Source organism: Antechinus flavipes, chromosome 2 (assembly GCF_016432865.1).
Source record: "Antechinus flavipes isolate AdamAnt ecotype Samford, QLD, Australia chromosome 2, AdamAnt_v2, whole genome shotgun sequence".
Classification (NCBI taxonomy): domain Eukaryota; kingdom Metazoa; phylum Chordata; class Mammalia; order Dasyuromorphia; family Dasyuridae; genus Antechinus; species Antechinus flavipes.
The window spans coordinates 646,882,590-646,943,537 of NC_067399.1; the positions used below are offsets into that span (position 1 = coordinate 646,882,590).

The 60,948-nt window shown below is 34.6% G+C and overlaps 1 protein-coding gene and 1 pseudogene across 1 annotated transcript; one reads left to right on the forward strand and one right to left on the reverse strand.

Moving 5' to 3' along the window:
* Positions 1-11,686: 11,686 nt before the first annotated feature.
* On the reverse strand, positions 11,687-12,619 carry LOC127546986 (olfactory receptor 13A1-like). Its single transcript, XM_051973854.1, has one exon. The coding sequence runs from the start codon at positions 12,617-12,619 to the stop codon at positions 11,687-11,689; it is 933 nt and encodes a 310-aa protein (XP_051829814.1).
* Positions 12,620-26,362: 13,743 nt separating this feature from the next.
* Positions 26,363-43,278, forward strand: LOC127546987 (peptide chain release factor 1-like, mitochondrial; annotated as a pseudogene).
* The last annotated feature ends 17,670 nt before the right edge of the window (positions 43,279-60,948 follow it).

The following is a 60,948-nucleotide window of genomic DNA, read 5'->3' on the forward strand; positions in this document are numbered from 1 at the left end:
CTCCAACTATATTGGAAAGTTGGTCACTAGACTTGGCAACAACATTTCTATCATTAATAAGCAGTTCTCTACCTTGAAATTTTTTTAAATCACATTCAAGAAGGAGTAATTTTTCCCTACTTACCAAAGGCAAAACCATAGCCTTTAATTTTCAGACAGATGGTATGGAGAATCCAAGAAGTTCTCTCTTCCACACAGAGTTGTTGTGACAAATGCACTAAATCAGAAATTTTAATATAAATGTGTTATAATTATAAACATCCCCATAAAATCGATACAAATATTTGTAACAAAAATAGTCATAAACAAGTCTGACAACCTAGTTTTCCCAAACCCTAAATATCTGACAGCAATAATCACTCTCCTTTTATCAGAAGTTATTAATCAATGATCATTAGAGATCATTACTCAAGCCAGTCACTAACAATATAAAGGAGCTATTTGGAAATCATTATGAATTCTATACCCATATTCAAATTTTGTCTCCCTGTACCAAGGTTGATCATTTAACCAGATTATCAGCATCATTTTCTTACTAGCCTTCCAGAGATGGCAGGGTTGATGACTGCTTCATATTAAAAACTGCTTCCCTTTTAATGCTCCTCATTTGATTCTGAGCATAATGAGAAACAGCATTGTTATTAGTAGTTCAGGGTAACCATAGCAGTTCCTGAATCAAAACTGTACTTTCCAAAATCTTCTTTCTTTTCTAGAGAAAAATAAACTAAACCAAAAAAAAATGTACAGGATATGAGATCCCTGTGAGGTTCTACCTGATATATGTGTGCTCACTCTGAAGCCTAGGGTCTTCAGACCTAGAGAATTCTCAGCAGATTAATATTTACCTCTCTTCTCTGAGACTAGGAGTTGCTACTTTTAATGACCTGAATTCAAGTGCTATGAAGGAAGAATTTTTTGCTTAAGACATAGTCATTATTTTTAAAAAACAGATCTTTCCCAGAAAAACATTGAGAAGTAACTGGGACCCCACAGAAAGAAGCAATGAGTTCTAATGCTCTGAATGCCATAATTAAAGTGAGAAATTCTTACCTCTAGAACCTTCTTGACCACTCCTTTGCTGAGATACTCTGCCACTTAAGTTCCCTGAGTCTTATTGTGTTCCTCTGTGGAAAAGGGTGAATGTAATATCCTAGTTACTCAGTGGGCTCTTCATCACTACCAAGTCTACGTGTGCTGATCTATATAAACAGATAGAAGGATGAGCCTAACTACTGTATGTGAAGTTAGACTGATATAATTGACTCACACAACTCTAAAATGCCTCTGAAAATCTGCACCATGATTACCTGATAAGATCTGATACAAAGATGAATAAATTTCAGTTATTGACCCCATGGAACTTTCAATAATAGATATTTTTACAAAATGATTATGTTCATTTTTTTAATCTACAAGATACTACTTGAGAGAGGAATAAATTGATATGTGCTTAATGAAGAGATAGATTATAGCTAAGTGGACTAGACAAGACTTCTTGGAAGAAGAATCATGGGATCTGTCCTTTAAAATAGATGGAAAATATATAAACAAAGGCCCCATGGTGGGAAAATTATAGATATGTTTTGAAAGAAAAACTACCAAAGGATAGTTTTAGAGGGGTACTACAACTAGAACAAGGTATATCATATCATATCTATATATCTATATATCTATATCTATATCTATCTATCTATCTATATCTATATCTATCTATATCTATATCTATATATATACACATATATATATATATATATATATATATATATTCTTCATGACTTCATAGAGAAAAATGAGTATACTGTCAAGATGGCTTAAGCTTCCCCAGGAGTAGAGATGGGTTTCTACTTATGTAATTATATCTCCTAATTCCCCTTATGCCTCATGTTTGATGAGAACACCTCTGGGGTACTGATTCTTTAACAACTCAGATAACCAGACCTGTGATCCCAACAGGGACAATCATAAGACCTGAGAGTTAGAAAAGATGCTAGATGCCATCTCATCTAACCCCTTCATTTTACATAGAAGAAAACTGAAGGAGAGAGGTATCACATTGCCTAAAATCATTTATCTTAGTAAGAACAGACACTGAAAGGAGAATGATCAGATAGGAGGGTTCCATCACTTTGTAGCAATTAACAGGTAAGAATCTACCAGACAAGAAACATAGGGATCCTGAACAATGATTTTCTTTTACTCACCACTTCCACCATCAAAGAAAAAAATATCAAATATCCGAATTAGGAGCAATCTTAAAAGTCATTTAATCCCAATTGATTTGTTTTAGAAAGGAGGAAACTGAAGTTCAAAGAAGTCAAGTGACCTCAAAAAACACAGTGCCATACCTAAGATTAAAGCCCAGATCTCCTAAATTTCAGTCCATATCTAATTCTGTTTCTTTTTATAGTACTCAGTTTTAAGCAGTAAATTCCAAAGAGTCCAATGTTCATGAAAATTGGTGCTCAACAGATCCTCCTATATAAATGCATACCAACATGGAGCTCTCCCCTTGGGAAAATTGGGGAATAGGTATTAGTATATTCATTCATTATGACATCTAAGCATAATGGCATTAAGAATTCTTACCACCTTCACAGTAGTCTTCAAAGAAATAAACATGAATCAATTTTTAAGGAGAGCAGTAGTAAGGCTCTGAAGGGGTTATAATGAGAGTTTCCTCATGGGATTCTGTCAGGCCTGGTTCCACAAAATGTTTCTGAAGGAGTAATTAGATAGTGGTGCTTGTATCATCACTTCTACAGGGACATAGAAGTTGCTTCCAGGCCAGAGCTCTTGGGGAACATTCACAGAAGCATTCATTAAACTATAGATATGAGGATCAGAAAATTCAACCCCTCACATGATCAAGGAAGAAAAAGATTCAGGAAAATGTAATAAAATAAATTAGTAGCAGAACTAGCTTTAAAACCCAGATCTTCTGATATTAATCAATCTTTTTTTTTTGCTGCATCTTTATTGGATCTGAGATCTTAATTAGAGTGAAACTTTATCTAGTTTCTCTAGTCCAATTGCTTCATTTTGCTGGATATGGAAAGAACCTGAAAATTTTAGACAAGAGGTAAGAGAGGGAGGGAATATTCAATCTATAAAGTAAAAATCTCAAACTTCTTTAAGCTTTTTAGAAGTACCAAAGTGCATGAAAGCAATTGATGTGTTAATTACAAATCTTGTTTATCTATTTAATTCAGTGGCGTATACCACAGCCCACACTCTGATTTGATAAATTATCTTGGTAGGTTGTTGTGGTTTAATGATTCATCACAGTTGAATTAATCTATATCTCTTCCTTTTTTCAGTAACTACCAGAAAAAGATTTTTCTCTGGGCCTCTTCTTCTTCTCCTTTCACTCATTCTTCAACCCTTTGTAATCAGCATATCCAAAGTCACTAATAATCATTTAATTGCCAGATCTGACGGTCTTTTATCTGTCCTCCTGATCTCTCCAATTCTTTGGTCATTGGTGACCATTCTCTTCCACTTTTCTCTTTCTCCTCCTACATTCTAAATGCTTCCTCTCCTTTTCTGGATTATCATTCATATTATTCTCAGGCTGTGTCCATGTGTCTAACTGTGCCCATCTGTTATAGATCACTTGACACCTTATTTTTTCTTATCATTATTATCAACTTGTTAAGTTTAACTATCATGTCTTCACAGATGATTCCCAGATCTATATATCTGCCCTTTCACTCTCTCCTCCCCAGCACTCTCTTGAAGTGACCTATTGTCTTACATCATGGACTACCTATTAGACATATTCCAGAAATATCTAAAATTCAGCATCCCTGAAACAGAACTTATTATCTATTCCCTCATATCCCACAAATCTCCATTCTATCATTCTTCCAGGTTTCCAAGTTTATAACTTCAGTATTACACTCTGCTAGCTCTTTCTCAACTCACATTTCCTCCACAAAAAAAATTCATATTCATTTCTTTCCTACCTCCAAGATCCTATCACTCATTGCCTGGACTATTTCAATGACTTCCTAATTAGTTTCTCTGTCTCAATTTTCTTTGCATTCCAATTCCTCAGAGATCCTATAATGATGTTTCCAAAGTAGATGGGATGGACAAGATCAATGTCCTGATAAACAACTTACAGTGACTATTATTTGTTTTTTGTTTGTTTGTTTTCCTGAGGCAATTGGGGTTAAGTGACTTGCCCAGGGTCACAGCTAGGAAATGTTAAGTCTCTGAGGCCAAATTTGAACTCAGGTCCTTCTGACTTCAAAGTTAGTGCTCTATCCACTGCGCTACCTAGATGCCCCTATAAGTGACTACAATTACAAAGATAAAATATAATTCCTCGATTGTACTTTTAATATCTTTCACAACCTGACTCCAGTTTAGCTTGCCAACCTCATTATGGATTATTCTCTTTCCCAAATTCATTTTTTAGCCAAAATAGCTTTCTCTCTTTTTCTTAAACAAAACATGAGTATCTGCCTGCCTTTGTTTGCATTGGCCATCAGAAATACCTGGAACACACTCCATCTTCATTTCTAATTTACAGAATGTTTCAGTTACTTCAAGACATACCTGCAACAGCATCTTTAATATAAAACACTTCCTCTTCTTTCTAACTGTTATAAATTCCCTCACTAGCTACCTTATATTTATATTTCTGTAAAAACACTTTGCAAACCTTAAACCACTATGTAAATGCTAACTATTATATGTATGTACATATATGTAGACATATGCACTATTGTCTCACACCAGTAAGTTCCTTGATGACAGGGATTATTTTTGTCTTTCTACCCCCAGCTCCCAGAAAAATACTTGGCACATAGTAGGTATTTAATACATGTTTGTTATTTGATTAAAAATTCATGAGAAATCTTTTTACCTCATCCTAGACAAATAAGGTGTACATGCTATTATAGCCATGGTTTATGAACAATTGGAAATGGAAGCAGGGATCATGAGACAACTTATATTCATAAAGAGAAAATTATGTCACACAGATTGCATTTCCCTTTTGCATAGTTTATTTAAATTGTCAGATCTCTTTATAATTACCCCTGAATTGATATATCATAAAGAGAACAAAACCACATCAATATTTTTATCATTGAATAAATGAAACATAAAGAAGAAAGAAAGTTGCAACCAAAGGAAAGGGTAACTCATGAGTTTTCTGTGGAGAAGCAAACAAAATACATCAAACTTGGTTTAATTGTGTCAACAACAAGTCAATATGAAACAATATATCTTGACACCTATCTTATGTAATATTTCTTTGAGCCAAAATATCCATACATAGATAACCACAAATTATGATCCATTATGTCCTGAGGAAAGAGTTTGAAAATTTCTTCTGAACCATGTAAACATATTTGGTCATCAGTAAATTCCATATGAAGGTGGGCATAAAGAATGTTAGCATAACATGTTAAAAAACATGGTTCAGGTTTCAGAAATGAAAAATTCTCAAAAGTTATAAATTACTCAGAAGCATCTTACCTGTATTTCATTAGTAATTCATCAAGAAAGACAGCTGGAAAACAGTAAACCAGATGACCACCTAAAATATTGCAAAAAAATAAAATTGACTGGGATTAAAAAACAGGAAATGACTGATTTTTAATGTTGGAGTCATATCTTGAAGTAAATCTAGAACACAAAGAGAAAAACATTTTATGAGGTGAGGAAAATGTAGAAAGAGACTTCCTGGGGTGACTGAACAGGTTCTTTACCAATCAAATTGATTTTTTAAAAGATATATAAAGCAGTAAAGAAGGTGAGAGAAGACACTTTTTAAAAAGAATTATGGCATGAGCCTATCTGAATAGTAGTAAGAGACTAGAATGAGCCTAAGTTTCAAGAAAAGCAAAAAATAAAAAATAAACTGTTCTGATTATTTGTTAGCTATACTAAGAAAAAAGCTAAGGGATATGACTATAGGTTGGAGTGATAGGACTGTAACTAATAGTGAATAAAGGTGAATAAAGGCAGAGTTACTGAACTCATATTTTGCATTGATTTTCTCTAAAAAGGAAGATATTTTTTTCTTAAAAAAGACTCAGTGGGATAAAAGGCCATTAATAGTTGAATCACGGGGTACATAAGGATATAACAGAAGAGCACATGGGTAAATTAATGAAGTCATCAGCTGCTCTAGATGGACTCATTTTCATGTGCGTGGGGGGGTAGAATTCTGATAAAACAGAGTTTTTGGTTTCTGAAGGATTATCATTCATCTCTGAAAGGCTACCAAAAGTGAAAAATACTATGGAATTGGAGTAGGGAAGAGACTGTGAAGACATAAAGTTATAATACATTTTTGTAATTTACCATTTCAGTTTCCTTGGCATGTAGAAATGTCATGTATTTTTCCAATCTTCTTGTCTAGAGTTAATCCAAAAATATCTGCATTCTGAATCTGCTGATCTTTGTACAAAAATATATTGTGGCAGGATATTTTCTTCTTTATTCAAATTTTTAAGATGCCTTTTTTTTGAGAGATTCACTTTCAATTTAAACTCCCATTCTTATTTCTTACTTAATTTTTGCTTGACTTGATCCACTGTCATTTCTGGGACATGTATTTATTGCAGGATTTTCCCTTTATTGTGGATTTTCAAAATTATTTCCTTTCCACAATGGTACTTATTCATTATTTTGGTTCCTTTTCATGATAGTTTATTTCTTATAATTGTATCACTTCTTTTGTTAACATTTCTATGAGTTCCTTCCTATAATCAGTCCTCTTAGTATTAACATGTTCCTTTTTGTTTCAAGTAGAAACAAAATAATCTAATCCTTGTTGATATTTTATATCCCCTTCAATCTTGGGCTGGATGTTAACTTCAATCACTGTGTGGCATTTAAGGCACAGCTTAGAGATTTTGACTAGGGGGAGAAAAAGGGTTAGAAATCAGATAAGAGATATTAGCAGATAATTCTTTTAAATATAGTCTGGGTATAGACAAGATTATGGTGCATGTACAGACCTTCCCCTGATAGTGAGGTCTTAGCGAGTAACATGGGCACATGGGAGACATGGTGCTAGCAGTCACCCCTATGGCTTCTCTATGCACAGAGCTAGACTTGGGGTTGAGATGGGGCAATAAATAGTTTCACCTATCTCAGAGACTCTAGCTGACCAAAATATGTGACATAGCACTGCACTTGGGGCCTGAGAGATACATATTTTCACACTTGGATCTCTGACATAGAGGTGGACTTTGTCTTAGAATTGAAACCCAATATTACAGAGTGTCCCAAACTTGGAGTCTTTAGAACAAGTTTGGGGAAGAGAAATGGGTGATCCAATAACTCACACTTTTAAAGGTATTTTCCATTAAGTATTTACCATGAAGTAAATTCTTACATAGTTATGATTTGCATGATTTAAATTAGCACTTTTTATTGTTTTGATGTGGAAAAGGGGAAACATTTAAAACAAATCAGTCATTATGCCATCATAACTGGAACTCTCTTCCACACATCTATTAGCATAAATGTGCCCTGAGACAGATTCATAGAAACTCAGAGCTGGAAGAGACCTCAGAGATTGTCTCTTGCCATAAATAAAGCAGAAATCCACTTTCTAATATCACCACATAAGCCACCATAAAATCTCAGCTTAGACTTCCCATTGGGGTGGGAAACTCACCACCTCTCTTCAGTCATAATGAATCACTGTTATGGGTCAGAACTCTGTTCTTAAAACAAGGATTCTTATGCTGACTTAAAGTCAGTGGAATTGATAAGACAATGGTTATCTAGTTTAGCATGGTGATTAATAATTCTCTAGTTCAATATATGTACTTAGTACTTAATATAATTCTATAAGATTTACATCTATGAGGATGTAATTAAATTAGAGTGTATAAAGCTGGGACAAACTCAGTCAGAAACATTCCATCTTTGATCAGGCTCCTGGTAGCTCTCCTTCTTCCTGCACTTTGGAGAGACTGGTTCAGACTCAGACTGAGTGACAGATTCATTCCATCTTTGGTCAGGCTCCTAGCAACTCTCTTGGGGGACCAAGAAGCTCAGAGACAGATTCAGAGAAGACAAGAGGACTGGAGGCAGGAGCTCAAGGTCTCAGAGCCAAGGAAAGACAGATTCATTCATTCCATCTCACACCACCATGGTGGCTGGTCTCCTGAATTTTTCCACTGAGACCAAGGCCTGTCTGAAATTTAAGAAAGCATTTACTCTACAGAACAGCAGTGATCCATCTCCTAAGTATTTCTATTTTATAGGGGCTTTTGTATAAACTCTGGAATTAAAATTTATTTTCTACTAAACAAAGGCATCGGCATTGGAAATGTCTTTGTGAGGTAAGGAGAAACAACAATCATTCTTTTACCTGAAGGTCATTAAAACAATCCAATTTTTACACAATAACTTTTTAATTGATTTGTGAAATTGAAAGACTTTGCATTAAGAAAATGAATGTGATAGTGATAAAAAGAGAAACTGGGAAAAATATTTTATCATGTATCTCTGATAAGAGTCAGATATCCAAGTTCTATATGTAATGAACAGAAACACGGGGGACCAAAAAAGATCCCCTAATAAAAAATTAGGCCAAAGAAAAGAATAGTTCCCACAAAAATACAATATGTTAAAAGATAAATGAAAGAAATGCTCCAAATCACTTATAACAAGAGAAATACAAAGGACCAGTTGTATCAATTGAAACAAAAATGTATTATCAAATTCTAGTTCTTATAATGGTATTTAAAAAAAATACACTCAGCAAATGTTGGAAGAGCTGACAGTCTAATGCTGATGGAACTTTAATTGATCCATTCATTTTGGAAAGTAATTTAGAGTAATGTTAAGCAAAGGAATAAGCTATTCATATGCTTTGATTCAGAAGTATCACTGCTAAGTATGAAGCCAAAAATAGTCAATTATTTTTATAAAAGTCTGGTATGACCCTTTCCCCAAAAAAATCTATATTTATAGCAGCCCTTCCTCCAAAAAATACATATTTATGACAGCACTTTCTATAATAAAATATCCTCAACAATAACAATAACAAAATTACAGCAAGGTAAATATAATCACTTATTAAGTAATTCCTAAAGTTGTGGTACACAAATGTATTATTCTTGTAAGAAACAATAAATATGAAGAGTACAGAAAAGCATGAGAAGACATATGAATTGTCACAATAGAAGGGAATTCAAAGAGCCACATATATATCCAAGGACTATAACAAATAAAAATGAGAGCAAAATGATTGCTTGAATGTTGTGCAACAAGGAGCAGATGGTATTGATGAGAAGACATCCCCAAATTATTACTTCCTACAACTAAAGAAAGAAAAATTAATACAAAAAGATATGGATTGACAAAAATGACTGGAGGCAGAATGCTGTAAGCCAAGCCAAGAAAATAATATATGTAACATAAATGAAACAATGAAAATGGAAAGCCACCCCATAAAATTAATATTGTAAAATGACAAAGAATAAACATAATTCAAAAGGAGAAACATAAGAAGACAATCAAATCCCAACATTTACCCAGGTGAGAGTTCTAGAAGTCTGGTTTGTCATATTTTCATTTATTTTAATCTCTTGTTTTGCTTTTTTTGTTGTTTTTAAAAATATGGGATGACTCTCTGGGAGAGAAAGGGATAGGCATACCAAAGAAAATTTTAGTGATGTTAAATCAAAACACTAATAAAACATTTTTTAAAATATATAATGACCATCTTGGGGGGGGAGGAGAGAGGGAGGGGAAAAAATGAAACATAAGTGATTGCAAGAGATAATGTTGTGTAAAAATTATCCTGGCATGGATTCTGTCAATACAAAGTTATTATTAAATAAAATAAAATTAAATATATATATATATATATATATATATAATGACCAAACCTGAACCCAAATAAGAGACACCGAAAGGCACATCATTTCCTACTTTGCAGAGATGGGGATGGGATATTAATGTGAAATTGTCAGACTTTTTCAAACTATTGGCAGGTTTTTTTTTCTCTTTCTAATTTTCTCTTATAAAAAGTAATACTTTGGAAAGTGGAGGAAAGGGGAATACATAGGAAAATGTAGATAATGCAAAACAAAAAGTCATAACAAAATACACTTTCAAAGAATGACTCTTTGAGTTGGGTAAGGAAAGAGACAGATCTGGGAGGGGGGAAGTTGATGAAATCAGAAGTTCTTCCATTTCTGAGGCAAGAACTCACTCTGAAACATCCTTCACAAATGGCCATCAAGCCTCTATTGGAAGATCAAGAGTCCATTATCTCTCAAGGCAACAGATTTAGCTTCTTGACAACAATGATATGCTTTCCTACGATTCCATCTAAGTAGGGTAGTGAGTGGTATGTCATTTAAGGTATTAGATAAATTTCTAAGCATAATACCCCAAGTTTATTAGTCAGTAAATATTTACTAAGCACGTACCCTGTGCCAGTCACTGTATTAAACAGTAGGGGTATAAAAGAAAATACAATAGTCCCTGCCCTAAATGAGTTCACTAGTTAATGGAAGTGGGGGAAATATGAATAAATGAGGTATGTATTGGATAAATGTTCTTATTTAGCCATTTCAGTAACATTTGACTCTCCATGACCCCATTTAGAATTTTCTTAGCAAAGATTAATGGAGTAGTTTGCTATTTTCTTCTCAAGCTCATTTTATATATGAGGAAATTGAGGCAGATATGACAATAACTTGTTCAGGGTTACCTAGCTAATATTTAAGGCCAGATTTGAACTGAAAAAAAAAAAAAAGATGTCTTCAGGGCAGCTAAGTAACTCAGTAACATGGTGCTCTTTGTATGGATAGAACACCAGCCCTAAAGTCAGGAGGACCTGAGTTCAAATCTAGTCTCAGACACTTAACACTTCCTGGTTGTGTAACCCTAGGCAAGTCATTTAACCCCAATTGCCTCAGAAAAAAAAAGTCTTCTTAACACTAGGCCTGGCACTCTACTGCACCACTTAGCTGCCTACAAGACAAATAGGCAATAATTAGTAGTAGAAATGCATTAGAATTAATAGGGGTTGGGAAAGACTTTTTGAAGAAAGTAGAACTTTAGTTGAGATTTGAAGGGATCCAGGGAAGTTAGGAGGTAGAGATTGTGAGAAGGATACATCAGGAATAGGTGTCAGCCAGAGGCAATAACCAGATCCTAGAAATGGGGTGCTTATTCATGGAACAGCAAGGAGTTCAGTATCATTGCATCAAAGAGCATTTGGTGAGGAAGTAAGATATAAGGGACAGCTAGATGTATAATTGGATAGAGTCAGGAAGTCCTGAATTCAAATAAAACCTCAAACAAGGGTTATTAGCTGTGTGACCCTGGGCAACTACATTAAACTATGATTGCCTTAATCCACTAGAGAAGAAAATGGCAAACCACTCCAGTATCTTTTCCAAGAAAAATCTATGGACATTACAGCCCATGGATCCTCTGGACCATATTGTCTATCAGGTAGTGAATAGTGGGGGACAATTGAACAATTATAAGTTATAAGAAGGCTTGGAAGTTAGGAAAAAGGCTAGGCTATGAAGAGCTTTGATGACAAAGGATTTACAAGAAAAAGATAATTTAACAAGAAAAAGCATTGTATAAATCTGAATAAAGACATTCTCAAAAACATTTTCTCTTGTACCTAGATTTTATAGTAGTGTTTATAAATATTGCCAGAAGCCCTTGGCTAATCTGATTATTTACCAAATAGACGGAAACATTTTTTGAGAGCTGTTTTGAAATCCTTATTCCTCAATGTGTAGATAAGAGGATTTAAAGTGGGACTGACTGTGGTGTACAAGAGTGCAACCACTTTGCCATTATCCATTGAAGAACTGGAGCCTGGAAGCATGTAAGTGTATGTGATTGTGGTATAATATATGGTGACCACGATGAGGTGGGAAGAGCATGTAGAAAAGGCTTTCTTTTTCCCCTCCCTAGTGCGGATCTTCAGGATATTAGAGATGATGAAGCCATATGACACCATAGTGAGCACAAAACTGACAACTCCAAAGTACACATCTGCAATGACTATCATGATGTTGTTCAAGTATGTAGAGCTGCAGGAGAGTAGTAATAAAGTGGGGACTTCACACAGGAAGTGATTAATTTGATTGGGACCACAGAAAGTTAATCGTAACATCAGGCTAGTTTGTAGCGATGAGCTGAGAATGCCAGTGGCCCATACGCTACCCACTAAAAACATGCAAACCATCTTGTTCATCATGCTACTATAACGTAAGGGGTGGCAGATGGCCACATACCTATCATAAGCCATGGCTGTGAAAAGCAAAAGTTCAGTCCCCAAAAAACAAGAGAAGAAATATAACTGAGTCATACAGCCATTATATGAAATGGATTTCTTCTCCACAACAAAATTCTCCAACAATTTGGGCAGAACTGTGGATGTGCAACCAATGTCTATGATGGCCAAATTGGCAAGGAAAAAATACATGGGGGTATGAAGATTTGAGTTCAGACATATGGCCACGACAATGAGCATGTTGCCTGTAAAGGCCATGAGGTACAGAAAAAGAAAAGAGATAAATAGCAACAGCTGAAATGGAGGTGGTTCAGAAAAACCCTGTAGAATGAACTCTGTCACCAGTGTTTGATTGCTGAGTTCCATTTGACCCAGTTTCTTCTCGAATCAGTCAGAGGAAGTCTGACACAATGGAGGCTTCTTCACAGAGTACTGAAAAATCCAGCGGAGCTTTAGTAGACACATGAAGCAGAAGTTGGAATTAAAGCTGAAAAATGTTTTAATTTTAGTGGTTATCATGTTTAAGTTAGAATCACTTAATAAAAATACTAGCACCAATATATTATGTCATTGGGATAATCAAGAAGTCAGTTCCTTCACCAATACTTCCAACATTCATTAGTTTTTCCTAAATTCCTTTCTTTATCCTCTCCCTTTTCTTCTGTTCTGTTGTTTTATTTTTACTTGTTTGCTTCCATTGTTTTATATTTTATTCCTTAGGAAGCAACCAGGTAATGCACTTGATAGAAACCTGGGCCTGGAGTCAGAAAGATGAGTTCAAATCCAAACTACACTTCCTAGCTGGGCAACTCTAGGCAAATCACATAACATCTGTCTGCCTCACTTTCCCTAATTATAAAATGGGGCTACCAATAGCACCTACCTTCTAGCAACAGTGTTGAGTATCAAATGAGATACTGTTTATAAAATGCTTTCTAAATCTTAAAGTCCTATATAAATGCTAGCTATTATTATTTTTATTATTTCTTTTTAAGAGAATGGACTATGTCTTCACTATCATATAGGTCCCCCTTTTCTATCTAGGTATAGTAGAAAGGACACAGGTTGTAGAGTCCAAAGTCTGGTGTCTGAGTTTAAACTCTGACCCACACTAGCTAAGTGGCCTTGGGCAAGAGATTTTTGCCTCTCTGAACTTTGGTTTTCCCATTGGCAAAACAAAGATCATTATAATTGTACTATGTACTTCATATGATCATCCAGAACAAAGTGTTTTATATTCCTTAAACTGCTATTGCTAAAAATTTAAAATAAACTTTTTTTAGTTTTTAGTCAGAAGACATTCTGTTCCATAAGCTACCAAAAGAACATACACACACACACACACACACACACACGCACACACAGACATGTGAAAACAAATATTGTCCTTCTTCCTTTTCCAGTGCCTCCTGCCAAAGAAAATGTAGGTTAAGGAGAGACTGTATTGTCTTTAGAGGTTTAAGGTAACCATAGCAATCCCAAGTCAAAATTGTTTTTTTTCTTTCTCAGTTCTTTCTCATTTTACCAAGGAATAATGTAGTAAATTCAAAAAGGTATTATAGAATATTAAATATTTGTAAGTTCAATTCAGTTATTTTTCAGTCATGTCTGAATCATCATGAACCCATTTGGGATTTTGTGGGGCAAAGATACTAGATTGGCTTTGTCATTTCCTTCTCCATTTCAATTTATAAATGAGGAAACTAAGGCAAACAGCATTAAATAACTTGTCACATATATGGTAAATATCTGAAGATAAATTTGAACTTATGAAGATGAGTCCCTAAGCACTGTACCACTTAACTGCCTTTGAGATATTTATAAAGTCTCAACCAAAATATTCAGTGTAAGTGAGCTCATTCAAAAGCCTAATGGGGTCAGACTCTAAGAAGCCTTGCTGCATCTATAATAGTTGACCTTTATATTGCACTTTAAATGCTACTGAGCATAATTTTAAGTGTTTTTTTAAAGCTTTTGTCATTTTTAATTAAATACACTCCCCACCACACCAAAAAGCCGTCAAAGAACATTACTGTTAATCTTCAGATCTCTGCAACTGATATATTATTTCATTTGATCTTCATAACACCTTTGTGAGGTGGGAGCTAGTATTGTCTCCATTTTACCAATAGGGAAATGAGATCTGCATTAAATTAATTGCTTAAGGTTTTACCTAAAAAGTAGCAGATTCAAGATTTTCTGATTCTCCATCTTCTGACTACATCTCTTTCCCTCTGTTGATCTCCAATTTATTCTGAGGGACTTTTTTTCTCCTTATATGTACTTCTCCTCCCTTCATTAACCATCAAAATTTCTTAGAAAACTTTCAAAGGACCATAGTCCTGGACCTGGAAAGATGAAAAGGAAACAACAGTCAGAAGCAACATGTGGCACCCAAGGAAAGAAAAGTAGGGAGATCCATTCCTATAGTCCTAGAATAAATAAAAATGTAGAAGAGGACTTAAATCAGAGCATATCATAATAAACAACATCCAGATTTGAGTTCTAAAAATATGGACTAGAGTCCTGTTTCTGTGACATTATTGACAAGTCAATTACTCTCTCAGAGTCCCCTGGCAGTTAGTTATCTGGGACTATAAATTGTAGATGAATCAAAATCACCTGGCCCATGCTCCTTCTCTTCCTATTTCCTCTTCTCATCAATTAATCTTCAATTAGTTGAAATTTTTGCCTTAAATAACTTCATAAGGGCTATATTAGAATTTTGATGTAAAAAGAATCTTACAAATTCCATTGGATCTTAATCTGTTTTAGGACATGGATCTGGTAGAATCTAAGGATCCTTTCTTGGAATAATATTTTTTCAATTCATAAAATAAAATATATAGGCTAGTGACAGGAGCCATTCTATTTTATTAAATACAGTTACTAAGATATTTTTTTAAAGTTTACAATCTGTTGGATAAGAAACTCCAAATAATCTATCTTTTTAAAATTTCACACATGAGCAAATGGAGGCCCAAAGGAGGAAAATAATTTGCTTAAGGTAAAACTCACAAAATTGTTGTGTGAATTCCAGTCCTCTAAATCTAACTCTAGTATTATTTTCACCACAACAAAAATGCTTTGAACATGATTCTACCCTCAAATATAGTCATGGAAGGACAGAGAGGGCATATACTTCTGGTATTAGAATCCTGGACATGACATTCTTTGGAAGCATGGTTACAAAAGTCAGTTTGATTTTAGATTCTTTGAGAATAAATTTAAGACATATATCTCTGGTGTATGAGACATTAAATAAGCTAATATATATATGTATATATATGTACATATATACATATATATATACACACATACAAATGGGGTAAATATATATACATATATATAATATATTTACATACATATAATATATATGGTGGTATAGTGGAATCTAGCCATTATGGCTAACATCACTTTGATTAGAAAAGTGTTTGTTCAAGTTCTAGATAATCTGAACTTTTGGGAAACCATGTATTTGTGAACTACTGAATGCCAGAAACATTGATGATAATCTCCTGTCTTCAAAATGGAATATACCACCATCATCAAGAAAAAATAAAGCCTCGAAGATTATTTTATGTTTGTTTATGCTCTTTCGTTCTTATTGTGGTATAGAGAAGAGTACACTAACCTTAGAGTTAGAGAAATTGGATTCAAATCCTACCTCTGACACTTCCTACCTGAATGACAATTGCCTCCTGAGACTCAGTTCCCTGAACTGTAAAATTTGAGGAATTTGGATAAAGAATCTTTGAGGTTTCAGGCATAGATCTATCATCCTATGATAGCATTCTTCTACTTAAGTCTGAAAAGTGGTGAGAAAAGCAACTATGATTACTTAGGAGTGACTTATTAGAAAAAGAGCTCAAGTCTGAGTTGCACTAGATTTCTACAGGAAATATAGCAAGGAAGTTTCCTTGCTGAAATGGCAAACTAAATGACTGCTATTTGTTATGACTCCATGCCTATATTAAAAACACAAATCACATTGCACTGCACTCCCTCTCATTTCTTCTTATGATTAAATGTGGATATTTGTTGTACAATGAGGAGTAGATGTGAATAGATGTCACATTTAAATAACATTGGCTACTTTATGGTGTGGGAAAAGAGGAGAATATAACTAATTATAGAATGGGAGATTTAAAAATCATTTAACAGATACCAGCAATATTTTTTCACATAATTCTGCTGAAAAAAAATAAACTGAATGGGTTGTGGCTTTTAAAATTGTTTTTAAATCATGAAACAGAAATATAAGTGAATGGTATTAAATCTTAAACTTTAAAGGGATCTCAGAAGCCATCTAATTCAACCCTTTCATTTTTACTACAGATGAGAAAATGGATGCCCAAAGAGGCCAAAGATTTGCCCAAGATAACTCAGGTTAAACAGCAGAGCCAGAATTTAAACTCAGGTCTCCCTGTTCTAAATGAAACATCCCTGTCATTTACTATTAACATGACAGATTTTGTCCAAAACTTTCTTTTCTACAAATGAGAAACTTACCTTCCCAAAAGAAAAATAATCTTCTCGGTCTTTTGGAAATGTTTAGATGTAATATGAACAAAATATCTTTGTCTCCACACCTTTCTTTTTTTAATTTGGCCTTTAAAATAAAAACAGTTGAAATTATCACAGAATGGCCAGCTCTTTATATTTTAGTGAGGTCATCTGGGAAATATTCCCCAATGAATTTTCCCTAAATGTTCCTGAAGGAGCAATTAAGCTTGGGCTGCTTTATTCTCATGGAACAAACAAGATTCTAAGTTTAGAAATTTTCTTTATGAGGTGCTCTATATTAAAATGGCATGTTGAAATTCAGGAAAATTGTCAGGAAATGAACTCATCAATTCTACATATTTGGCTCAGGTTTGAGAACTAGAAGTAAGAACACAGAGCAGGCAAGTTTTTTCTGGCTTTGAAACTTTTGAGTCTAATCCAGAAATAATGGTTAAGTATCCTTGACAAGTAGAAATACTCCTTAAGGAATTTACTGAACAATCTTTTTTTAAAAAATGTCAAAAATATTTATATATAATAGATATTTACATAATTGACTTTAATCCAAAAACCAAACTGCTATTTCTAGAGGGAATATATAATTTCTTCATATATTTGATTTTGAAGTAACTAAAGTTTGAAAGATAGGCTTTTTGTCCAGAGATCTATAAAGAGGTGGTCCTACCTTCAAAGAACTTATAACCCAAACAATTTAAATAACAACCCCTCTATATATACATATTCTTTAGGAATTATGATCATGACTAAAAACAGTTACTCACATAAAATGATAGTAGAGTACTATTCCAAATATGATGATAGCCTGGTGTTACAGATAATGGAACTCAAAGTATAATCTAATCCAAGGAGCCTTCAGATTTGAATAAGGAAAACCTCTTTTCTAAAGAGATGCTAAAAGAATGTGAACACAGAATTCCACCTCAATTTCAATTTTTCAGCTATAACTCTCATCTTCACTCTTTTTAAAAAAAAATTTAAATCTTATTTTATTTAATAATAACTTTGTATTGACAGAATCCATGCCAGGATAATTTTTTTTTACAACATTATCCCTTGTACTCGCTTACGTTTCGTTTTTTCCCCTCCCTCCCTCCCTCCACCCCCCCCCCCCAAGATGGCAAGCAGTCCTATATATGTTAAATATGTTGCAGTATATCCTAGATACATATTTGCAGAACCGAACAGTTCTCCTGCTGCACAGGGAGAATTGGATTCAGAAGGTAAAAATAACTCGGGAAGAAAATAAAAAATGCAAATAGTTCACATTCATTTCCCAGTATTCCTTCTTTGGGTGTAGCTGTTTCTGTCCATCATTTATCCATTGAAACTCAGTTAAGTCTCTTTGTCATAGAAATCCACTTCCATCAGAATACATCCTCATACAATATCGTTGTTGAAGTGTATAATGATCTCCTGGTTCTGCTCATCTCACTTAGCATCAGTCCATGTAGGTCTCTCCAAGCCTCTCTGTATTCATCCTGCTGGTCATTCCTTACAGAGCAATAATATTCCATAACATTCATATACTACAATTTACCCAGCCATTCTCCAATTGATGGGCATCCATTCATTTTCCAGTTTCTAGCCACTACAAACAGGGCTGCTACAAACATTTTGGCACATACAGGTCCCTTTCCCTTTTTTGAGTATCTCTTTGGGGTATAAACCCAATAGAAACACTGCTGGATCAAAGGGTATGCACAGTTTGATAACTTTTTGGGCATAATTCCAGATTGCTCTCCAGAATGGCTGGATTCGTTCACAACTCCACCAACAATGCATCAGTGTCCCCGTTTTCCCGCATCCCCTCCAACATTCATCATTATTTTTTCTTGTCATCTTAGCCAATCTGACAGGTGTGTAGTGATATCTCAGAGTTGTCTTAATTTGCATTTCTCTGATCAATAGTGATTTGGAACACTCTTTCATGTGAGTGGTAATAGTTTCAATTTCTTCATTTGAAAATTGTCTGTTCATATCCTTTGACCATTTATCAATTGGAGAATGGCTTGATTTCTTATAAATTTGAGTCAGTTCTCTATATATTTTGGAAATGAGGCCTTTATCAGAACCTTTAATTGTAAAGATGTTTCCCAGTTTGTTGCTTCCCTACTAATCTTGTTTGCATTCGTTCTGTTTGTACAAAGGCTTTTTAATTTGATATAATCAAAATTTTCTATTTTGTGATCGGTAATGGTCTCTAGTTCATCTTTGATCACAAATTTCTTTCTCCTCCACAAGTCTGAGAGATAAACTATCCTATGTTCCTCTAATTTATTTATAATCTCGTTCTTTATGCCTAGTTCATGGACCCATTTTGATCTTATCTTGGTATCTCATCTTCACTCTTTTCCAGAAGTTAGGAAAGGAAGAAGTAATGAATGTCAGTCCTGAATCTTGATTCAACTCACCTATGAAGCCCATAAGCTTCAAAAGATGAGAATGCTCACAAAACATAATATGATCAAGAAAGCAGATGATCAGCCTGTGGATAAAAGTTACTTAAGAGATAGTCAAAGCATGGGTGTTTCAATTTCAAGAAAAGCCAAAGGAAAGATGTTCATGGGAATCTGTCCACACCTTCACTCCATTTCTCATAGCTTCATTTGCTTCATTCATACTATTGAGTAAGCAGCAGGAAACAAAGTTTTACAAGGGACAGCCAATGAGAAAATAATTTCAAGAATAATTTATGGACAGTGACAGAGTGATAATCAAGGAAAAGAAGTAGGGAACTCTCCCCTTTATTAAACATTGAGCCTATGGGAAGTCTTGAGTAGAACAGCATTGGTGGTTACTTGCTGGTTCACAATAAGATAGTTAATTCTAATCTGTATAACTTCTCTAATTTCTGCTATTTTGTTTTGGGGGGAAATAGCTTTATTCATCATTTGCTATTTGTTCTGGCCTTTTGTGTTATTAACATTTGTGAGGAGTAACGTTTCTAAGTATAAGCTTGGGGTAACCATCTTACTTTAAGGGGTAGTTCTGAATATATATATATATAATACACACATACACACACACACACACACACACACACACACACACATGAAGTGTCCAAGTCAATGGTTTACTTACAGTTGCCAAATGCAAGAAAGTTCCATGCATGAGGACTGCTCTAGGAGAAAATGTAGAAGAGTGAGGACAGAACTAACTAGGACTAATGTGGGGAAAAAATGGATAGAATGAAGATTAGTGCTCAGTACATATAGAATCTGCTATTATACGTATATCCTTAGAAAGTTTCAGGATAATTTGAAGTTGTATATCTACTCAAAACCACAGCCTTACCAATGAATTTACTTTAATAAGCAACCAAAAATAATTAATTCCAAGCAAAGTATTTTAATAAAATTGAATATGAAGAAAAGTAAGCAATAGAGGATTTCTGCTATATATTTAGTGAAAAGGAAGAAAGGAAGAAAAGAAAAGAAAAAGAAAAAGAAAAAAGAAAAGGAAAGGGAAAGGGAAAAGGAAAGGGAAAGGGAAAGGGAAAGGAAGAAAGGAAAAGGAAAGGAAAGGAAAGGAAAGGAAAGGAAAGGAAAGGAAAGGAAAGGAAGGAAAGGAAAGGAAAGGAAAGGAAAGGAAAGGAAAGGAAAGGAAAGGAAAGGAAAGGAAGAAAGGAAAGGAAAGGAAAGGAAAGGAAAGGAAAGGAAAGGAAAGGAAAGGAAAGGAAAGGAAGGAAAGGAAAGGAAAGGAAAGGAAAGGAAAGGAAAGGAAAGGAAAGGAAAGGAAAGGAAAGGAAAGGAAAAGGAAAGGAAAGGAAAGGAAAGGAAAGGAAAGGAAAGGAAAGGAAGGAAAGGAAAGGAAAAGGAAAGGAAAGGAAAGGAAAGGAAAGGAAAGGGAAGGAAAGGAAAGGGAAAGGGAAGGAAAGGAAAGGAAAGGAAAGGAAAGGAAGGAAAGGAAAGGAAAGGAAAGGAAAGGAAAGGAAAGGAAAGGAAAGGAAAGGAAAGGAAAGGAAAGGAAGGAAAGGAAAGGAAAGGAAAGGAAAGGAAAGGAAAGGAAAGGAAAGGAAAGGAAAGGGAAGGAAAGGAAAGGAAAGGAAAGGAAAGGAAGAAAGGAAAGGAAAGGAAAGGAAAGGAAAGGAAAGGAAAGGAAAGGAAAGGAAAGGAAAGGGAAGGAAAGGAAAGGAAAGGGAAGGAAAGGAAGGAAAGGAAAGGAAAGGGAAGGAAAGGAAAGGAAGGAAAGGAAAGGAAAGGAAAGGAAAGGAAAGGAAAGGAAAGGAAAGGAAAGGAAAGGAAAGGAAAGGAAAGGAAAGGAAAGGAAAGGAAAGGAAAGGAAAGGAAGAAAGGAAAGGAAAGGAAAGGAAAGGAAAGGAAGAAAGGAAAGGAAAGGAAAGGAAAGGAAAGGAAAGGAAAGGAAAGGAAAGGGAAGGAAAGGAGAAAGGAAAGGGAAGGAAAAAGAAAAGGAGAAAGGAAAGGAGAAAGGAAAGGGGAAAGGGGAAGAAAGGAAGTAGGAAGGAAGAAACCATGACAGGTTATAGCTTCTGAGAAATTATAATCTCTCTGCCACATAAATTCTTCTCTTACTATCATTAGCCTGTCATTTAGTATCAGAAGGTTTTCTTTGGTTGGCGAGTATTATATAAATCGCTGAAGAGTAAAATCCTGGTAGATCTGTTCCACCTCACAGTTATTCTGGCTTCATTATCTGTTTGTATCAGAACCTGAATAGAGATTGTGTTTTTGTCTGTGTCTCTCGGTCTTTCTCTCCCTCCTTCTCTCTCGTTCGTTCTCTCTCTCTCTCTCTTTCTCTCTCTCTCTCTCTCTCTCTCTCTCTCTCTCTCTCTCTCTCTCTCTCTCTCCTCTCTCTCTCTCAATTTCTCTCAATCTCTCTCTCAACATATCCTGCCTATTATAAGTCCCTGAATTTGATCAAGGATGTATAACCCACTGTTGTGCCTGAACATCATTTCTGCCTGCTAACCCAATTAAAAAAACAAATCCTAATGTCCATCCTTTTCCTTGTCACCTAATGGTGAGCTTATCTACTCATCCAAAAAGAAAATGAAGGCTTTCTGACCTCACTGTGATGTTCCTGTTTTGCTCACAAAACTTTTTTGTTGTCTAGAACATCTTTATGCCCTACTCCATTTACCACCACAGAAACACCATAGAAAGGAATCTAGTCAAGTCTTCTCTTCTTTCAAAAGTTGCTTGGGAAAGCAGTGGCTCACATTGACCAAAAAAATAAACAATCAACAGTTATTTATTACATATGTACTGTATGTTAGGTACTTTGTTACACAGTGAAGATACCAATAAAAAACATAAGGCCTCCTGCCTTTAAGTAGCATTCATTCTATGTTTTTCATAGAGAAACAGGTACAGGACATATTGTTTACAAAATAGATAAAAAGTTATTGGGAATCAAGTAATAACTCTGATAATCAGGAAAGCTTCCTTAAATTCTAGAGAAAGGATTTTCCAAGATTATTCAAGAAAAAAAAATAAAATACATATGATGAAAAGATAGAGTTAATTTGATTAAGTGGATGACTGAAGACTGCTTTTCTCCCAATATAAGATCTTCTATGCATGTGTCATACAAAGAACATAGCACTGGGGGTGTCCACATCATAATCAGGTTCTAAAGATATCAAAGACTGGATATCATTTTCTATACCAAAGACTGATTCTAAGTCTATAAAGAACAGAATAGCTTTATACCCTCCAAGAAACCCCAATAAGAACATTCAAAATTGTGCTGTTCAAAATAAGCCAAAAAAGAGCTATATTTTAAAACCTAGAGCAGCATTTATATAGCTTTGAAAGTTTGGGAAGCATTTTATAAGCATTATCTCACTGGATATCTTGGAGGAAGGTATTATTATTATTATCTCCATTTTACAGATGAGAAAATAGAAGCTGAGAGAGGTTAAGTGATTTGCCCATAGTGACATAATTAATGTCTGTGGCAAAAATCAAACTCTTATCTATCTGACTCCGTGAGAAATCCTAGGGATATAATAAGTATATTTGAATACTTACTTCATGGAGAATCTTCAATGAAGGTCAGAACTAGGCTCACTAGTTGAAGTTAGCAAGACACTGATTTTGGCTGGATATGAGGGAAAAAACTTCTAAACAACTTTAGTCATTTTCAAGTATGCCCAGCGCTTCATGACCACATTTGGAGGGAGGGGTGTTTCTTGACAAAGATACTGGAATGGTTTGTCATTTCCTTCTACAGTTCATATTGCATATAAGGAAACTGAGGCAAAGAGGACTAGATGACCTGCCCAGAAACACACAGCTAGTAGTGTCTAAAGCCAGATTTGAGCTCACAAAAATGAATCTTCCTGACTCCAAGTCTAGCACTCCATCAACTATGGCAGCTAGTTTGCCCATCCTAACAGAACTATCCCAAATAGAATGTGCTGCCTTGGGGAGTTGTCTATAATCAGAATTACTCCATAAGTATGAGTTTAAATAAATTACTTCCCAGTTCCTCATCTCTGATTTTATACAAGTCTCAGAACATATATTCTACTTTATCACTAGTGCTGACAAAATCTATAGACTGGTGACTCATTAGTCTCTAATAAAATATATGAATGAGTCTGATCAGATCTAATGGGACAGAAACATGAGTTTTCTTTTTAAAGTATCTATCCATTTTAAGGTTGTTGATGTGTTTGAGAGTGAAGGAGGGAAAGCAAACAAGCTATTCCCCTTCATTTTTTTTCCTGTTTAAGAGATTCACCATTTGAGTGTACATATGTATGTACTGTTCATTGTGAGATTATTGGAAACTTAACAGTTATCAATCAGCCTTTCAAAATTTATATATAGTCTATATTTCCAAGTTCTTTCCCACTGTTGTAAAAGTTTCTTTTATATTCAGATGGAATTTGAGGTACTTTAGACTACAAGTGGTCAAGACAGGGCTCTTGCCAAAGATAGACAATAATTGTAATTAATGCTAATTATATACCCATAGAAGAATCTCTTATCCCACTGAATAATAGCAACAACTATTTCCCCAAAGCAAGGAGCTGATAGAGACTTCTCTGTAGGAATTCTTCAGATAATCATTCTATCATAGAATTTAAAATAAAATAATACCAGAGATCCAAACTTCTCTTTAAGATGATAAAGAAACTAAGGGCAAGAGGTCACATTGCAATTAAATAATGGGTTGAGAAAACTAAGGTCAATTGCCTCCAAAATCCAATGCTTTTCCTACTGTGCAAGATTGTAATGTGATAATATACACCTAATAGTGTTTTGATGAACAAAGGAAATTACATACACACACACACATATACACACACATACACACACACACACACACACACACACACACACACTCACGCATAAATGCCTGGAAAAATATCTTGTGAAGTGCAAATGCAGGACACATTATTATTCTACAAACCTGAGCAAGAGGCCATCTTCTCTTCTCCTTTATCTGTATATCATCAATTTTGGCAGCATTATCATACATTGTTTCTTCTGCATTATCCATAATCTTCAATTCTCTTTCCTCAATTTTCTTATAATTTTTATTTAGTGAATTCTCATCAATAAAGTCATAGACATTTTCACAGGCAGTTTTCTGTTTCTTTTTGGAAGTTGAAAAGAGAACCCATTCCTTACTTATAAGAATATATTTTTAAAGATCATTCATATTCAAGGCCCTTTTATAAATTCATGTCATCTGAAATCTCCAGATATATTTCATATGATTTTTTTCCCAAAAAATTCTATAGTCCAAAAAAAAATAGTAACTTTCTGGGCATATTTCAGCATAACCCTGGGCAACAGATACCATCCAGTAGTCAAAATAACACATATTTCAGTGTAGTCTGGGGAGAACAGAGACACCCCATTGACCTCTGCACAAATAAGACATCAGTACTATGCTCAAAGGTAAGTAAATTGTGCATACTCTTTAATCCAGCAATATCACTACTAAAACTGCATCCCAAAAAGATCATTTAAAAAGGGGAAAGGATCTACATTAACAAGAATGTTTATGTAAAGTGTTTTCATGGTGGAAAAATAATGGAAATTTAAGGGATGTCCATCAATTGGGGAATGGCCGAACAAGTTGTAAGGGAATATTATTGTACAATAGGAAATGATGAACAGGAAGATTTCAGAAAAACATGGAATGCTTTGTATGAACTGATGCAAAGTGAAATCAGCAGACTCAGAGGAGAAAAAAAAAAAACATTGTACACAGTATCAGCAATATTATGGGCTGATCAACAATCAAAGACTCAGCCCTTCTCAGCAAAGCGATGGTCCCAGATAAGTACAAAGGACTCAAAAATGAAAATGCTCTCTACATCCAGATTCAAAAGTGCTAGATTCTAAATGTAAAATGAGGTATATTTTTTCATTTATTTTATTCATTCTCATTTTTACCTTTTGATCTATTTATTCTTTCACAAATGTTACTAAATATGGAAATACATTTTACATGATAGCACACGCATAAGCTATATCAAACTGTCTACTATTTCAGGAAGATGGGAGCAGCAGAAGAAAACATTTGTAACTCAAAATCTTGTCCAAAGTAATACTAAAAATTGTTTTGATGTGTAATTGGGGGTGTAAAATATTATTATATAAAAAGCATATATCTCAATCAACCTATATATGTTATCTGAAAACTGGCCCTGTTCTGGTCAATTAGTTACTATTTTTTTTATTTAATTAAACACAGATATTTGGGTGAGTAGAAGGGTGGGACACCTCTTTTTTGGATTTCAGGAAACTGCACTGGTTCTGTCTTTCCCTACCAACTCAAAAAGTCCCCAGTTTTTCCTTCAATTAGAAATCAGATTAATTAATCTTGTGTTCTAGTATATATTCAGATAATTGTTTTCTTTTAATACATAAAATCTGTTTCTCCCTATATTTGGCATCTAAAGCCAAGTTGAGTCTGGCCCTGATATGTTATGCAATTGGCATGCATAGTTTAATAAATTAATATGCTAAGAAGCTCAAACCTTTGTTTCCTAAGTTATTGTAGATTTCAACCTCCACACTACCAAGAATCTGCCTTGTACCTTCTTTTCTTTTTCTACATTCTCTCTATCATTATTTCACCAAGTTCCATAAATTTAATCATTATCTTTATACAAATAGTTCTCAGATCCATATATCCAGCCCTAGTTTCTCTCTTGAATTAAGAAATGAAAATTTCTTATCACATGTTCTGTAGGAATATTGAATTCAATATATTTAAAACTTATTATCTCTCCCTCCACATTCATTCCAAGTCTCAATAAGCGCTATTGGCTCCTTACTGACTCTGATAAAATACAAACTAAAGAAATGTGATGCTGTGGTGAATGAACAACCAAATATAGAGATATTGCTAAAGAGAGAAAATTATTGATCTGTTATGCTCAAACATTGTGATAATGGCAAGGAAAGTAGCAAACAATGAATATCTGCTTTGATAATAAAACTGATGATTTGATAAAAAGAGGGTTTATGGCACTTGTCAGATAGGGGATAAATTGCTAAGTTCAAACTGGGAAGACTGGTGTTTGCTGTCTGTGGTGTTGATTAAAACCTCCTTCATTTTAAAATTTGGAAGTCATGAGCCTTTTGATATCTATGGGCTGGTGGAACACTAGTCAGGGCCCTTAGTTGGCCGGTGAGCTCTGGCAGCCTTCAGCTGGAGGAACTCTTTGCCAGCAGTGGGGCCATGAGAAGTTTCTTTGAACACCTGGTGAAATCCAGGTTCCAGGCCCTGTCCCAGGTACAGGGACCGGAACTTTGGGCAATGGCAGCCCAAAGACTGAGGAGAAGGAACAGAAGTCTTAGGAGACAGAGCAGTTGCTTAAAGGATGAGAATGAAGACATAAGGAAACTTGCAGAAAGTGAAATAATATCCTATAAGAAAGAATTAATCAAATTAAAGCAAAATATAATCTTACTTTTGATTCCCTCAGAAGAAACAGATGAAAATGACTTAATCTTGGAATTAACTGCTGGAGTTGGTGGTCAAGAAGCTATGCTGTTCACTGCAGAGATGTTTGATATGTACCAGCGATATGCTGCGTATAAAAATAGCATTTGAAGTACTGGAATATTTTCCCAGTGAAATAAGTGGCCCAAGACATGCATCTGCCAGCATTGGGGGACCAGAAGCTTATAGACAAATGAAGTTTGAAGGAGGTGTGCAATGAGTATAGCAAGTGCCAAAGACTGAAAAACAAGTCCATGTGCACACCAGCACAATGACTGTAGCAGTACTGTCCCAGCCTTCTGAAATTAACCTGATAATCAATCCTAAAGATTTGTGAATTGAAATTAAGTGAGCTAGTAGAGCTGAGAACAGCATGTAAACACTACTGACAGTGTTGTTCGAATAGCCCATCTTCTAACACATTGGAACCAAAGGAAGATCAGAAAAAATAAGAACATCAAGCCATTCTCCAACTGATGAATGGTCAAAGGATATGAACAGACAGTTTTTAGATGTAGAAATTAAACTATATGTAGTCACATGAAAAGGTACTTCAAATTACTATTGATCAGAAAAAATGCAATTTAAGACAACTCTGAAATGCCATTACACACCTGTCAGATTGGCTAAGATGACAGGAAAAGATAACAACAAATGTTGGAGGAGATGTCAGAAATCTGGGACACTGATACATTGTTGATGGAACTGTGAATGGATCCAACCATTCTGGAGAGCAATTTGGAACTATGCACAAAAAGTTATCAAACTGTGCATACCCTTTGACCCAGCAGTGTGCTTATATTCCAAAGAGATCTTAAAAGAGGGAAAGGGACCCACATGTGCAAAAATGTTTGTGTCAGCCCTTTTTGTAGTGGCAAGAAATTGGAAACTGAGTAGATGCCCATCAATTGGTGAATGACTTAAGAAATTATAGTATATGAATGCTATGGGATATTATTATTCTATAAGAAAAGATCAGCAGGATGATTTCAAAAAGGCTTGGAGAGACTTACATGAACTGATGCTGAGTGAAGTGAGTAGAACCAAGAGATCATTATACATGGCAACAAGACTATACAATAATCAATTCTGATAGACGTGGCTCTCTTCAATATTGAGATGACTCAAACCAATTCTATCTGTGCAGTGATGAAGAAAGCCATCTACATATAGAAAGAGAACCATGGGAACAAAGCGTAGAAAACAACACAGAATTCTCACTCTCTATTGTTATTTGTTTGAATTTTGTTTTCTTTCTCAGTTTTTCTTTTCCTTCCTTCTAGATCTGATTTTTCTTATGCAGCAAGATAACTGAATAAATATGTAAACATGCATTGGATTTAACATGTATTTCAACATAGGTAACATGTATTGGGCTACCTGCCAGCTAGGGGAGAGAGTAGGGGGAAGGTGGGGAAAATTTGGAACAAAAGGTTTTGCAAGGATCAATGTTGGAAAAATTACTTATGCATATGCTTTGTAAATAAATAAACCAATTAATTAATCATTAAAAAAGAACATACCATTTTCTAAAAAATAGGGTTACAGATCACAGAATAAGCAAATCATTGAATGACGTATAAAAGTTTATGCAAGGTGAATATCTACTAGATGTACTTGTTCAGTCATTAAAGAAATATGCTGATTATGAATCTGTTAACAGAAATTATTTCAGAAAAATGTTAATTTGTCCACAAATATTCTGTATTATAGTTTAGCAAAATCAAATTCTATCATGTCAACTTTATTGTACATAATGCTAATCCTTTTTAAAATGTCTACTTGAACACTATATTCATTCATATATAAATATTTGAACAGTATTTGAACAGTAAGAGAAGCCAGAGTTATTTGGTGTTTCAGGCTTCTTAAACTATTCCTTTTGTTAGTTATGTGTCAAAAGACAGATAATTTTCTAGGGTTTTTCACATTCTGTGAATATGTAAATTTGTTATCCTAATAATTATTTTCTTTTCAACTCAGATCAACAGATATTAAGTGCCAACTATTATAAATAGAAAAAAAAAAGAAAATTGGGAAGTCAGGAAATTCTTCCACAAGTTAGGATCAGACTTTTGATATTTAAAAGTTAAGATCAAGAAACATAAAAACAAATTGCAGTATTGAATAGCATAAAAGAGTTCATCAAATATTCCATAAAAATCTAGGAAAGAAAGAAGGAAAGAAAGAGGGAAGGAAGGAAGGAAGGAAGGAAGGAAGGAAGGAAGGAAGGAAGGAAGGAAGGAAGGAAGGAAGGAAGGAAGGAAGGAAGGAAAGAAGGAAGGCAGGAAGGAAGGAAGGCAGGAAGGAAGGAAGGAAAGAAGGAAAGAAAGAAAATTAATCTAACAAGACCTTTTCTTGATAGCATCAGAGTGGCTCTTTCTACTCAGTGCTTCTTTTTTGAGTTGTTCAACAAACATCTTTTTAATAGTACATACTAAAATTTTACCTGTAATTGAAATTAAGTCCACTGATACATCCAGCCATTCTGGAGAGCAATTTGGAACTATGCTCAAAAAGTTATCAAACTGTTCACACCCTTTTATCCAGCAGTGTCTCTACTGGGCTTATGCCCCAAAGAGATACTAAAGAAGGGAAAGGGACCTGTATGTGCCAAAATGTTTGTGGCAGCCAGGTTTGTAGTGGCTAGAAACTGGAAAACGAATGGATGCCCATCAATTGGAGAATGGCTGGGTAAATATGAATGTTATGGAATATTATTGTTCTGTAAGAAATGACCAACAGGATGAATACAGAGAGGCTTGGAGAGACTTACATGAACTGATGCTGAGTGAAATGAGCAGAACCAGGAGATCATTATATAATATCTCAACAATGATACTGTATGAGGATGTATTCTGATGGAAGTGGATTTCTTTGACAAAGAGCTCTAACTCAGTTTCAATTGATCAAGGATGAACAGAAGCAGCTACACCCAAAGAAAGAACACTGGGAAATGAATGTAAACTGCTTACATTTTTGTTTTTCTTCCCAGGTTATTTTTACCTTCTGAATCCAATTCTTCCTGTGTAACAAGAGGACTGTTCAGTTCTACACACATATATTGTATCTAGGATATACTGTGACATATTTAACTTGTATAGGACTGCTTGCCATCTGGGGGAGGGGGTGAAGAGAGGGAGAGGAAAAGTCAGAACAGAAGTGAGTGCAAGGAATAATATTGTAAAAAAATTACCCAGGCATGGGTTCTGTCAGTAAAAAGTTATAATTTTAATAAATCAATACAAAAAAAAAAAAGAAATTAAGTTCACTTGCCTATGATTTTTAGATTTTATTGTACTCTCCTTTTAGAAAAATATGATATTTTCCTTTTTCCAATCCTGTAATACTGCTTCCTTTCAAATATTTATGATTATAGATTATAAATTGGAAAAGACATTTAGATTGATCTATATCCCTAATTTTACAAATACAAAAGCAAGGATCAAAGAGAAGGGACTATTTATTCAATATCACAGACTCTGGTTCTGTCAGCAGAGCCAGATTCAAATTCCTTCTCTGATCATTCCATTATGCCATATTATATTAATATCCACATTTTCTCTTAAGTTCTTTTCACTATAATAATTAAAAGATGTCTCATTTTATCTTTGATTCCCCATCAACTAGTGCTGTGTGCTAAATTTTAAAAAAACTTGCTTGAATTCAATAGAATAAGTCTGTGCAGTATAATGGAAAGCATCCTGGAAGTGGAAAAAGGAGATCTGAATTTCTGTCTTAACTCTGCCCCTCTGTGATCTCCATTTTCTTACTTGCAAACTGAAGAGTTTGAACTAAACAATTTCCAAAATTCTATCTCTCTTGGCTTAAGAATTCATCAATCTGAGTTTATATCCTAATATTATTTGACTTTCTGTAATGATCGCGTATTTAAAATCAGCCGGAGTCAGGAATTCAGGTTAAGGAAAAAATCTTCAATATTTATTGAAGTGAAGAGGTGAATAAAGATTGCGATAGCAATATGGGCAAGAAAGATTGCTATAGCAATATGGGCAGCTGCGACAGGAAGCCAGCTAACAGAGAGCGATCTGACCTGAGCAAACCCTCGCAATAGCAATCCCAAAAGTCTCTCCTTCCCCTTCCTTTGCCACTCCCCTGCCTCCATCCACCAAAATCGTCATTTCCTATACAACACATCAGGACTTGCACAAAGGGTGGGCGGGGGCCATTCTTTCTCCAAGCTTATATATTAATAGATTATGGTCCAATTACTATTTAGCCTCATGTGCTTGGGACCTCAGTGCATCAACTCAAGCCTCAGCCCATTACAACTTTCCATACCCCAAAATACATGAAAAATAAATGTGTTTTCAAGGAAATGGTCTACTTCAATGCAGAAACCCTCTTTTAGTTGTCTTAGCATGAAACAATTCTAAGAAGGAATAGGACTCATTTTTTTAATAACTTTTTATTGATAGAACTCATGCCAGGGTAATTTTTTACAGCATTATCCCTTGCATTCACTTCTGTTCCGATTTTTCCCCTCCCTCCCTCCATCCCCTCCCCCAAATGGCAAGCAATCCTTTACATGTTGAATAGGTTACAGTATATCCTAGATACAATATATGTGTGCAGAACCGAACAGTTTTCTTGTTGCACAGAGAGAATTGAATTCAGAAGGTATAAATAATCCGGGAAGAAAAACAAAAATGCAAGCAGTTTATATTCATTTCCCAGTGTTCTTTCTTTGGGTGTAGCTGCTTCTGCCCATCCTTGATCAATTGAAACTGAATTAGCTCTCTTTATCAAAGAGATTCACTTCCATCAGAATACATCCTCAAACAGTATCATTGTTGAGGTATATAATGATCTCCTGGTTCTGCTCATTTCACTCAGCATCAGTTCATGTAAGTCTCACCAGTCATCTCTGTATTCATCCTGCTGGTCATTCCTTACAGAACAATAATATTCCATAACATTCATATACCACAATTTACCCAGCCATTCTCCAATTGATGGGCATCCATTCAGTTTCCAGCTTCTAGCCACTACAAACAGGGCTGCCACAAACATTTTGGCACATACAGGTCCCTTTCCCTTCTTTAGTATCTCTTTGGGGTATAAGCCCAGTAGAGACACTGCTGGATCAAAGGGTATGCACAGTTTGATAACTTTTTGAGCATAGTTTCAAATTGCTCTCCAGAATGGCTGGATGTGTTCACAATTCCACCAACAATGTATCAGTGTCCCTGTTTTCCCACATCCCCTCCAACAAGGAATAGGACTCATAAGGATGTGTGTATAGGAGTATTATTAATTAAAAACTGCTATTTGTAGAAAAAGGTGAAATGAAGATATCAGTACAGATCAGCCCTCAGCAAAATTCTGATGTAAATAAAATGTGTATTTATCCTTTCCCTCTTCTTACTATAGCTATGTTCTCTCTGTAATTTTGCTAATAAAAGTTAGTCTCAGAATGAAAAAATATATAAATATAATCATTTCATCCACATATCATATGTACCATATGCCATAATTCATAACCATATAATCAATTAATAAAATTTAATAAGCTACCCAAAGCAAAAGCAATAACATTTTTTTTTAAAAATTAAAGCAATTAATCATTTACAGTGAAATTGGTCATTGATACATCCAAATGAAGAGGTACTTGGGAGAGGGAATTCATTCAATGAAACAATTATTAAGTGAATTCTGTGAAAATGTGGAAAGCTGAGCAATTGCGTGTGTTTGTTGTGCTCGAGTATTTCATTCTAGACTTCCTACAAAGACCAAGCCTCAAATGAATATCTAATGCTTCATCTTCCCCTGCCCTATTCTGCCTACCCCAGCTCAGAGCTCTTACAGAGAAATCATCATCACAATTGAGCCAGACCTCATGTTCAGGATGGCAAGGACGTTGCTATCCAAGTCCAGATGGGCAATGCCAGAGAAAGATGCCAAACTGCTTCTGACACTGAATATGACCCAACAAGACATTTGTAAGTTGACTGCAAGTTTTTTATTAGACTTCTGTAGTCCTTGATCTCCACACTCCAGCTGTTTGCATATGATGTCCAAAGAGATGTTACATAGACTTTTGTCACAGACACTTCCCCATATGCCATTGTGAAAAACCTCCCAGCACAATGTTGGTGACCACTAACCAGTCTCAGTGTTGGGAACTCTGGGAATGAAGGCACAAGTCAGTTTGCATATTCTCCCCCTTTCTCTGGCTTTGTGCTATATCCCCTCTATGTTATATTTTTTCATGTGTATCCCTGTATATCCCTCTTTATGCATAGAAGTCCAGGTTCTTTTATTGTTCAAAGAAAAGGGCTGCTACTGATACTATTACTATCATTACTACTAACTACCATTACTACTACTACTACTACTACTACTACTACTACTACAACATCTACTACTACTATTATTACTACTACTACTACTACTACTACTACTACTACTACTATTACTACGACTCACATCCTAGAAAAGTTGAATCATTAAATAACGGGAAAGACATATAAATATTTGTATATATCCTAACAAGCAAGTTGCTACTCTTGGATTGGATGCTTATCTCTCTAGCTTATAGCAGCCTTGTCCATTGGAAAGATCAAAATCAAGTGTGCTTCTCTCATTTTGTTGCCCAGATCTAGTAGTCTCACTAGAACAGATCTAAACAGCCTTTTTTGTTCTATGAACACCTTTGATAAAACCTAGGGACCAATTTGCATAATATTTTTAAAATAATTGACAAAAAGGATAAATTTCAATTTGGTTAATGAAAATAATGAGTTAATTATTTCCTCCCAATGTGCCAATTAGGCACATTGACAAAAACCAATGAACTGTCCTACTATTAGATAATTGCATATGTAAATCTAAAAATACCAAAAGTGTGGAATTCAATTATACAAATATAATGTTGCTAACTGCTCATAAAAATTAAATTTTAGAAGCTTATTATAGAACTACATTTGCAGATATTTGCTGGAGCTAAAAGTAGTACAAAGGAGAAAAGGCAAAGGTATAACTGCCCATTACAAATAAGTATTCACTGATCCCTTCTTGATTAAGCACATGTATCCCCAATTCTGTTCATGGTCTATTCCTGATTCCTACAACTTAGCCCACTGTTTCAAGACAGTCTCCAAAATTTAATGCTATACAAAACATCCCACTCTCCAAGTAGATTTTAGAATCGTAGAAAAAGTCCCAATCTTTTAGTCAGATAGCTACCCAAAAAATCACCATGTTGCTCCAATAATCAAAAACACTTAAGGATTGGTTGTTGCCTCTTGGATAAAACACAAACTCCTTCTCTTTATATTTAAGGCCTGCAGAATTCTAATTCATAGTCACATTTCTAGCTTCCCATTTATGCATACTGCAATCAACCTTAGATAAATTCCTAGAAATTACATAAACTCCAGCTTCCCTTTTCCACTGGTGAGCATTGGCCTAAGTCATAACCATTGTTGGAATGATTTACAAATCCAAATAAGGACTTCATTAAAAATCTAAGTGTTTCCATAGTATTAACAACAGAAGACTAATAAAGTGTCTGCACCCCTTTAATTATGGATTTTTTCAGATTATTTCCTGATAGATTTGGGAGAAGAAACCATTCAAAAAGATGAAGGAAAATAAATGATGACAAACCCAAGGCTTTCACTTGAGCATCTGACTCCAACATTATGCTGATGAGCACATTGGTCCTTCTGCCTCAACTCCCAGGAAAAATGAAACAGGTAGTATTCATCCCCCTCCCCCAGACTAGAAGCTCTCTCATCAAAGGAGACCACCAATAGAAAAACCCAGTTTAAACCAAAATATTTACAGCAGCGGTGAACTAGAAAAAAAGTAAGTATCCATTGATTTTTCTAAATAAATTATCTATATGATTGCATTGAATATTACTGTGTTGTAAAAGATATGACAATTATAAAGAGACATGAGAAGACCTAAAGAAATTTATAAACCTTTAAATAAGTAGAATCAGTGAAATTATATAGGTAATAGCTATAGCAATGTAAATATACCAATAATTTTACAACCCCTTGATGCCTTAGCAAGTAGTCATTGTGAATTGCCATTAATTTTTAAACTCCATTAATCACTGGGCAGCCATTTTGCTTGATAAATTGAGAGGCCATCACCAGAACGGTCCCATTTTTATGGTCTCTAAGAGCTTATACTCCATTTGCTCAGCCTTCAAAACCCCAGGGCAGTGGATTCCATCCTATTAATTCCTTGATAGATATATCAAATGAACTGGGAGCAGATCTTACATGTACGTATTATTTCAGCATCTTCATGACATGCATCTTTAATATCTCTATTGATTTTGCAATTGAAGATGGTAGACTCAGTTCCATTGCACTGTAAAAGCTTGTTCTTTTATGTTTCTGGGTTTTTTGATGGGAGTTTAAACAAATGAGCTACAGTCCAACTCCCAATACAGAACAGCTGCCTCATTATTATAGACATCACATTTCTGAAATGTGTCTTGGATCTCTGATATCCCTGAACAGGGATTGCCCAAAAGTTTTAGATATGGCTTTGATATGACTGAAATTGCAGACAACTGAGTTTTAAAGGATTTTTCTCCTATATGACTCAGAGTTTGTTTACTCATCACTAAAACCAAAATGAATTTAGTCAAAATGGTGTTGCCCTCCTTTTTTTCAGAGTCTTGAGATTCAGAAGGGAAAGTTCTCTAGTTTTTTTCCAACTTTATTTATTAAATCCCTAAAGGCTATTAAAGTTCATCATGGTTGGTTGGCTATCCCCCCCACAGCAAGTTATGAAAGCTACCTATTTCTCCTCTACACTCCTTCCAAGAAAGGGCCACATCACTCCACTATCCTCATAATAAGTGATTGATCTATATAGTAATCTCATCCTAAAACAATAAATAATGTTCAACATAGAGCAGAAATTTTTTTATTCTTTTTTATTTATTTATTTTATTATAGTTTTTTTTTTTTATTGACAGAACATATGCATGGGTAATTTTTCAACATTGTCCCTTGCACTTACTTCTGTTCCAACTTTTTCCTTCCCTCCCTCCACCCCCTCCCCTAGATGGCAGGCAGTCTCATATGTGTTAAACATGTTAAAGTATATCTTAAATACAACATATGTGTACAGATCTGTATAGTTCATAGAGCAGAAATCTTGGCTCTCTCCCTTGCAGTCTAAAGAGTAGAAGTCTACCTAGGTTCAGGAAGCAAATACTCTCTTATTAAAAATTAAATTAGTCAGCATGTGTTTTTAACAGCTTTTAATACTTCTGATTATTTAAAAATTTATTTTACTTTATTCAACTTTGACTGTCTTCTGTCTTCCTTTGACTGTCCCAACTTCCCATATATTCATATTCTTAGTGTTCTCTCTTTAGAAAGAACTCAGAATGTCTCCATAAAATAACTTCACAAAAAGAACCCAATAATGACTATTTGTACCTCAAAGTGAATTTAATTGAAGTCACTATGTCCCCTCTCTAACATACATTTATATTGAGGCTTAATCTACTACTGGGCAATTAAATTCTTAATTCCCCACAAAGGCCAGTGGGTAACTCATTTCCATCCTCTAAACTTTTCTGTTACTAATGAAGAATTACTACATATCCTACTATTCCCTCAGACTTGCAAATTTTGTATCATCTTTGATTCTTCATTTTCATTCATTCCACTTATCAAATCTGTTACTAAATCTTGCCATTTCTGCTCTCATCATAACTCTTAAATATGTTCCTTTCTCTCCACTTAGAGAGCCACAATTCTAGTTCAGACCTTTATCAATTTTCATATGAATGACAGAAACAACCTTCTAACTGGTTTTGATGTTTCCAGTATCTTTCTACTCCAATACATCCTTTACTTAGCTGCCAAAGTGTTTCTTTAAGACACAGCCATGACTATGTCACCTACCTGTCCCTTCCATTGACTTCCATTGGCTCCATACTAACTCCAGAAATAATTATAAAAGTGTTTGTTGTGCATTTAAACCTGCAACCTGTTCTCTTTCCTAACTTTCTGGTGGTCTTATAGTTTGCTCACCTCCACATCCTTTATGATTCTTCCTGATCCTTGAAAATGACATTCTATCTCCCAATGCCATGTCTTTCTACTGGCTAAACCCCAATCATGAAACGCTATGCCCCTGACCTCTATATCTCCATTTTTAGTCATTTTCCTAGTGTGTCTGAGTGATATTTAGAGATTGCTTGGCAAAGATATTGCAGTATCTAGAGACATAATAATATCACCAACCTCATAGGGTTGGTTTTGAGGATCAAATGAAACAATATTTGTAAAGTACTTGGCATATGGTATAAGAGCTATATAAATGTTCACTATTCTTTGAAAGATTATCTTATGTACAAGTATAGTATAAGTATCATCCTAACATCACCTAATGTCACTGTCACAGTAGTGGATCAACAGAGATTTTCTTTTTAAAAAAATCCTGCACTGCTTAAAAATTTGTAAGATAAAAAGACAAAACCCTAAGACTAGCAATTTAAATCCCTTTTAAAATTTCAGACCTATGCCTATTTCATATCCCTTGACTTACAGATTCTTCATTTTGATTAAACTGACCAACTAGTAATTCTCTATCCACAATATCCAATCTATTTCCTCTCTGCCTATTCCCAGACCTGTCCCATATTTAGAATGTGTACCCTCAATAAATTGCCCGGCTTCATTCAGAGCTTTGTTTCATGATCACTTCCCACATAATGCTTGGACTGATCTCTGCAGCCCTACATCCAGTTATTACTGGTTATTCTCTATCTCTTGAAATCAAACTACATAACTACTGTAGTACTTTGTGTATAGTACATACTACAGAACACTGTAACACATACTACATAATACTGCAGTTCTTTGTAGGTAGTACATGCTATATAACTGTAGTACATATTACATAATACTGTAGGACTTTGTGTTAAGTACATACTACATAACACTGTAGCATATATTATATTATATTATACAGCAGTACTTTGTATGTAGTACATACTACATAATACTGTAGTACATATCACCTAATAATTTAGAACTTGGTATATAGTACATACTACATAACATTAGTATTTTGCATCTACTCTTAGACACGGGTTGTATTCCTCCCTTGGGAATGTGAAAGTCCTTAAGGGCAACCACTATGATGTTTTCATCTCCTTAAAAACAAAATCTAACACAGATCCTGGCATATAGCAGGCACGTGAAAAATATCTGGGCAACTGGGTACCCCTGTGGATAGAATACTGAACCTGGAGTCAGAAAAAACTTAACTTTAATCTCAGAAACTTATTAAGTGGCACTAGGCAAATCATTACATCCTGTTTGCTTGATTTTCTTCATTGGTAAAATAAATTGGAGAAGAAAATGCAAAACCAATTTAGTATCTTTTCCAAGAAAACCCAAAACGGCTCAAAAAGAGTTGGCCACAAAGTGAAAAAAAAAACTGATAAATGTTTGTTGAGCGAATTGGATCAAATGGAATTGACTACTGAAAAACAGAATAAAAACAGGAGTTGAATGAAATTTGCTGAGAGGTAAAGGTTAAATAATCTTAGTACTGAATCGTGGGTCAATAGACATATCTACAAAAACATGCCGCTGGAACCGTTAAACGACATCAAAGGCAGCTCAAAAGTTCAGCAGATGTAGGTGCTGCCAAATAAGAAAAGTACAATGGAAATCAATGATATTGAAATGTCGTTATCAAGGATTTTGTTTAAATGTTCATGAAGCCCAAATTAAGGGCTCTGATCTAGTTCAGTTTTTTTCAAGTTATAAATGTTGAAGCCAAGGTGAGTGAAGCAATATGTCTATAATCCTATGATCTCGATTGCAAAGCCAGATCAAGAGCTAAACTAACTCTGCTTGCTAATTCATTCTCCTCCTGTGAGTTGGATTCATCATCTCAGGATGGAAGAATTTGAATAAAAGAAGGCTAAACAAAATATTGAGTCACTTAATTCAAGGGAATCAGAGGTGATCTCTGAAAGGAATAAAAAGAACAGAATGGAGGTACCAAACAATCACAATGTTGAGAAAGGCAGTTATTATATTACCCAAACAAACCACATAGGGAAACCAGTCTTGAGAGCAATTTTGGTGGCCCATTTCCCAAAGGTGCATTCCCAAATCAATTGTTCCTTGCCACTGCAAGAGAGTCCATGGAGAATGGATGGGACATATTGCTGTGGAAATGGCATTATCTGAAGAGCATAATTTATATTTATAGATCACTCCTAAAAGTACTGAATACAAGGCCTTGTATATGACCCATGTTTGTTGACTAAAAGACCAAATCACTGACTTTAGCATTTTTATATTGGAAGTAGAGAGAGAAGGACTTGAATGGATTAGAAATAGATATACAGTGAAGAGACTATTATATCCTTCTTTTCTACAGAGTCCACCCAGAAAAATGAGAACACTGGAACAGTGACAGTCTTTCACTGAATGCACTCTAGTTCTTCCCTTACAGCTGCTTTCTTATGAACTGGCTCACCTAGCTACCACACATGTAATTCAAAACAATTAAGGAAAAGCTCATAGAATTTTATCTATTTATCTAGTCATAAAATTTTTATTGAACTCTAATTTCTGGATGGTGGAAGGGAATAAGATTGAAAGAACAATCAAGCTTAAAATTTTTAATCAAAATACACTCTTAGTAGAACTATGGCTATGGATGCATGAAAGTACAAAGTACAATGGCTGTTTTTCACGGCTCCAAATCCATCCTCTGAATGTCTCCTCAAGAGTTCTGGGAATAAGGATTGCTCTTACCATCTACCTGATTCTGCTCTGTCTCAACTGTGACTGCCAGGACAAGGCACGTGCCCAATCTTGTTGTGCCCCTTTCAAACACAGAACAAACCAAGAACACTCTCAATGAGACATTCCATACTATGAACAGGAAACCACAGTGACAGCCTATAAGGAGATACTTGCATGAAATACTTCTTACCAGTTCTAATCTGTTAATTCAAGAAAACTCAGGAGAAAATAAGACTTTGAATTTCTGAGAATAGAGTTATGGCACTACAAGAATCTGTAGTGATCTACTAAGGACTGCATGATCACTGAGTTCATTTTTCCTTAATCTTCATGTGCTTTCTTCCTGCTCACTCATTTAAGTCCAAATCTACATGATCTGGATCTAAATGCAACAAATAAGGATGGAAAGTAGCAGATTATTCTGAAACTGTTCTTTTTGGCATTCCTTATAAGCACCATAGTATGCCATTCTATTTATACTGAATACTTTGTTCAATATGCAGAATGGAACATGCATCTAACAATGTAACCAATGAGTGAATTTATTTTTCTTGACTATACAAATATTTGCTACAAGGGGTTTGATTTTTATATTCCTCGGGAGGCAGTGGGAAAAAAAAAACATTAAATGCTTAATAATTTTTAAAATACAATTTAAGCCTTAAAAAAGAAGCCAGTTAAGCAGAAAATTAAGCAAATAAGAGAACTTCTTTGAAGAATAAGAACTTTCTTCCCACATCACTCATAACCATATCTTAGAGAAACAGATTTTGAAATGGCGTATTTTTTAATTGTGGAGTTAGAAGAGAAAAGGTGTCAGCTAGAAGGAATAGAAAGTGACTATCAGGGGTTTAGAGCTGTATTTGTAAACTCCACTTCTTGAAAAATAAATATTCATGTAATTTAAATGCTTACTCTAACATTCCTGCTCCACTCTGCAACCAAAAATAAGCATCTATTCAGAAACACTGCACCTGGCTGCCTAGCAACTTAGTTCTTAAAGATCAGTGATACTTATCTACAAGGAAGATAAAGAAGAAAAGGCAGAGAGACCAGAGAGTCACCATTATATTCATCTGGAAGGCAGTTCCCTATTTCATATGTACTCTGCTCACACATTGACACTTATTCAGATCTTTCATTCTGACAAATGGCAAAAGAAAACCTGGAGGGAAATTTACAGACTCCATCATAAAAAAAGAACCAATTAAAATAGCTTTTAAGAAATTATCAGAGATTTAATCAAAGATTTTCTGATGTCAAGTACACAATGGGGAGTTATCAATCTTCAATAATATCTGAGTGACAAAAGCATAAGCAGAACATGTGATGTAGTTTGAATAACAAGAACTTTCCTAGGAATAAAAAAAATTCCACTGTCATCTTTCATACTTCAATAAACATCTAGTGCCAGATACCATACATGTGATATGATGGACTCTCAACAATTGTTTGTTAAAGTAAATTGAATTCAATTATTCTGGGAGTCAGCCTGGTGCAGTGGAAAGGATAATATTCTAGCAGTTCTAAACCTGATGCTGATTCTGTAACCATTTATCATATCTTTTCATCAATATCTTCATCTGTAAAATGGGGACAATAGTATTTATATTACCTACCTCTGAGGATTCTTGCAAGGGAAAAAAGCAAACTTTAAAAATCCAAAGAATGTTGTGTTATAATTACAACATAATTTACTCCCTAATCAATAAACCATTTACAAACCCTAAAGGTTACTTTCTTTAATAGAAATTGCTATCACAATTTGACAATTTTTCTTCTGGATGACAATCATCCTTTCATCAATAATCTACCTGTCAATTGCTATTATCTGTTTAATATTAATAATAATAATTCAATATATTGAGAACATCTGATATTATTATGAGAACTGCTTCTACAAATAGAGTTAACCTTTCTCTAATTTAATCTGGCACAAGAGGAAAGAAATTATTCAGCAGTCAAACTAAAGGTGAGTCTTTTGGAAGGTGAGTAAAGCTTATCTTCAGACAGAAGATATCTATGGGCTCATACCTGAAGATTTTCAGTCTTTATAGGATCCAGAATTTGCCTTTCATTGTCTTAGCCTATGAAAGCTCAAGATCATTTTCATTTATAACAATGGAACACTAGAATAGGGCCTTAGTGCAAGAGCAAAAGTAATAAGCAGTAGATTGAATGATTATGAGCAATTTAACTAGTACTAATTATATTTACCTTGCAATAGACTATAATAATAATTGTAAAAATCACTCTTGATTACCAGCCTGACTATTGGATATCTCAAATCCACCCCCAAAATATTTCAAATTCAATATATCTATAAAAGAATTCATTATTTTTCTCCAAAATTCACTCTTCTTAATTCCCCTATTACTACAGATCAACAAGGACAGAATCTGTAAAAAATGTTGACAAGGATAAGGATTGAGGGAACACTTTTAGATTTCAAAATTAAGAGATCATTGGGAGTTACAGAGAGAGCAGTTTCAATTGAACAAAGACATACAGCATAGAATTCAGACAAGAATGAGAGGAGAGGAATTATAGCTCCAAGTTGTAGATGGCTTTCTCAAGGAGTTAAGCCAGGAAAGGTAGAAGAAATATAAGACGATAACTAAGAAGGACAGACAGAGCAAGTGATGGTTTATGAAAGATGAGAGAGACATCAATGAATTTATAAGCAGCCAGGGAGTAACCAATGGACAGAAAAAGATTGAAGATGAATAAAATAGTAAAGATGATAGAGGATAGGCAATCTTCTGGAAAGGATGGATGGAATGAAGCCACAAATGAATAAATATGGATTTCTCTGGCAAGAAGTGTGTATAAAGAGCAGGACTTGAACTCTGGTCTTCCTGGTTATAGGGAAACTTCTTTATCTACTGTGCCATACTACCTCTCAGTTGATCCTCATGACAACCCTGTGTGGCAGATGCTATTGTTAGCACTGTTTAAAAATAAGAAAACTGAGACTGTGAGTTTCCCATGTCTTGATGAATGATTCAAACTCATATCTTCTTTATTTCTGGTAAACTAATCTTTTTAAAAACTTCCAGTATCTCTTCAAGAAAAACGTTAAAATAACAGCAGATTAGTGACTTGTCCTGACATTACATCTATCCGAATCTCATTGAAAAAGATGGGTAGAGCAATTATTATGATAACCTTCAAAAGCAAACTGGCATTACATATAGACACTACATATAGACATATAGATTTTGGAGTTTGGAAGCCTAGAGTTCAACTATTACCAATGACATATACAAAATGTGTGAACATATACAATTCACTTCACTTTACAGTGCTTCAAGGTACTCTCATATATTAAAAGTTATTGATAAACTTCTAATGATCATTTACAAAAGGAGTCATCCTACCAGAAGTTCCTCACACCTTTGAAAGCGCTGATCCAGACTAAACATAAAGAGACTGATAGGGGAAGAGGCAGAGACAAGATAGCAGAGTAAAGTTAGGAACTCCCTGATCTCTTCCCCAAGGCCCTTCAAATACTTTTAAATAATGACTCTAAATAAGTTTTATGGCATAGAAGCCATAAAAAGATGAAGTGAAAAAAATTCCCAGTCCAAGAACAGTTAGAAGTTGGCAGGGAAGATATTTTGCTACAGAGTTGGGTTGGAGCATGGTATAAGACAGTTAAATTCCAGAGCTCCCAGGTCTAAAATGATGTCCTTTTTTTCTGGTTCCAGCAAATCAGAAATGGGCCTCTGGGTGACAGAATCAGTGGCAGCAGTGGTTATTTCCAGACTTCTCAGCCCATAGATGCCAAAGACAATTTAGAAAGTTGTTAGAAAAGGTACATTGCAACAGAGAGCAGAGCACAGTCTAGCTCAGGCTGAGCTGGCACAGGCCCAGTCTCAGTAAAACAGAAGCAGACTTTTTGAGTCATTGAATTAATAGCAGCAGTGGCTGCTTCCAGAGCTCCCAGACCATAGATAATAAAGGAGTCAAAAAATTGTTCAGAAAGAGATTAAATGGGTTTCTTTGCTAGTCCTGGTGCAGAACTCTGATGCTTCACCCATACTCAGGTTCAGGTGGCAGTTTTAGGGCAAGAAGAAGTACTACTAGAACACCAGAGCTTGTAGTCATGGTGCAATAGGGATTCTCACAATTCCAGAACAGAAAAGAGATCTGATAACTCACATAGCACAGGCCAGAAGAGTAATTAACACATTTTCTTAGATCACACCACTTTAGAAGAACCAAAAATTTACAGGTCCCTAGAAGAGTCTTTGAAAATGGCTGAAAAAAACCCCTATAATTCATAACAGTGTAGCTTCTCCCCTTGAAGCAGAGCTCCACTTTACCAAAAACTTAGAATTCAAGTAACAGGCTGGTAAAATGAGTAAACAAAAGAAAAAATCTGACTATACAAACTTATTATGGTGACAAGGAAAATCAAAATATATACTCAGAAGATAACAAAATCACCTCATGGAAGAACTCAAAAAGGATTTGAAAATCAACTGAGAGAGAAAACTGTAAGAGAAATGAGTGATACAAAATCATGGAAAAGAACAAACCAATAGTTCAGTAAAGGAGACATAAAAAATACTAAAGAAAATACAGCCTTAAAAAAAAAACAGGCCAAATGGTAAAGGAAGTACAAAAAGCCAAGAGGAGAAGAATGCCTTAAAAACAAAAATTGGCCACATGAGAGGCACTAAAATTTACTGAAGAAAAAAAAATTAAGTAGAAATGACTAAGTTGAAAAGGAGGTACAAAAGCTCACTAAAGAAAATAATTCCTCAAAAATTAAAACTGAGAAAATGGAACTAATAACTTTATGAAAAAGTAAGAAACAATAAAATAAAACCAAAATTAATGAAAAAATGGAAAACAATGTGAAATAATTCCTTGGAAAAACAACTGACCTGGGAAAAAATTCTTTCTCCAGGAGAAATAATTTTAAAAATTATTGAACTACCTAAAAGCTACAATCAAAAAAGAGCCTAAACATCATTTCAAGAAATTATTAAGGGAAACTGCTCTGATATTCTAGAATCAGAGAATAAAATAGAAACTGAAAGAATCTACCAAATACCTCCTGAAAGAGATCCCAAAATGAAAACTTCCAGGAATATTATAGTTAAATTCCAGAGTTCCCAGGTCAAAAATGCTAGAACATAAACAGCTAAAGATAAATAATTCAAATATCATGGAGCCACAGTCAGGATAATACAAGATTTAACAGCTTCTACATAAAGAAGCAGGTGGCTTGGAATATGATACTTCAAAAGTCAAAGGATCTAGGATTACAACCAAGAATCACTTATCCAACAAAACTGAGAGAAAATGAGCATTCGGTGAAATAGAGGACTTTCAAGCATTCTTGATGAAAAGAGCAAAGTTGAACAGAAAATTTGACTTTCAAATACAGGACTAAAAAGAAGCATAAAAAAAGCATACAAAAAAAAAGGAAATCATAAAGGCCTTAACAAGGTTAAACTGTTTATAATTGGAAATATGATACTTGTAACTTAAAAGAATTTCTTATTATTTGGTCAGTTAGAAAGACAGGTATGAGTTAAATGCAAAATTGAAAATAAAAATAAATGGTGAGAGAGGAATATACTGGGAGAAATGGACAGGTAAAGATAGAATGAAAGAAATTAAAAGAGGAAAGAAAAAGCTTTTGCTGTAGAGGAATAGAAGGGGAGATGAGGGACAGTGAGTGAATGCTGCTCTCATCAGAATTGGCTCAAAGAGGGAATAACATATACACTACTTTAGATATAGAAATATATCTTATCCTATAGGAAAGTAAGAGAGAAAGGAGATAAAATAAAAGATGGGACATGATAGAAGGGGAAATTTGGGAAGAAAATAGAAGCAGAACACTTTTGAGGAAGAATAGAGGAGAGGAGAAATAGAAAAAAAGAGGAGACAGAATGGAGGGCCATACAGTTAAGCAGTAGTAACTGAAAAATGAAAAAAATTAGAGCAGGTGTCTCTGATAAAAGCCTTATTTCTCAAACATTTGAGAATTGGGTCAGATTTATAGAAATAAAAGCCATTTTCCAAGTTCTAAATAATCAAAGACATGAACAGTTTTCAGATGAAGTAATCAAGGCCATCTAGCCATCTATAGCCATATTAAAAAGTGCTAAACTCACTACTGACTGGAGAAATGCAAATTTTAAAAATCCTGAGGTATTACTTCCTGCCTATTAGATAGACTAATGTGAAGGAAAAGAAAAATGACAAATTTTAAAGGAGATATGAAGAAACTGAGACATTAATGCCCTATTGGTAGAGTTATGAATTCATGCAATCATTCTATAGAGAAATTCATAATTACTTCAATAATGTAAATCAGAACACTAAAATGAGGAAAAACAAGAAGTAATTGATAAATATTGGCTCCTCAAAAGAAATATGGAAGTACTTCCCTCCTTACAGTACAGTGGTGGGATATTGGAGCTATAAGGTTCATTTGGAGATGGGTATATAATTTCCAGGAATTAATGTGATATACAAACAAAAAGTGTCAATATAACTTTTTTTTATTAATCCACTATAAAAATGTTCAACCTTACTAATAATGATAGAATATGAATAAAAATCACTTTGAAGTTCCACTTCATGACTCCAAAATGGAAAAAATTAAAAATCATGTGTGAGTACACTGTGTAGAAATAGATCCATAAAATCATGTCTAGTGCAATTATGAACTTTTATCATTGACAAGCAATTTGGCACTTTGCACTAAAAGTCACAGATAAGTCTGCTATTTGACTCAATAATTATGTCATTGAGAAAATATTTTGAAACTGTTCTTTTCTTTAAAGTTAAAGAGGAAGGGAAAGTTTATCTAGGTGAAGATTTTTCATAAAGTTTTATGTAAGAAAAAATAAAGTGGGAAACATCCTGATTCTGCACTCCTTCAGGAGTTCTCTGGATTCAGAAGACCTGGGTAAAAATGCTAATTGCTAGAGTTAGATCTAGTTAAAATCCCACTCCTAACACCCTGGATAAGTCACAAGTATGGAGGAGATGATATAAGCCTAATGGGATTTACATTTATAAAGATAATAAAACTTCATTTGAAAATGCAAAAATTATATTTAAAAGAGAATTCTAACTCTAAGACCAGCTGCTCTATCCCTTACTCCTGGCTTCCTACCAACTCTTACCTAGAATAGATTAGATCTAACCCTTAATGGCTTATTACAAAAAACTAAATAAATATTCTCTCTCTTGATCAATACAACAATCCCAAAATGCCCCCTGACCTTCCCTCCCCCTACTATCTAGTCACTCTTCCCTCAAGTCTCTGTTTTTCAGTACTTTGGACACACGAACTCATTAATGATTAGCATTTATATATTTATTTAGGCTTTTTCAAATCCTTTTATGTATGTTACTTCATTTAACCCTCACAAGAACCATGTGAGGAAAATAATATTATTCTTATTTTTTGTATGATGACATTGAAGCTAAGTGACTTGGCCAGTCACACAGATATTAAATGGTTGAGGCAGAATTTGATCTTTCTGGCTCCCAGATTCACTGTTTTAACTTACATATGTGGGTATTCCTACTACTGGGACAGATTCCAGCTCTTTCAAACCTCCTTCTGCAATTTGTGTGATTGGTATGGTGATAAGAGGAAGGCTATTGTTTCCCTCAGGTACAGTTCCCTCATCCAGAAAATGGGGATCCTAACAATTCCTTTCTCACAAGAACTGCTCTGAGGACCAAATGAGGTCTTGAGTATAAATTCCATGTAAAGTACCTGCCAATATTTTTTTCTTTTTAAAATTGTTTTCTCTGGGCAGCTAGGTGGTACAGTGGATAGAACACCAGCCTTAAAGTCAGGGAGACCTGAGTTCAAATCTGGTCTCAGGATGTGTGATCCTGGGCAAGTCACTTAACCCCAATTGCCTCAGGAAAAAAAATTACTCAATAGTATTTTATTTTTTCAAATATACATATAGTTTTCAACACTCATTTTTATAAAACTTTGTGTGCCAAATTTTTCTCCTTGCCTCTCTCACCTCGCCTCTCCCCAAGACATCAAGCCACCTAACATTCGTTAAATGTGTACTTTCCTTTTAAACATATTTTCATGGATTCACTTTTGTTTTCCCATCTGAGTTTCCTCTTCATTCTCTCCTCTACGGCAAATATTAATTCAGAACTCAGTACGAATCAGCCTGCTCTTAATTGGAGGCAAAATTCATATAAAAATACAGACTGCAATTAAACAAACAAATGGGTAAATAAATAAATGAGTTAATTAATTGATTGGTTGATTAATAAGGCTTAAAATGAGCTCTTAGCTCCAAAGAATAAGCAATGTTCATCTTCTATGAAGTAATAAGACAACAAAGGAGTAAGAGGACAATGGATAAATTCACCAGGTCCCAGAAACAGAAGAATCACATTCACACAAATAACAAGTTCAATATTGGCAAATCACTCATTAGCTGTGTCAGTGACCCATATTCCAAACGTTCAAGATTATGTGGGGATATTGTTATCCATCAAGAAAACATTTGGAGGCCCTAACTATCTTCTTGTGAATTCTTGTGAGATTTGGACTCTGAGTTTATTAAAGGAGCTCAATACACTAGAGCAAGCATTTTTACCAAGCACACACATCTGCTTGTTTCAATTCTCACCTGACCACTAATTAATTCACTACTAATTCAGAATATGACTGCTCCATGAAGACATACTTGCTTTGATATTCCAATCAAATAATCTCTATGTGTGGGAAATATTACACAAAGACAGAACTCCTCAATATATTCAATAGGCAGACAGGTAGCACAGTAGATAGAAGGCTGGATTTAGACTCAGGAAGTCCAGAATTCAAATCTGTCCTATAGGTATTAATAATAATACCTATCTCTCAGGTTGTGAGAATAAAATGAATGCTTTGAAAATCTTACAGAACTCTACCGGTACTAGAGCATTATAGCAACAATGTTTTTGTTATCATAAATTTATGTCAAGAAAACAAAGCTTATATTAGTTTCTGGATACTCATAAACTAAGTTATGAAACATAACCTTTTAATAATTTTATTATAATGTAAACTCTCATCTGACAGATATAGGTTGCCCAAGGGAAGAGAGGAACCATGTCTACACATGCAGAGCAGTACTTAGCTGTAGAAAGAGTACATGCCTTCATTGTACCACTACTTTAGTGAAAATGTCCATGTGTAATGAATTGATTCCAAGATTACTGTAGGAGAAACAGAACAATTGCACTTTATTCCCCCTTCCAAAGTGTTAGAATCCTAATGTTAACTCAATGGAATTGATACAATGCTTATTGGTTCACACATTAGAGCAAATCCTTACAAGGTGTTACATCACTAATATTGATAGAAACAATGCTTGTGTTTTCACCTTTAAGAATTCACACATTAGCTCACACATTGGAGTTCACAAGTATGGGAGATACACAAAGTTAACTTTGTAACTTTGTGAATTCACACCTCTCATAATCCCACTCTCAGAGGAGGAGTCAACCTTTGAGAGAGCAAAAAAACAGCTGAGCTCAGTCAGCAGAGTTTAGTTGAAAAGATTCAGAGTGGAGGAGAGTCAGTTCAGAAGAAGCCACAAGTCGGAGTTGAGCTGGAGCCAGAAGTCACTTTGGAAGACTGACAGAGTGAGAGTCAGTTCGGAAGATTGCCAGGAGTCGGGAAAGCTAACCGGGCCTAAGGAAAGAGACAAGACTTGGAAGGAGAAAATAAACATTTGAATTTTATCAGCTGACTGTATTTGAAGTGATTATTACTCTGAACTGAAACTAAGGCTGCCTCCAGAAACCTCCCCAAGAAACCTGCTCCCAGAGAGAACCATCATATTAAACAAAAGAAGAGAACACCACACAAAGGATTCTCAGTATGCTGAGGGAGGGGGTAGTTTTCTTTGTCATCAGTTTGAACACACATGAATTAGGATTCGCCCATTTTAGGTCAAGTAATAGTGCCATTCCATTTTGCCATTTAACTTAGGATTAACATTTACAAAGGATATTTACTTCAAAGATACAGCAAGAAGAAACACACAAAGATCAAGAGCATACAGACATTATACCCACCACCACCACCATCATGTCTCTAACCTCTGGGGCAAAAAAGGATTAAGTTAATAATTTAGTTTAGCTTCTACATAGAAATGGTACCACCAAGTTCAAATTGGAGCCCTCTGAGCCCATGAACAAGACTCTACCCTCAGGTTTTTCATTGTTCATTCCATTGGCTATAAAACCCTGCTGGAATTCCCAGACTCCCAGATGCTGGGACTCTCAAGGAAGACTCCACTCCCCACTCCTAGAATGGAAAAGTACAAAGGAAAAGACCAAAACTCTGGCCAATTTCTCTAAATCATGTGGCTTAAGGTTGAAAGAACACAGGTCTCAGGCCCTCCTCAATTACTGCTTGATGTTAATGAAGGAATCCTTCACCCTTAGATGGGAAAGCAGAAATAGTCACCTGAGATGCTGAGTTGGAACATTTTAAATCAGCAACAAAACCAGTGGAAACAGCTAACCACATGTTAGGTCAGCTTAGAATGTATGATCTGGTCTCCTGGAAGCAGGTTCCTAGTGTCTACCACACAGACAAAGCAATATTAAATGCTCTAGGCATTCACTAAACTAGCACTACACATGAATTTCATTTTATATGACTTTATTACTACCAGCCTGACAAAATTCACTTATATTATGTCCCAGATAGCAAGCTTCCCCCTCACACCCTAACTTCTAGTTCAGATGTTCTTGTTAACAAAACCATTCAGACATGTTATTTAATCTATATCTGAAATCAAAGCTTTGAGCTCATTCCTACCAGAAAAAGATATCTTTAGTCCTTTATCTGTATACCTGTATATATTATATTATTATTATTATTACTATATATTATATATTGTACATATATAGTATATGTTATATATGCTAGAATATATATTATATATATTACTATTATATACCTGTGAATATATATTATACTTATATCTGCAAGCATTCAGAATAATAGCTCATTAACTTTAGAAAAACTTTTCTTTAGCCAACAGAAACATGTAAAGAGCTAGCACCTAACTCATAAATCTTTAGAAAATTCCTTTTTTTTTTTCATTTGCAATGAGTCTTTGCCTCTCTGAGCACTGCAATTCGTTCTCTCAAATTGCAATTCTTCTGTTGGTGAATTCTGCTCCCCAGAAAAGCATCCAGTGTTGTCACTATTGAATCAAGGAAAAATTCTTTCTAATGAGCCTTACTTTCCTGAAAGATGTGTTGGAGGGCAAAGATTTCCAGAATTCTGGGATTATTCTAGTGTATGTCCCCCTACATACACATGTACAGAAAAGGAAAATATAGAGTCAGATATCTCCTTTCCCATCCCTTTGCCTCCAACATACTTCTGTTATTTTATGATGATATGAAGAGAGAAAATATTACTTCTTTTACCTGTAGTTTCTTCACTTTCCAAAGGAATTGTTGCTTAAAATTATTTTATATTTAACAGTATTCCTTCCTAAGTAGATTTAATATTTGATTGAAGGAAGGGGAGTTAAAACAATGGTAATATGACTCATGAGGATCAAGAATAATTTTCAATGTTCTCATCTTTCCCATAATCCTTTTTCAATCAGATCAAAATTTCTTATTTCATTATCTACTCTTAAGAAAGACAAGTCAATGGAGTCAATTTAATAAGAATTTTTTTTTATTAAGCTTCACCTATATATGTCACTGTGCTAGGGACTAGAGATCACAAAACAAAAATGAAATTATTTCAGAAAACTTATATTTTACTGGATACCTAGTTTATCCAGTGATTACTTCATCATTACCATCACATATGCATACATTATACATAATACATATTATATACATACTATATATATATATATATATACACATTATCATCACACTCATTATCCCCACATTTCTTCTGTCACATTTATGCTTGCTGTGCATGAGGTATCACATTAAGCACTCAAAAGTCTCCAAAAATAAAATCAAAGTAACACTGCCATTTACTCCTCACACTGGCAGGAAGTTCTTAAAGAAATCAATTACTATTTAAGAACAAAACCACAAACTGTGCATGGGAGGGAAAACCAATCATTAGTTCTGGTTATTTTTTAAAGGAAATTAGAAAAATGTGCTACTTCTTGATTCTGCAAAATAGGTCATACCCAAGTAAGAAGGATAATTGGTATTTATTTGGCCTCACAAGGGATTTTATTTTCAATTATATCTTACTATGATGGCATCCCTAAAATATTCAATTCAATGATACCATATCCAAGAGAGTGAGACTGATCACCTTCTTCCTTCCAAGATAGGTCATTGTTGCTTATAGGATGTGGATCCAAACCTGAAATTTCAAATTGAGAAAGGTGTGATAACATGATAACATTCACAAAGTGAATAAAAAAAGAATTTTCATATCCATAACAGTGGTCACTACTTTGTTTTAGACTTTATAGTAAAAGAAAAAGAAACAAAAATGTTAAAGTTAATTCAAGAATTAGAATGGGATTTGATTTTAAAAAAAAGCTTTCCCATTTTATTTCTTGATGAGGATGTTATAGCCTCCTTAAGTCTGCCAGGGCATTGCTTCTCCTATTTCTAGTTTTTTTTTTTTTTGTCATCTCTGTCAAAGGTATTAAAAAGATGGGGAGAAATATACATAGAAAAAAGGAATTCTCAGAAATTACATATATATGTTGAGGATAAAAAAAGAAAATAGATTTTGATACATTTTTTCAATATTCTTTAGCCCTTCATTTCTCTAAACAGAAGATAGACATCATGTTTCTATAAGCAAACTATTTTAACTTTTTAAAAACAACAAAATGACTTTAAATTGCATTTTTGGGGATCTTAAACAACAACAAAAAAGGCAAAGAGAGAGCAGCAAAGATTGTACAGGGGGACATTGCTGCACAATTATCAACAGTAGATGTATATGGTGAAGGCAAGAACAAGAAGGGGCAGGGAGGTTAGTAGTTCTGCATGAATTACCCAGGTTTTTCCTCTTTTCTCCTGCTTCAATTGCTTTCCAGGGGATCCTAGGAGTGAAGGGGTACCCTCCACTTGATTGAACTTCCCTTGTGGATTGAGAAAAGACTAGGGGAAGCAGGAAAAGCCTTCAGCCTTTTGTGTCATATTTTATGTCATACTTCATATAGAACAAACGTCACTTTTCTCCCCATATGTAATTCAATTTTCTGCCAAATTTATGCCTGTTGTGCTTTTATCCATCGTAAGTTCAAAGTTACAAGAGATTTTATATTTCTCCCCTTGTCTTTTCCTTCTGTTTTCTTTTCCCCTGCCTAGCTCCTATTTTTTGTCTTCTATCTCAGTGACTTTTTTTCTCCTCTCTGTGTCTAACCCTTACATCCCTTTCTCTTCCCCCAAACTACTGTACAATGCTTCTCCTTTCTTCATGCTGTTCCCATTTCCCTTCACTTTCTCTTTATCTGAATATGTTTAATATGTGTATGTTTATATTTCTGTATGTTCTGCCATCAGTGCCCCTTTCTAGATTTTACCCACCAACGCCTATTCTCTATTCTGATATGTTAGTATCAGAGAAGGCTAATAGGATAACTAGAAGGCAGAAGCATGGAGAAAAGTACTTGCTAGCATAGGCAAGCTTTGGTCAGGACATAAAAAAGGCAGGAATTTAAAAGTGAGGAAAACCTGAAGGCTGTAGAATACAGAAGCCATTTTAATTTCCCCATTAAGTAATAACAGCATCATCCCTGGTGTTTTAAGAGATCTGATCCTACTTTTCAGCCTCCTTGGAGAAGATTAGAAAGAAATGGGGCTAGAGTAAGAAGCAAATATTACCAAAGAAATTTAGAATATACATATGATGAAGAACTTAGAAATAATGCAGATTATAGTCACCTTGTTTTATGGAGGTGGAAACCAAGGCTCAGAAAAACTCCTGAAAGACTTGTCCAGAGTAATACAATTAGTTCCTGGCAGATTCACCACTTAGATATCATGACTCCTATCCTAGGTTTCAAACCAGTTGATTTAAAAAAGAAAAGAAAAGTTGCCTAGTTTGGGATTATCAGGATTTTCTTTCCTAAGGAGTTCTCATACAGGAAAAATTATATTAGAAATCATTCCAACAGTGCTGCCCACAAAATAAATCAAAAAACATAAGGAAGAAAAAATAAAGCTGAATAGGAGGTGACCTAAATTTTTATTAGAATTTATTTTGAGGAAAAATAAAAAGATGATTTTCATACAGTAATAAGAAATAGGTGGATATATGAAGTTGTGTCATTGTACCAAAAAATCCTGCCACATTCCTTCTACTGTAGCATTTCTAACGTAAGGAGTAGCTGAATATGTTTTTCAGAGATGAACTTCTCAAAATAGTTGACAAAACAGTTTTACCTAAAAAAACCATGAGACCCTGGCTTTCTGTTTCTACCCATATGTGCAGACTGGAGTAAAACCCACAGGCTAAGAAAATGGAAATGGAAATTAGAACTCAAAGTGAAGATCTGAAGAAGATATATTTTTCTTCCTTTCCTGAATTATGTAGTCCTCACCTTCCTCAGCATCATCATATTGCTCTTCCACCAAACTGCTAAAATCTTTTTTCCTTTCTTCATTCTCTTCCCCCAAATGAATATGTGAAACATCTTCATAAATGACCTCAGGGGAAGAATTTGCATTCACTCTAAAACCTAAAGAAAGAACATAAAGGTGAAATATTCTAAAAGCTTCATAGTTCCTAGAATAGTAGAGTGAAGAAAAGGAAAGAGAGAGAGAAAAACACATGGAAAGAAAGAGACAGAACAGAGAGACAGAGACAGAGACAGACAAAGGCAGAGATAGAGACTGAATGTATACCCATATATGCACACACATATATGTAAAAGTAAATGTGTGTACATATGTGTATTATACATGTATATATATTTATTCATGCTCATGTTGCAGGGTGTCTAAGTAAATACTTAACAACCAGATCTCCAAAAGATGTACACACAATACAATTTTAAATTTGATCTGCATCATTAAAAATTTCTCCATCACTTTCTAAAATCTAGACTTTCACAAAGCAAAAAATCAAGTTCTGATTTGTAGTATTTGCTATATTTGCTCATTTCCAAGGAGGAAATGCTCATAGGGAAAATTTATCTACTCTCACAAGTCAGTTCAATTTCTCTCTAGCAGATGTATATATTATGTATATGTGTATATACACACACACACATATGCAAATATAATCTAAGCTATATGGTTGTTCACCTTATCTTCATTCCTTTACCAGAGATAGCATTTCCACGAACTACCTGAAGCTCTTTCATCACTTTGCCAGTTGAAAAAATTCTTATGTATAAATAAATTTGTTCTTTTTTCAAGTTGTTGATTTAATTCTGTTGTCTATGAGGATATAGGCTTTCACGTGTAAATTGGATTTAAGTGAGGCAGAGTTGCATGAAGTCTTCAGCCTCACTATCATTTCAAAAGCCATCATTGTCCAATGGCAAGACAGAGTCATGACCACTAGATGCAGTGGAAGACCTTGGTGTCTTTGATGTCTAACCAAGCTCTAACCACTCCACAACACATGCTTCATCTGCTTTCATGGCTGTTGAAACAAATTGTTCTCATCAACTCATTTTGCCAGGGGGAAATAAATTTTCTCCAGGGAAAAGCAATGAGATCATCAGAGATACTTCATATTCCTAAAGGATAAGCATTATATCATTATGATCAGGAGACTATTTCCTGATAATTCAGGAGTTTCATAACTCTCTTTTTTTATTAGTGCTTTTCTTAGCTATTAAAATTACTCAATTTGGGCTTGAAACTTAAAAAGCTAGAAAAAGACCAAATTAAACCCCCCAATAAAATACTAAACTTGAAATTCTAAAATTAAAAGGAGAAATTAATAATATTGAAAGTATAAAATACTATTGAACTAATAAATAAAACTAAGAGTTGGTTTTATGAAAAAAACAATAAAATAGATAAACCTTTGATAAATCTGATTAGAAAAAGGAGAGAGAAAAATCAAATTATTAGTCTTAAAAATGAAAAGGGAGAATTTTCCACCAACGAAGAGGAAATTAGAGAAATAATAAGGAGTTACTTTGTCCAACTTTGTCAATAGATTTGATAACCTAAGCGAAATGGATAACTACCTCCAAAAATATAGGCTTCCCAGATTAACAGAGGAGAAAGTAAATTGCTTAAATAGTCCCATTTCAGAAAAAGAAATAGAACACGCTATTAATCAACTCCCTAAGACAAAATCCCAAGGACCACATGGATTTACATGTGAATTCTACCAAACATTTAAAGAACAATTAGTCCCAATGCTCTATAAACTGTTTGAAAAAATAGGGAATGAAGGAGTCCTACCAAATTTCTTTTATGACACAGATACCTATGTCAGGTAGGTTGAAAACAGAGAAAGAAAATTATAGACCAATCTCCCTAATGAATATTGATGCTAAAATCTTAAATAAGATATTAGCAAAAAGACCACAGAAAATCATCCTCAGAATAATAGTCATGATCACGTAAGATTTATACCAGAAATGCAGGGCTGATTCAATATTAGGAAAACTATCAGTATAATTGGCCATATTAATAATCCCATTAACAAAAACCATATGATCATCTTAATAGATGCAGAAAGAGTATTTGATAAAATCCAACGTCCATTCCTATTAAAAACACTTGAGAGTATAGGAATAAATGGAGTTTTCCTTAAAATAATCAGTAGCATCTATTTAAAACTATCAGTAAGCATCATATGTAATGGGGATAAACTGCAACCATTCCCAATAAGATCAGGAGTGAAACAAGGTTGCCCATTATCACCATTACTATTCAATACTGTATTAGACATGCTAGCTTTGATAATAAGAGTTGGTAAAGAGATTAAAGGAAGTAGAGTAGGAAACCAAACTATCATTCTTTGCTGTTGATATGATGGTATACTTAGAGAACCCCAGAGATTCTACTAAAAAGCTATCAGAAATAATCCACAACTTTAGCAAAAGTTACAGGAAACAAAATAAACCCACATAAGTCATCAGCATTCTTATATACTACTAACAAAATCCAACAGTTAGAGTTACAAAGAGAAATTCCATTTAAAATAACTACTGATAGTATAAAATATTTAGGAATCTACCTGCCAAGGGAAAATCAGAAACTTTATGAGCAAAACTACAAAACACTTTCTACACAAATTAAGTCTGATCTAACTAATTGGAAAAATATTAAATGTTCTTGAATAGGGCAAGCAAATATAATAAAGATGACAATACTACCTAAACTAATCTATTTATTTAGCACTATCTCAATCAAACTCCCAAAAAACTATTTTGATGACTTAGAAAAAATAACAACAAAGTTCATATGGAAAAACAAAAGGTCAAGAATATCAAGGGAATTAATGGAAAAAAAAATCAAATAAAGGCCTAGCTGTACCGTATCTAAAATTATATTATAAAGCAGCAATTACCAAAACCATTTGGTATTGGCTAAGAAATAGACTAGTTGATCAATGGAATAGGTTAGGTTCAAAGGACAAAACAGTCAATAACTTTAATATTCTAGTGTTTGACAAACCCAAAGACCCCAGCTTTTGGGATAAGAACTGACTATTTGACAAAAATTGCTAGGAAATTTAGAAACTAGTATGGCAGAAACTAGGCATTGACTCACACTTAACACTGTACACCAAGGAAAGGTAAAAATGGGTTCATGACTTAAGCATAGAGAATGAGATAGTAAATCAATTAGAGGAATATAGGATAGTTTACCTCTCAGACCTGTGGAAGAGGAAGGAATCTATGACCAAAGAAGAACTAGAGACAATTATTGAACACAAAATAAAAAAATTTGATTATATCAAATTGAAAAGGTTTTGTAGAAACAAAACTAATGCAGACAAGATTAGAAGTGAAGCACTAAACTGGGAAAACATTTTTTTTATAGTCAAAGGTTCTGATAAAGACCTCATTTCCAAAATATATAGAGAATTGATTCTAATTTATAAGAAATCAAGCCATTCTCCAATTGATAAATGGTCAAAGGATATAAACAGACAATTCTCAGACAAGGAAACTGAAGCTATTTTCTAGCCATATGAAAAGATGCTCCAAGTCATTATTAACAGAGAAATGCAAATTAAGACAACTCTGAAATACCACTACACACCTGTCAGGTTGGCTAGAATGACAGGGAAAGATAACGTGGAATGTTGGAGGGGATGTGGGAAAACAGACACTGATACTAATTGGTGGAATTGTGAATATATCCAGCCATTCTGGAGAGCGATTTGGACCTGTGCTCAAAAAGTTATCAAGCTGTGCATACCCTTTGATCTAACAGTGTCACTACTGGGCTTATATCCCAAAGAGATTTTAAAGAAAGGAAAAAGACCTGTATGTGCAAGAATGTTTGTGGCAGCTCTCTTTGTAGTGGTCAGAAACTGGAAAATGAGTGGATGCCCATCAATTGGAAAATGGCTGAATAAATTGTGGTATATGAATATTATGGAATATTATTGTTCTGTAAGAAATGACCAACAGGATGATTTCAGAGAGGCCTGGAGAGACTTACATGAACTGATGCTGAGTGAAATGAGCAGGACCAGGAGATCATTATATACTTCAACAACAATACTATATGATGATCAACTCTGATGGACGTGGCCATCTTCAACATTGAGATGAACCAAATCAGTTCCAATAGAGCAGTAATGAATTGAACCAGCTACACCCAGCAAAAGAACTCTGGGAGATGACTATGAATCACTACAGAGAATTCCCATTCCCTATATTTTTGTCCACCTACATTTTTTATTTCTTTCACAGGCTAATTGTACACTATTTCAGAGTCCGATTCTTTTTGTACAGCAAAATAATTGTTTGGACATGTATACATATATTGTATTTAACTTATACTTTAACATATTTAACAGGTATTGGTCAACCTGCCATCTGGGGAAAGGGATGGGGGAAAGGAGGGGAAAATTTGGAACAAAAGGTTTGGCCATTGTCAATGCTGTAAAATTACCCATGTGTATAACTTGTAAATAAAAAGCTATAATTAAAAAAGAAAAATAAATAAAATTACCCAATTCATCCTATGTTCTTCGGCCACTTACCCTGGCAGGATCTTTTCTTGTTCTACATCAGAGCCCCCAGAAATATTAAGATGAAGCAGAGAAGAATTCCAAGGACAAAACTGATGCCAATGGGAAGCATACTATGCTTCTGAGAAAAGAGTAGGATACCTTAATGGGAATGGGAAATAAAAGAATCCAGGGAGATGAGTATATTCCTCCTTCACAGTGTCATGGACCTACCCATAGTTAGAGATATTGGTAAACCTGTATTCCCTCAACTCCATTCATATCCCTCTGATAAGAAATCCAGTAGTACAGGACTAACTTCTGGAACATGTTCTCAAGATATTTCAGCTCTATCACTGATTCCAAAGAATTCTCCATAATAATACTAGTTCACATTCACATAATACTTTGTGGCTTATAGAATACATTCCTTACAACTCAAGGGATTGCTAGTAGAAGAATTATCTGCCTTTAATGAGAGGGAGACTATACTTTGAAGAAGTTAAGAATTTTGGCCATTGTCAAACGTTCAGCAGCTATCTGGGCCAGAAATAGAATCCAGGTCTTCAGACACCAAGTTCAATATTCACTTGGCAAATCAGACTAAGGATGAAATGAAAATTTTGTCTAAAGAAGATAAGAAAGTACAAAGAGAGATCCTTGGTTCAAAAATAGTGGTCCTGTGTATACTTATATTGTATTTAATTTATACTTTAACATATTTAACATGTATTGGTCAATCTGCTCTCTGGGGAAGGGAGTGGGGGGAAGCAGGAGAATTGCAATTGTCAATGCTGAAAAATTGCCCATGTATATAACTTGCAAATAAAAAGCTATAATAAAAAAAAGAAATGAAAATGAAATTATAAGATGATGTACTTAAGAAGACAAAATAAAAGCTGGTAATAACTTAAGGACTCCCTAAAAAAAATGGTCCTTTTTCACCTCCTATGCAGCTTCTCAAATCTCCTTTGTTTACATAGTAAGGAAAGGTCTCTATGGGATTGGTTCTCTATGAGCAGCCTCTCTTGGGTCCATGTCCAGGCCCTTCACTTCTGGGATTAATAAACTGCTGTGCTATTCATTATAATATTTAAGTTCTTTATTAAATATTGTATTTGCAATATAAGTCATAAGCTCCTATGTTTAAAGAGAATACAGGAACAGTGTCCAAAGCATTCAAATACCATCTCACCATCATCTTTAAAGTGTGATTGCCCTCGTTAGGATTTTTTCCAGCAGCTAACTCCAGTCTGGCTCTATTTTCATTCTAAATATAGAGACCTGTGTTATTTTTTATTGAAAATTTTATGGGAAATTCACCCAAATTTTGCCTTTAATGCTATAATCCATAGTTTCTGGCTTAGATTTTCCTGTCTCGTAGATTATAAAGTCATTGAGGGTAAGGACTGTCCTTTGCCACTTTTTGCTTTCCCAGTGGTTAACACCACTAGCATATAGCAATTGCTATGCAAATGTTGATTGATCACCATGAGGTTATAATTCTGTGACTGTTTTGACACTTGAAGCTTTATTCATGGTCAAAAAAGTAAATAATAATTTTTGCACCTAAGGAAGAAAACACAGGGATGGAAATGTTGAACTGTGATCTCATCCCAGTTTGAAGAGGAAGTAATCCACAGGAGACTGTGCATTTCTACATTTTTTGCAAGGCATTTGGGGATAAATGACCTGCCCAGAGTCACACAGCTAAGAAATGTTAGGTGTCTGAGATAAGATTTGAATTCAGGTCTTTCTGACTCTAGGGTCAGTACTATATCTATTGACTATCTAGTTGCACTGTTTCAACATTCTTTTAAAAATGCAGCTAGTGGGAGGAGGAGTGTGAGAATATTGCCTAAAGGGATGGGAACTGAGGAGATGAAAATGGTAAAAATAAATTATCTTTGGAACTATGCACAAAGGGGCTACAAAACTATGCATACTCTTTGATCCAGTCAACATTTCTACTGAGTCTGTATCCCAAAGAAAAGAACTCACATGCAGCTACACCCAGCAAAAGAATACTGGGGAATGAGTATGCACCACAACATAGCATTTAAACTCTTTCTGTTATTGTCTACATAATTTAACATATACTTTAACATATTTAACATGTATGGGACTACCTGACATCTAGGGGAAGGGATAGAGGGAAGGAAGGGAAAAGTTGGAACAGAAGTTCAATGCTGAAAAATTGCCCATGCATATGTTTTGATAATAAAAAACTATAATAATAAAAAACAGAAAAAATAGTCAAAATAATTACTTAATATAAAAATGAAGTGAAGAAGAACACAGTTAAAAACAAAAGGGGGGGAAACTAC

Excerpts from the sequence above, each read along its gene's own strand:
- LOC127546986 (XM_051973854.1), bottom strand. The coding sequence starts at position 12,619 with ATGGAACTCAGCAATCAAACACTGGTGACAGAGTTCATTCTACAGGGT.